This window comes from Megalops cyprinoides, chromosome 5 (genome assembly GCF_013368585.1).
Source record: "Megalops cyprinoides isolate fMegCyp1 chromosome 5, fMegCyp1.pri, whole genome shotgun sequence".
Lineage (NCBI taxonomy): Eukaryota > Metazoa > Chordata > Actinopteri > Elopiformes > Megalopidae > Megalops > Megalops cyprinoides.
The window spans coordinates 19,968,222-20,040,310 of record NC_050587.1 but is presented as its reverse complement, the minus strand read 5'-3'; the positions used below and the strand labels follow the sequence as shown (position 1 = coordinate 20,040,310).

The following is a 72,089-nucleotide window of genomic DNA, read 5'->3' as shown; positions in this document are numbered from 1 at the left end:
AGGTGTTGTTTTTCATTACCGGGCAAGCACCAGCAGATACACCCTGACCTTCAAGAAAGCTGTTGAAACCTGTCACAGTGTTGGGGCGTCAATTGCCACAGTGGACCAGCTGAAATCTGCTTTTGAGGATGGATTCGACCAATGCGATGCTGGCTGGATTGCGGACCAAACAGTTAGGTGAGAGACAATGTGTTTGCTTGCTGTTTTTTTTTAATGTCTATGTTTATTGTCTACCTGCACAACAGCAGCCATCATTACACAACAGTTATCATGGTTTTTTATTTCAGTTTATTAGCGTAATGCATGCATAATAAGCATAATGACAAGAAAATGCCAAAAAAAAAACATCTGAAGATAGTTCTTCTGAATTCAACTGATCACTTAAAACACTACCACCTAAAGCAGCTTGTTATGTCTTAATCTTTGTTTTCCTTTAAAAGTTCAGATCGAGTGGTTTCATGCACTTGTATCTCTACCAGCTACCTTGTACCTTGTCTGGCCAACTATTGAAACTTGGTCATGCAGCCCTTATTGTTGACCCCTTATATGGCTTTTTACTAGTGTTGTCTTCTGCCTCATTTGTAAGTCACTTAAAAATGACTGCCAATAAAAGTGTCTGCCAAATGAATAAATTTAAAATGTAAAGGTAAATGTTTTATAACAATAAGGCTCCTAAGTTCACAAATGAGATTTCATAAAATTTGTAAGTTAATTTTACAAAGTGAAAATTTTCTACCACATATGCCCTCTGACTGACTCCTCTACATGCTTGCAGCAGTGCTCATAGTCCCTGTTTTTTCCCTCCTTGGACTCTTACCAGAACTATAATCAGATCACCAATATGATGCTTGTATGTCTGATGAGTCTGCAGTGATGAGCGTGCTCATCAGCCATACAGCCTGCTCTGATGAGCATGCAGTGCCTCTCACCACACAATGTGCTGTGGGTATGAGTGTTGAAGAAGTTCAGTCTACATTTTTCTTTGCGCAGATACCCAATCACAAGGCCCAGGGCTGGTTGCTATGGAGACAAACTTGGAAGGCCCGGTGTCAGAACGTATGGACTCCGAGACCCTGAAGAGACCTTTGATGTATACTGCTACGTGGACAAACTGGACGGTAAGCAAACATGGTCACAGAAATGGTGACATCTCCCCTCGCTTCCACTGCCACCTTAAAACAGTGCACATTTGGTGAAAAAGAAAAAAACAACATCCTCTTACACAGCGGTAGATTTCAACTTTACAAAGCATGAACTAAGGAAGAACATCATAACTAAACTATGTGACATGTAATAGGTTGGGGGGGTCAAGTTTCACTTGTTGTTGGCCTTGGCTAACGTTAGCAATAGAGCCAGTCAGTACCCTAGGTGATAAGTCCTTTCTCAGTCTAAAACAACCTTATGTATCAAAGCGATTAAAGTTCATCTCTGGTGACTGGCTATGGGTTTCTCTTATTGGAACAGCTCAGTATTTCATGAGGCAAATTTAAAAAAATGCAAATATGTGATAATGGTAGCATTTAATATGTTTGGCACCAATAAAGGGAAGATTTATGTACAGCCAATACTTTATCTTTTTGTTTTCCTAAGATGGCATTCACTTAATATCCAGTTTAGTCATGACATTGTAATCTCTCTGATTAAAGTCCATTTTTAGGCCAAATATATTTACAGGCTATACAATACAGCACAGTATCCAATGCATACTTATATAAATAGGAAGTGTTAAGTAGGGGACATATTGAAAGAACCACGACGATTCACTCTCAATAACTAGGGCCTGTTATGGATGCAGGTGGGAGTCACAAATTCAGACATGCAGCAGGTTATAAGAGCTGTGCTCCAGACTGCAAGGATTCTTGGCTGCAGTTGTTTGACGATTTATACAACTCCAGACCCAGAGAAATACAAAGAAAAAGAGCACCTCCGGGTCATGTCTGGGTCAAATCACATTTACGTGTACATTTTCCTGATTTAACAGATGATTTATCAAACGATGCATCACACAGAATAAACTTGCTGGCAGATGCAGCCTTACACCCCAAAAATTATCACCTCTTAGATGCATATCTGATCAGCGCAGTTTTGTGCTGCTATGTGGCATCATCTTTTGTAAGGCCAGAGGGATTATGATGTTGTGTGGCAACTAATTTAGAGCTGAATATACTGTATGTCACAGTATGTTATGGGCATGACGGACAGGAGCCTACTGGATTACTGTAACACAGTGATGCATTCCCCATACACATAACCATTTATGCAGTGGATATTTCCCATATATTTCAAGGCAACATGAGAGATTTATGTTTTATTTCTCAGTTTCTGGATTTTTTACTTCCCTAAGGAGCTAATGTTGGATTTAATAGACTGGAGGACAAATAGGCCAGGCAGTTAAGCAGCACAACAATTAGAGTATAAATAAGAAGATTTGTGGAAAGGTCTGTGTTAATGTAACCTCTTTGCTCCTATACATGCAAACCACACAAATGTTTAGCTAAACACTGGCTTCCTTGACACCAGCACTGCTGTAAAAATACAAACGCCCTTTTGTATGTTATTGTGTTTCATACGTCTCACATCTGTTTTAAAAGGAATTTAACATAAGGGGCTCAAGGGGAACGTCCATACCGTTGGGCTGTAAATGTACTGAATGCTATGGAAGGCTTCGTCATTATTTTTCAAGTTACACCCAAATCTAAATGAAAACATACACTCCGTCCCCGTCACTTGCTGTTTTTCTTCCTCAGTTTGTCTGTGGGAGAGACATCATTTACTTGTTTATAAAGGCGTATTGATGCTTATAGACAGAGCTGTAATGAGAGGATCAAAAGAGAAGCTTGGCACATTAAGAGCAGATGAAGGGCATGGTCCATTTGAATGAAGTGTGCACTCACTTACAGCCCGTAATATATTTATCACATGAGAGCTTAGAGGGGACCAACATTAAAGCAGTTTGAGCTACTGCAAAGATGGAACTGTTAGACTCATGCACACATGTACAAGCACACACACGTATATGTTTTTTGTTAGAGTGCAGAACCACTGCATGGATGGATGACAATGCATGGAAGTAACGGATTGTCCTGACCACTTCTCCCCTTAGCTCCACATGGTTTCCTTCTCCCAGGCACTTCACACAACTCAAAGACATACATCACGCTGACAAATTGGCCCAGAGCATCCCAGCTGAGGATACAGTAGTCCAACAGCTGCCTCCAATATCTGGAGGAATAGTCTACTCTGTCATTTTTTAGGTGCCACATAATGTATACAGAGGGTGGAAACAGGTCATTGAAGCAAATCTGAATGCTTTACTCCCATATAAAAGACCTTCTGGTCTCAATATGGTAGAATGAAGTTCCCATAGTGGTTAGGCTAGAATTGCTGTTCCCAGTATGACACTGGCTATTGCAACACTGTCTGACGGATTGCCACATGTTCAGATTCATTTCATCATTTTCAGGATGCCCTCCTGTTTATGTGACTATAGTGCATATACTTCTGTACCTTTGCTTTGTAAGTTGCTCGGAAATGTGGTAGTTTACTAAATGACTGAAAGTAGACGTAAGAAGATCAGATTCTCCCACCTCAAACAGTTTGCATTTTGGAGCCAACTCCCCAAATTTGTCTGCTTCCTCAGGTGAGGTATTCTTTGTGCCTGTCGATGCCAAAATGAATCTGGAGGAGGCACGGAAGGAGTGCGAGGGGAGGGAGGCGGTGCTGGCATCCCCCGGTCATCTCCATGCGGCGTGGAGGCAGGGTTTAGACCGCTGCGATTACGGGTGGCTCTCAGACGGCAGCGCCCGCTACCCCATCTCTGTGCCCCGGACCCAGTGCGGGGGAGGCCTGCTGGGAGTCCGGACCCTCTACCGCTACAAGAACCAGACCGGTTTCCCTCTACCTACAGAAAAGTTTGGAGCCTTCTGCTTCAAAGGTACGTTTGTGGGTACAGTTTGTGGGTGATGACATTAACTCTGATGTGGATGATATTAGAGAGGTTAGAGATATGAATCAGGACAGATTTTCTGGGTCATCTTTCAGAAATGTAGCTTTTCAGAAATGTTAGATTTGAAATAAATGACACACCTGTTATATGTGTGACATAATGCTTTATCACAAAAGACCTGAAATGTCCAAATGAGTCCTATGGAGTGAGTTTTGAGCGTGACCCCAAACTCACAGAAGCAGTGTAGTTACACCAGTTATTTATTGTGTGTGTGAATCAGCAGCTGAGAACATTCAAAGTGCATGGATGGCATCTTAGGATTTAGACTGGCTCCATCATTCTTGAGTAAATAGTTTGTTGACACCAGCTTTCATCTTGAAGAAACCATCTAGACACAATGTAGCTATCAGACAAGACCAGTAGTATTTAAATAAGGTTTAGGTTACACTTTGCTTACTTGCCAGTTGATCGCTACCATACATATTTAATCTGTGCCCTGTCTTTTGGAAATGTCTGTTATACTAAAATTTGCATTGCAGTCTTTGATAGAGTTTTTATAGTGTCTAAATAAACACCTCACACCCCATATATTCGAAAAACTCAAAATATAAACCAACAGATATTAGTGTTGACCAAAGAAGCATTCGGGTCACGTTAGAGCAGGCAGTGATATCATTGGTGACCCCCCTACCTCCCCCCAACCCCCACCACCTAGGCCTGCAAAAGGGATAGACCCCTGATTGTTTTATTCCTAATGCTACCCTCACCCCTATTTCAGATAAAAAAATCTAGAACATAACTAAAGCAACAGTCCAGCTACAATATTCTCTGTGTTTTCTGCATATCCACATGTGAACCAATTGGCTGTATTTTGTTGATGTTGGACAAGTGAAGTGCATGCCCACAGAATCCAAGTCTGCATCAACTCTCATCTGTCAGGTTAGTCATAACTTAGTAAAGTTATGCATTGGGCATTCCCTGCTGTGATTTCCTGGCCTTACTGTATTTCTTGTGGGGTTCTTGCCAGTATCCTTTGCCTCCACATGGACATGACTTGTAGGAGGGTTAAATAAACTGAGGTTTCAGGGAATCAAAGCCTGAATTATACTTCTTAATAATAGATCTGTCTCTAGCCTTTGTTGTTTTGAATATGTCTCCCATAACAAATGGAAATACAGTACAATTTCTTTAACTTTTTTGTTTTGTTTCCCCTGTCTTTAATACTTTAATTTCTCTGTGTCTTCTTCGTCAAAAGAAAACAGGAAAACAGTTGACCCCTTTTTGCTCACGCTCTGGGTCTTAATGAACTTTGGCCCCATTTTTTCATTCAGTTAAAGGTGATCTGAACGGCCCATCTGCACAAATCTCTGCTGTGCCCCAAATATTATGAGGCTCACATAAACACACCGATGTCTGTACATTCTGGGGAAACCCCATTTCTTCGGGGTCTACCCTTTGACCCCTCTGTTTGTGCAATATATGCCCTTTATCTAAAGCATATGACCCTGCCTTTTTAGCATTTTAGGCACCCCTTTTCAATCCTTGGAGCATTCTTCACCACCCATGTCAGTCCAGCTAACATTAAACAAATGAACGTCAGAAAGGCGAGAGGGTATAAAAAGATGACGGGATACTGAGAGTCACAAAGTCCTCATGAACAGTACACAAACACGGCTGAGATCATGTACTTTCTCCACTCCATAATAGGTCACTGCCTTTCTTTACTAGGGCCTGAGGTCTGAGTCTTACATCAGAGATAGGCTCGCCGCTGAGAAAGAGCGCATGTCCCTAATCTCAAACAGCTGCCCCCTGCTACACACAGCAGACAGAGTTCTCAGAGCTCTCTCAATGGCCGTACTGTGCTTTGCGATTTACAAGGGTGGAGAACATAGATAGCAGGGGAATTGTGGTCCTTAATTCCAGACAGCCTGATCTTTCAACCTCACAGAATAGTGGCATCTGTAATCCAAACCATGATGCTCACTAGACAAGACTGTATATTGCCCTGTATTATTTATAGCCTAACCCATTGTGTTTCAGCCATTACATAAAAAAGCATGGATTGGCAGACTGATCAAAAATGATGACAAGATGTGTTCCACACTGATCGTGAAAAAACAGTTTGGAGCAGAGAGGAGGTAGATAAAAAAGCCTAAACACGGAGCTTGAGATAAACCTTGAAAAAAGACATGCTGAAATATTTGTCTGCTGTAGGTCCACACACACCAAAGCTTCTTCAACACTGTTGTCAATGTAAACTTTTCAAAGCAGGGGATTACAGTCATGTTAGATATTATGAAGAAGACAGGAAATGGCAAGAGGTAATCCTATTCCTTTTTTATAAAGGGGGGATAACCCAAGCAACTGCTTGGAAACCACAAAATGGTTTTTAAAGTAGATACGTGTAATATTACTGTACTTTACAGAAAGCGATAAAGAAAACTGATGAGTATATTATATGCAAACATCTCGAAGATTACATGTACTGAGAGGTTATTGTTTTCAGAACAAATTTAATCCATCACCTACTAGCCACTTTGCTGGGTATGCAGCAACTGCTGCTATCATTTATCATAGAATGGCAGCGCTACATTTTCAATGGCAGGGAAAAGTGCAGCAAGTATGAAAATAGTAGGTTTTGTAGGCGGTCACCAAAAACAAAGCAGAGAGTCTTTTTAATCCTCTTCATTTGTTTTTCTTTGCTCTTCTGGTGATTGGAGGCTATTGATAGTAGAAGTGTAATTACCTTTATTTATGAATTCCACATCATCATCATCATCATCCTTCGGCCGCAGCCAAGATAAGAAGCAAAAATAGAGAGACTTGACCTTGAGTGTTGTACTGCAGATTTGGCTCACAGGGTTGTGCACAAATTTGTGTTTTTTTTTTCTCAGGTGAAAGAATGAAAGCTATGATCAGCTGCTTTTGGTTTGAATCCCTTAAGGGCTATAAACCTAAAAGGTTTCGAGTCTAAGACTGTACTCCATGCTAATAATGGAATCAGGGTTAGATCTGAACACTGTGGTACGTTACATCTGCAGTCATCTCTAAGGAGGATTATGCTAACGAAGGCTTTATAACATCCCAGATAATAAACAAGCATGCATGAAAACCCAGAAATTCCTCTTGTTAAATGGTTTTAAATTATTATTAACATTTAGCTTTTTTTTCTTGTTCTGAAAAGCTTAAATTACGCAAGTGGTGTGGTGCGCTGATGTTTGCTTTTTGTCCACTTTGCGTCAGTTCTCCCCTGCCCTAGAAATGCTTGTTTTGGCAAAGTTCCACAGTGCAAACATAAAACTAATGACATAATTTATATGAAGTCTTCTCTCCTTCTCTATGAAAAAAAAAATCACAGGCAGTGTGCAAATGATTTACATTACTACATTCTATAGTCTATATAATGATTGCTGTTATAAGGATGGCCACAGCCAGATGGCTGACTCACTGTGCAAGCTCAGTCATAGATGGGTTTGTCCCGACTGTTTAAGTTTATGTGGTGTCAAGCCCTTAAGGTATGGTCTTCAGGGTAAGCATGAACAGTATGTATTACTCCCAGCAGAGTCTGTTCTTACAGTCTGGAACGTTGCCATTTCCAACAGATTGAAATACGCTGTGGGTAAAGTAGTATTGAGCAAGCATAGAGGAAAAGAGGGAGGGGGAAGAGACTGGAGGGACGCCCACACATGTGCGCACACACATACACACACACACACACACACACACACACACACACACACACACACACACACACACACACACACACACACACACACACACACACACATACACACACAGAAGGGGGGTGGGGGAGAGAGGCATAAGAGAAATGCATACATCTTTAGAGTTGATTTTTGGGGCCTATGTAGCAGCTTTTTGAAACTTGGCCTACATTAGTGTAGGCAGGAGAAACGGTGCACTTCTGTGCCAGAGAATTTCCAGCAGGAAATGGGAGGTTTAAATTGGGAAGAAACAGCCAAGTTGAAGGCTGATGAAACATTGCATTGTCTAAAAATAAGTGGCTGTTGGCAGAAATGATGCATTTGTGCAGTATTACTCCAACTAGTCTGACATGTCTGGCAGTCTGATTTCCCAGAATAAATTGGCTTTCAACATCCTCATCAACATCTTCAATGGGTGTATTTTTCAGTTATTGAATTTCATGTATGTTCTTGTATATGAAAACAAATGCATTCCTTGTTTGCATCCCTCTATTTGTCACTCAGCAAGTCAAAAATAGCCAAAAATCCATTTGGCAAACTCCTTTGGCTCAAAAGTTTGATATAAGTCTGACATCACAGTTGGCTAAAAATACTTTAGTCTGCATTTTATGAAATGAATATTGTGTATTTCATAAAAAACACATTGCTAGATGTGTATTCTTTTTATTCCAATGTTTTCATTTACGTTATTGTTGTGATAGAATGGTCTGAAATTTGTCCAGGATGCTGTTAAAATTATTCCATGTCATTGCAAGATAATTACCAGCAATAAAATTTTTCATGTTTCTTGCTGTCTACATATGTAGAAATTACTGATAGAAAGGGATAGGCAGTTGTGAACATGACATGTAGAATATCTGTTTTTGATTGCTTTGTAAATTTTGTTTCATGCCCCATGACCTCAGTATTTCATTTTTTGTATCTCATAATAAGTATCGTTATATCATTATACTGCATGCGATTTATTTCATCTACAATAATGCCATTGACAGATAAAGTACAGATTAACTGTAAAGAGAGCACACCTTTCAGTATAGGAACTTACATCTACTTAATGACTGTTGTAACTTCCCCCGGTCTTAAGTAGGACCAAATGATACAAAATATAGTATGATTATGCAATTCTACACATTTCTGAGTCAGTGAAAAAAAGTCCATTAATGTCCCATTTAATCTGTATTCTTTGTTTTATTTGCTTCTCCTTGTAACAAGCTTTCCCTTTCTTGTGTACTTTTTAGACTACTGTAAGATGTGTATTACTGTGATTAAATTTATTGTAGTACCTGCATATTCATGATGACCCTAGTTATTACTGTTGCTCTTGCAACTTGATTGGATTCAGTTGAGTACCCTTGCTTAGTAAGTTTCTCTGGAAAAGAGTGCCTGATGAGTGACGAAATGTTAGTGTGATGTAAATGTAACTGTAGGTATTGATGCTTTCTTGAAACATCTGATTGGCTAAAACAAGCATTGATTCGCTGTACTCTTTTTTTTTTATTCCCAGGTAGAGAGACTGAAAACCAGACTGCTGTGGTAGGCACCACGGTAGAGCCTCCTTCCACATTCTCAACAAGGACAGTCGCCCCGCGTGAAAAAGCTACCTTCACCACCCGGGCTGTCAATGTCATTACAACAACACCATTTATCGAATATGATGTTGATGACTTCATTGGTAAGAGCGATCCGAGTCAAGTGGAGTCAATCCCCCGGGGTGACACTCTCTACCCTGAACAGCTACCTCCTCTGCCCACCATGAAAAGCACCCCACCCCATCTTGACATTGCCACCAAGGAAGACACCATTCATCCAGTAGTGGAAAGTGAAACTACACCCCCAACGGGACAGGAGGACTTGGAGGGATCAGCAACAGTTGTCACAGAGGAGATGCCCATGGAAGCCAGTGGATCCAGCCCAGAAAGCCCTCATGCCGTATTGATTTCCCCCACAACTGCATCTGCCCTCCTTCCAGATCACAAGGAACCATCAGGACCTGCAAAAGAACCCTCTTTGCCACACCGAGATTTAGGAAAGCCGGCCATAGTCTATAAAGAAGATAGAGAGAGCACCACCGACACTGATGCGTCCAAAGATGTTTCGGAGACCGAGGTGACTGTGTCGCCACCACTTCAGGCAGTACCCGAGAGACCTCCCGTCATCACTGAGGGCAAGACAACAGATGACACCACCAAGGACATGGTCATCTTCGAGGAGTCCACCACGAGGGGGGTGGAGTCTTCCGGGGATTCCATGGAAAGTAAAGACAGGATGACGGAGGTTGACGCAGAGTACCTCACGCCAGCTAAAGGGTCTGTCACTGTGGACAAGCCGTTTGAGGTGTCCACGCTCACAAAGCCACCGTTCCATATCATGGTCGTCAACGTTCATGAGAAAAACCAATCTGGTGAGCTGCATTTTCCTTCCTGTTCTTTCACAGACCATTATAATCAGCACATCATAATATATTCAAACCTAGTTACTGGAATGTTTGTAAAGAATAGAGTTATGAGGTTGTGGGCTAGTATTCAATGACAGGCTATATGTCATATTTAATCCAATGAGTACTTTTAGTTTGAGGGTGCTATGCCAGATTGAAACAGATGAATAACTTCTCTTTGAAATTAACAGCCTAATTTCAGTCCTGGCAGAATTTGCAAACACAGACTTTTGTTTTACACGTCACATTCATTTTCATTTCTCTGACGGTTCTACTGTGCAGGGGGTGGGAGAATATCAAATATGACAATGCCAAAGCTCACACTACAAAATACGTAATATTTCTTCCTCACCTGGAAAGAGCTGGAATTGCAACAAATGGGATTACTTGGTCATGTGCTTGACTGCTGGTTTAGATTGGAAGACCTCATCTCATACCAGAGGTGTCACACTGTAGGGGTTCTGGAAGTGGTCTCTTAGGCAGCAGCTGAGGATGCTTTGGGTTGAACTTAAAGGATCAAGCATAGGATACATGAATAATTTGTCTGTGTGATGAATAAAATGTGATACAGTACTTAAACTCAAATCATGATTTAAAGTGTAAAACTAAATTGCAATACTGTGTATAGCATTACCCACCTACAAGATGTGCATGTATACTTAACATTTTTAAATGTAACAAATGCTCTTATCCAGAGCAGCTTACAAAGAGTAAGTTCAAAGTGCATTACAAATAACGTGGAATCTGACCACATCTAAACATATGTCAGCCCCAAACAGATATCTAGTATGTTTTGCATGCTTCAATACATAAGTGCAATACACAATACCTTATAGTGAGAATACATAATGCCAAACAGATAAACTACAGCATACCCTACTGTAACCCTACACAAGAGGGGAAGGAGTTCATACTTGGGTAGGGGAGCCTAGCTGTAGCACCAAATGTAATTATCTTGCACAGACGCTCATTTTGACCCTTAGGGGTTCTGCATTGATAAAAGGAAACTACTGTGCATCTTAAAAGGGGTTTTGACTTTCCAGGTCTCATAATAAGTTTTTGTAATATTCCGTAAACAGTTAACAGACAAGGATAGCAACACTGATAGGATAGCAACACTGTAACGCAATGTAATGTAATGACAGGAACACTGGTTTCCATAGTTGTGCTGGCTGTTTTATTTCAGAGCATTCAGTCCATCTGCATAACTGAATAACCTTAGAACCTTAGGGTACTGAAATCATACAGAATGTGTTGACATCTGTAAAGTCCGTCGACAGTTGGATGACACTGTTGAGACATCTTAGATTGCTAAAGAGATCATAGATTATCTGGTCTCAGCATGCTCAGATTGTCACTGACTGAGACGGACATGGGGAGTTGAGGCTGTCCATGGTCCTGAAGATGACTGTATCTCACCTCCCAACCAGTGGAATATAGACTCATACTATAGATAAGATGGGGCAATGCATGCATATGCTGTAAACATTTTTATGCATATAGCCGCCTTGTGATGTGAAAGCACACAGCTAGAAGGGTAATATAGTCCATAATTCTCACTGCCAAAGAATACATTTCCATCATAACAATCATGATGTTACCTGTGGCAGTTGTATTGTCTTTTTGTCTTATTATTGACTTACATTGACTTTCAAATGGTTAAGATTTAAAGAAAGAATATAAGAATCTATACAGAATTTTTGCCAGTGGGTGGCAGGGGAATCCATGTCTGCATCATGTACTTTTAATGCTGTAGAATAAATGTAATGTCTCTTATTGACATTCATTTGCATGTCAACTCATTGCTACAGCAGTGCTATGAGCTGGAACAGTGTTACATTGATTGAGTAGCAAAGAATCCATACAGGAGTCTAGGACACCACGTTCCTTTCACAATTTGGCTAGAAATACAGCATTTCGCACATACATAGCAAACTTGCTCCAAGGAGAGATGCTTGTAAAAGTTTGGCATTGCTCACCTTCATAAAACCTGACCAGGTGCTAAATAAGAGACAAACTGATATAATCCTGACAGTGCACCTTGGATATAACTGTCATATCCATGGAAACAGCCTTGTTTTAAAATGATGTAATTCAGCCTTTATGTAATAAATCTTTGCACTTTGCAGCCATCACCTCACAGCATCAGCTCTCTCTGAGACACACACTGATTACCCAGCTTGTAAGATTTAAATAATGTGATAACCTGATAGTTTTGGGAAGGCTCATTTGAAAATGCCTCTAGGCATATAGGCATATGAACCACTTTGATTTGTTGCCAAAGCAATGCTGTGAATAGACATCAAAGCACATTGAACCATAACATGTCATTTATGTGCTTAGCACACACCCAAATCCAGGGAGTTTTGCACATCTTATATATTGCACTCACCGTTTATACAGCTGGTTGTGTGCAGAAACAACGGAAGTGAAGTAACTTGCTTGATCATAGAGCAGCAGCACTCCTAAGATATGAACTTGCAACCTCCTGGTCACAATTATAGTGTCCTAACCTCCTCTTCATCACTTGCTAAAATTTGCAGTTCTATCATCACTAAATCAGCTGTGCCCAGATATAATGAGATTGAGGGATCAAAAGAATTCTTACAAGCTACTTAAGCGATCTGGTATAATAAAAACAGTATTTGCTTTTTAAATTTTATTTTAACAGTGTGGTTCTTTATTCATTAGCATGTCTTCACCCAGTACATCCATTGAAAGACCTCTTAGTCAGTTGCAAGTGTGAGGGCTACCTTTGTTTGCACAGATGTGGAATAGAGGGGGAATACGGGTATGAAAAAAAGAAGGAAAATGGGTTGACTCTTAATTCCCAGGGAGCAGCTGCTTGTGGAACTAATAGATTCTTAGGTCAGGGAGAGAGCGGTCTTCACGGTGTGGTTATTTTTATTGCAGCAGCACCTCCTGTATCATGTGCACATCTGCAGTCCAGGACCCATTGGCCACATATGTGTTTCACTTTGCGGTCAATTGGTCAGTAGGTTACAGTAGCTGACAACCCTGCAGGGCTTGTAAGGGGTTGCTGATGAAGACACTTTTCTTTGGCACCTCTGAGGTACTTCATTTGGGCTAAAGGCAGCTATTTGGAGCAGTGGCACTTCTGTTCTTTAATGTAAACACAGAACAGAATAACAGTATTCCTAGTTTAGGTCAAACTGCAGCTAATTGCATATGGGTGTATATGCATTTGCATGCTTGTAGTTGTTCTGGAGTGTGACTGGTGTTCTGCTTTGAGCCTTCTCATTTTATGCGACAGCATTGGAAAGCGCACCACCTTTCCTTGTTTGGTCTGGCTGGTGGCCTGCTGCTTTACCTGGAAAAATATCACCGTGTGTTGGCAGGGGAATGATGTCATCACAATAGCAAAGTCTCCCCCAAAGAAGGGAGCGGAACAGCTGGAACCTGCCCAGTGTAAGAGAGTACTCTGGGGTATTTTATTGCATCAGCGCCGTTCATTGTAGCAGAGGCTTTGCCAATGAGGTCCCCAGTCTTTGGCCTCTAGAAAAACACTCTGGAAAACATTGAGCCGTCTTTGACTTTGAGAGGCTTCCAGGTGGTTTCAGTGCTGTTTTAGTGAATATAGTTAATAAAGCAAGGCAAACATGTGAAAGGGAAAAAGCCTGTTAGCACAAATGTTAAGTCATGGAATTTGAATTTGCACAATATTTTGTAATATAACAAGAAATATGTTGTTCAGTCCAAGATTTTAAATATAGTAAGCAAAGCATAAATATATCAAAATACACCAAAACTACAATAATTTACATATTTTCAACATTTGTGCTAAAACATGCTGTTCATGTTGAGTTAAAACATATATTCTCTAGAATATATTATCAATATATATTTTTATGTGGGGATTATGTATGGGGATATCAAGTATACATTTCAACTGAGAGAAAAGTAAAACACTGTTAAAAATAATAATAATAATCTTATTTGTGTAGATTATTTAACAAAAACAATAATAATAATGATAAAAGAAGAAAAAGACAAATGGTCCCGCGGGGGGCAACATTCCAGCTGAGGTAATGGTCTGCAAATGGTCACAGCTTGCCATAACCTGCTATTTGTATTTGAGGCGGCTTATTTTAACAGATGCCTTGTACGGCACCAAGATCTCCAGCATGGGCCATTTCCAAGCGAAAACGGCTCTGGGCTCCAGCTTCCCCAGGCTCTGGCCACCATAAGCAGGCGTCCCTGTCTGCAGAGATTCAGCTGTGCAGGTGTTCAGGCTCTGAGCTGAACATTTTTTCCAGTGCCCCGGATTTCAGGAAACATAGTCATTGGACGGACTGAGTCCAGCAGACACATACTGCAAACAAATAACAGTTCTGGTACAGGATACAGAAAGCAAATGGAGATTCTGTCTGAGGGAAGACGTGCCAGACATTCTGTCCCCCCTGTCTGTCCACCTACTTTGTTGGTGTGAGTTTGAATATTGTGAATACAATTGTGGCAATTGTTCTGATACTGAAAACATATTTTTATCAAAAGAAAATCAGAAGGAAAAATCATAATATTGCTGTGCATTTTTAGAATAATGCCTAACATTGCTGCAATAAGGGACCATGGAGCTCCGTTTCTGCCTGGAGCCCTGATTCTTAACGTACCACCCATGGCTGTCTTGTGTGTGTGTGTGTGTGTGTGTGTGCCTGGGTGTATGTTTCTGTGAATTTATGTCTGCGCATGGTTGTAAAATCCAATGGGAAGACTGACCCTGTGGGGAAATGGCTAAGCCTTCCCAACATCAGTCAGCAATCAAATCAGCTTGAGCTAATTACTTTCTACTAACTCTCATTCTCCACAGGTCAGGTTACTGCTCAGGGCTGCCAGTATTCCTATCAAAGGAATGGCATTCATAAAGGGATATGACTTAATATTAAATAAGCATGGCATGTGTACATGTAATTTTGTATATTTACTTCACTAACGATAACAGACCAGACTTTGGGGTTGAAGTCCATGAAACTGTTCAAAAGTTCTGAAAATGGAAAAGGGGTATTGTACACATGAGTTAAGCTTAATGTTTTGCAGATGCTTGAAATGGAGGTCACAGAAGGTCATCTTAGTTAATAGAGCATTGTTGACAAAAAAGTTCATGCATCTGTGTGCAAGTGTGAGGTCTGGCACTCACCAATGAACGTTTGATACAAAAATGTATTAGTTAAAATACAGTCTCACCAACTAATTGCAAGTTATTGACATGAAACTTCTGTTTGTGTAGTTATTTTGGCCACAGGCCATTTGCCTTTGGTAATTTGTACACAATTAGCAGCTTTAATCAAATTGGACCCCACTGATTCTTCTTGCAAAGTTGGCAGTAGCAGTAGCATTAGTGGTAATAGCACCAGTATCAGTGTTAGCAGGCATAACACTGGCAGTACAATGAAGAATCTTGAGTGGATGCTGAAGCAGTCAACAGAATCATTTAACATCTCAAACTTTGTAGACTTTCATTATTAAAATGTAAAATACATATTTAAAAAAGTCAACCCAAGGAGGTGCAAAGCAGGCCCAAAGCTTTTTAAGTGGGTTCTATTTACAGTTTCCACAGTAAGAATTATTTCTTAGCCCTGTTGAAGGTATCCATATTGGATATATAAACTGGGGTGTTTGACTAAAGATTTAGCTATGTCAGATTCCAGCAATAATATGTGCCACAAGCAAAAGAAAAGAAAAGCAAACCTCCCCTACTTTAGGACCACCTTACCACATGCACATTATTATGTGTCTGACACACAAAGGGGAAATTCAATCCAACCAGGAAACAGTCTGGCCTACCTCTCACTGTATCTAATTTAAGCCGATGAAGCTTTCTGACATAACTTATGGGGTTCCTCAGGTTGTAGCTAGTCAGTTAACATTTTGAAAGGATACAAAAAAGTGGTTAAGGGGAAATCACACAGTGATTGGAAGTGCATGTTATGAAAAGCTATCACTTAATTTCTATGTGATTCACAAGTTAGATTTCCTGAACAGCATTGAGCCAAGACCTTGCTTTGCTTTTTTAGAGAGCACTTGTTTGCATATAAATTCATGTACTTGAAAAAGAGAAAGGAATCAAGCAAAAGATGAATTTTAGATAATTAGATGTGTAAAGTAACCAATTATTTGTTGATTCTCTACTTGCATTATTGATGGAGTAATTTATCCTTCTTCTGGTTTTCCAGTTGAGCCCATTTTGGATTTCCTAGGGAAACCTATCGACACCGACTCGCAAGGACCTCGGATTCCACTGGTCCCTGTGTCACCAGATCACCCTACCCCTGCTATCCTAGATAGGGAACCAGTCCTGGGTAGTGGGGACACAGACCTGTATCCCCCCTCCAGTTTCACCACAGCCCCCACTCTGAGGTACATTAACGGGAATCACAAGCTGACCCTTGCACCGAAGTATGTAGGGGTTCAGGAAGCAAGAGGAGATCAGTTTGAGAGCGTGTCCCCAACAAAGAATGAAGTCCTCCATTTTGAAGACGAAACAGAAAAAGAAAAGGCCCCGTTTGATTACTCCTCAATAGATTTGGGCATAGTGCCTGATAAAGACAGCATCAAGGAGCACATTTCAACCACATCTCAGCCCTCATCTTCCACTACTGAGCCAGATTATGTAGATACACTGGAAAGGGTAGTGCATGTGGAGTCCTCTGCTCCCTTGCCTCCATCCTCAGGGGAGGCACCTCAAAGCAAGGAGACCCCATTGACCTCTGCTCCCGTGACCTCTGCTCCTAGCACACCCATGAGCACAACTCTGCCGGCAATAGAAACCTTTTCCACATTGGACATCACAGCACGCAGGTCAACGCCAGGCACCCCAATTGATGAAGACACTGAAGGATCCACAGGGCACCCCACAGATGATGAGGCAGACACGACACATCAGGAGGGGTCCGGAGAAGAAAGATACAGCCAAATGACAGTGGTGACAGATGAGACAGAAATTGCCGAGGCAGTTAAGACTCCAGAGACAGGTATGGAATCTTCAACAAAAGCCCCACTGAAGACTCTGCCTAGCTCTACACACGATCGTGTTGAGGACATCGGCTCGCAGCCGGAGACACCAGAGGACTTTGAAGGGTCGACTTCAGCTGAGGACGAAGGCTCTGCACAGGAAACGTATCCACCTGACTCTGTTGAAAAAAGGCCTGTGATCACTGGTGGCGTGACTCCACTGGAAGCCCCAAGTACAACTGGAACAGTTACAACTTTTACAGAAGCAAAGAGAGATGAACCTTCTGTGACAAAAGCCTCTCTGGCTCCAAGCAGTGCTGGCACAACTGCAAGTTTTAGGGAATATCCTACACCTTCCCCAGTTACCCCTGCAGTTCATAAAATTTTGATACCAAGTCAGTCAAGTAGCCATCTTCAACCTGACGCTGATGAAAGGTTGGCCACTACCAAGCCTTATGACAAGAAAGAATCCATCATTCATGTGGATACTGCATCTCCCACAATCCCAACTGAGGAAGCAGTGGGGGTGGCTGTTGTGACTATATCACCAAAAAGCACACTTACAATGACGCAGGCACCTGAAGGATCTGGGGAAGACCTGACAACATCCTTTGCTCCTGACTCATTGCAGATTACATCTGAATCTACCACAGCTCCAACACTTTCCTCAGATGATTTTTCGGGGGATGATATCAAGACCTCAACTGTTGCGGAACCCTTCCCAGGGGCAACACCTTCGGCCACAACACCTGCACTGCCCGAATCTCCCTCGGCATCTGCATCTGTATCTGCATCCACTTCTGAAGAGCAGGAATCTGTAGGTATCACAGAGCAGCGTCCAGCTCCAGGTGCTGATGGGAGAGAGGTGGAGTCAATCAGCTCAGAGAGCTCCTCTAAGGAGCAGGAAGAGGAGAGGGAGAAGGTGGAGACTCCCAAGCATGCAGAAGTTATTGTGCCCAGCACTACAATGATATCTACTACCACGGCAGAAGAACATGAATTGGTGGAATACAGTCACGTGTCAAGGCCTCCACTTCTTGAGGCTGAACCTCCTTCTCGTGGAGAGGAAACCACGGTCAAACCCGAGACAAGAACAGACCTTGGATACACTATTGAAGGCCAGACTGTTGACATTCCAGGTACCCAATGAAAAATTCACTTCTAGTCAGTGCTTTGGAGATGTTGTTAACTGGGGAAAACATCTTTTATATTTTGAATTCATTTTATACCCTCTTCTGTTGTTCTTTTTGGTCACTACAGGTATTTTTTCTTGCACTGAGAACCTTTGTTTCAACGGAGGCACTTGCTACATGAGAGGCAAAGTGTACATCTGTGCATGTCCTCCGGGATATAGTGGGGAGCGCTGTGAGACAGGTATGTCATATGCTCTCACCTCACACAAGTAAGCAACAATCCCATCACACTGGACCTTTAACTCAGTGCTTTGCCCTCATCATATTATTATTGCATATTATGATCTGCATTGGACAAATCTGGTAGTCCTGCAACACCTTGGCACTAATGAAATCTATAGACATGTACATTAAATATATGCTAATGTTTGTTACGAATATTTCAAATGGCAGCTATTATTCTTAAAATAGTCACAAAATAGCCTTTCGTCCTTAACTAATAACACAATCATTTTTACTTACATTGATATTTTTTGACTGTTTGAGTCATTCTGATTGCCTCCACTTCTCATGCTTGCTGTGTGTAGACATTGATGAGTGCCAGTCCAACCCATGTCGGAATGGTGCCACTTGCATAGATGGATTGAACTTTTTCACCTGTGTCTGCTTGCCAAGTTACACAGGAGCACTCTGCGAATATGGTAAGAATCATGACTTTGTAATTTCCCATTATTCCCTTGTAACTTTTTCACCATTTTTGCAACAGTGGTTATTCAGTAATGTGTAGAATATCTGGTCCTGAAGGAAGGTTTAGGGCATTTTGCAGGTAATTGCTGAAACTGCAGACCCTAGAAAAAAAAATCTGTTTGCTTTTCTTGAAGTGGTGCTTTACTTGCATTGTTAGGAAATTCACTCTAACAGGTAGAGTGTCAGAGTCATTTAAACTGGGGCCTTGAGGGCATACCAACACCCGTTAACATCTTTTCACTTAACATGCATTGAGCAGAACAGAAATGGTTTGTGAGGCTTCATCCAAACCAAATCCAAATGGGTAAAATTGCCGCTGAGTGGCTGGTCCCTCTAATGGTATGGTTTTAGTTTGCAGAACATAGCAATCTTGCTTTCATGTGGGGCCTGTTGGCTGATTGACGTCTTCTGTGTATTATATTTGATAGCAAGACTTTTGCTCACCCCTGGTTTAAAGTCTAATGATTGCAGATCTACTTTTTTCTTGTTTTCAGATATTTTCCCTTTGGTTTTAATGCATAACCCAGAAAGTCAGAATAGTGATTGATATCCTTCAAATATAAGTTTATATAACTTTTTTTGCACTCACCCCTGTTTTCACCCCCAATTCTAACAATTATGAATCTGCTTTTCCTTGTTTTCAGTTTTGCACATTTAGCTATTGTAGATCACCGTTAAATAAGTATACCTGTATTTTGGGATTATTGTATGGGATTATTGTACATATTACTTACCGGTCTTAATTATCCCTTTAGTTGTGAACAACACCGATATCGCTCATGATTACATTTTATGGCTCTGCGTTATAATGTCTTTTTATCACATAAGTAAACTGTGACACTTGGAAAAAATGAACAGCTTCAGGCAACAGATTTCAGTCCACACAATCAACTGCATCGGCAATGCATCTGGCTGAGCCCTTTAAATCATGGAATTAAGAACATGATGTTTGTTGTGCTGGGCAGGTGTCAGATAAAGTGGTTTGAGGACAGTGGGTACATTGTCAGCAATATCCTCACAGTTTTCCCCTCTGCAGCTATTGAAATGAGAAATGTCTCCCATCCACCACCCCTAAACCCCTATGATTTATGTCGGTTTATGGACACATTACTATGCGTATGTGTTTATGCCACAATAAGCCAAACTGTGTTAACACCTCATGCACTGTTGAAACATATGCCATAGATCTATTTAAAAGAAAACAGTTATGTTTATACACCTAACAAAAGCAAGATGTCATAATGGCAGTCTATTACCTTGTAGTTTCAGGTGTAGCATAGGAAATTATTAGACATACACTGATGGTAACTATTAAAACGGTTAATAATTCTGTAGTGTTTTGAATAGGAAATTATTAACACAATGTCTAAAAAAGCCAAAACAATCTAGGCATTAGGTGTAAACACTTCACAGTGAATCATCAGAGTAGCTTTAGTGTGATTAGAAAAATTCATGTTTGTGCAGGAGCTTCTTGTGGAATTCCTCTGCTATTCAAACATGGGGACAAAGAAAGCATTAAAATGTAAGTGACGTTGGTAGATATACGACTTATCAATGATTTGGTGTGACCTCATCAATCACAACAAATGAAGAAACACCGAACAAGGAGTTATGGTGATATAGAGCCCCTTGCTGATGGGGTTCCTCTGACCTCGAGTAAGCCAAGTCATTCCCCTTGAGAACTAAGAGTGTGGCTGGAACTGATTTCAATGGCCTGTGTGTCACTATCGGGTGGAGTTCTACCGGGGAGGTGGGGCCCCACACGTTTCTGGGAACATAAGCAGTGTCTGCAACCCCTATGCAGCAAGACAGCTGGAACCAATTTAACAACACTCTCCTGTGCTTTTCTGGCTGCGACTAAAACACTTAATAATGACAGTGTCCCTCACACACTGAGTGATTGACCCACTGAGTGAGCGGCTCCCCCAAAATAACAACAGTACCTTCATTTGCCACTAGATGGCATAAATGCTTAAAAATTAGGACTGAAAAAACCAGCTCCCGGACCTGAACAGTGCTTGTCCTCGCTCTTGATGAAAACACTCATACCTCCAAATTGATTGTGTTTACAAGAGACAGGCTGTAATAGCAACACTCCCACACACTCATCGCTGTCACTGCATTCACTGTTTTTTTGTCCCACTGGATTTATGCAGTACACAGACTGGGCATAATCATGGTGACCAATTCACTTAGATTTCATAGTACGTGGAGCAGCTGTTCTCACTTAAATGCCAGAGGTAGGCTTTTTATTATTATTTTGTGTCAGGTTGTGTGATTGGCGGACGCACTGGTCGAGCCCTCAAAGCTCAGTCACTACATTTCATCCCCATGGTGAATTGGTTCCAGTCCCACCCTGAGTGCAGCTGTAATTACTCAGCAGTGATTCACCCCCCTGCATCCGATTGCTCGTGCACAGCTGGTTTCTCAGGCTCAATTGCCAAAGACGAGGAAGAAAAAAAGACGAAAACATAGCAAAAAGACGTCCATTATCATTTCAGAGGAGATTTGCAGCTGTGAAGAGGAACACGATGAATAAAGAATAGCTCTGTTATGCATTGGGATCAAAACTAGTCAAACATTTTTCCATCTTTGAGGAAAAAATATTGATTCATAGTGGCTTCAACACAGAGGTTTCAGAAATGGGCAAACCCCCAGCCACAGCTGAAACACGCACATAGCTCCTGTTTTTAAAGGCTTAAATAGGATGTAAAAATCCACTGAGGGAATAAGAAATCCTGTAGTGCTGAAAACTGATTTTTTTGGGGATCGGACAGGTGTTTCACATATCTGCTAAATCCAGAATTTGTCTTTTTTTCACAAACTTGTCTTGTCAAAAATGTCTTTTATAGTTTTTCTCTAAAAGGAAAAAAAAAATAAAACATCTTAAATGCACCAAATATATAAAAAAACAGGAGACACTGCAGCAGACATATACTGCAGGTAATACTTGAAATGCTGTCCAACTCTGTAGTGGTTCAGGCAGTGCATTGCCTCCCTGGCTAAAAGCCTCACTACTTCCAAACATGTGTTTCTTTATGACATTAAGCAGCATTTTAATGATCTTCAGAGCTTTCACACAAAATGACTTGCTGCTTTTTATTTGTTTTTTTGGCTTTGACTACACCACCACAAAATTAAGTTTATCCCTCACTTACTCAGTGTGAGTGAGTGAGAGTATATGAGTGATTCATCCCCAAAGTGTCAGGAGTACCTTTGCTTTACCAGGAGATGGTGCAAAGGCATTAATAGGGTGATCCACCAGAGTGTGTGCTGCCTCTTAATAGTGCTTGCTATTGCTCTGTTTTCATGGGCTGTCCCTCCAGAGCAGTTCACATGGTGCAGGTACCCCCCCCCCCCCCCCCGCTTCCTTTGGCTTTTTGGGACTCTTTTTTGCCTCCACTTCATCATTGCCAGACTTCCTGTGAGATCAGATCTCCTGACTAAACTACGCAAATTCAGCAGGGGGATTCTGAGTGGTAATCACAACATAGCATACCCACGCCCACCATCAGGCTTGGACCTAGACTTTTAGCCTCTGTCCTCCTGTGACCTCCCTCCTCTCAAACTTTTGAGGGCCTCACTCAGGTCAACAGATGTGCTAAAGCCTAAACTTGAAAAGGCTTAGCATGGCAATAGCTAGACTTTTCCAGGGTTGCTAACTTTGGTCAGCTGACTGTAGTGATATTTTAAATCTGAGACCATCTGGTGTAATCATGCACTTGCTTTATGTGAACAGGTCCACAGGTTAGTTCATTGTGAGTCATTCAGCGTGTTAGGTAGCTAACTAGACTTATAAGACAACCTGGTGGCTGCCCACTTTACCCCACACTACGCTCATTACCTTGTTAGCCAGCTAGCTAATTCTTTTTTTCTGCTACATTTGTTATCTCATTAGCTAGGTCACTTTTACACCTTAGCCAGCTAACATGTTAGTAAGCTAGCTAGTGAATTCTAGTTAGGTAGATAGCAAAGTAATGTGTAATGTGCTAGGTAGGTAGCAAATTCTATTTTCAGTCATTTATCTTGCTTGCTAGTCCTGTTCTCCTTTTAAAAGCTGAAAGCTGATTGAGGCTGTATCTGGGGCAACTGTATAAATCGTATTGTGATGTCAGCTGCACATGATAGAATGTTCACATTCTCAACAAAATGTAAATATAGTAATTCTTCATCAGAAACGTGCTGGGATACAGAGAAGAAATTGAGTAATGGAAATGCTCTCCATAGATTTATCAGCAAATGTACATCTATAAATGGATAACTAAGTAAGAGCTTTATTCTTCTGTCTCATATTTATAAGACTTGGACTTCTCTCCAAATTAATAGTTACAATGACTGTGCATTGTGTGGCCTTCAAATAAAGTGGCTCTGTGTATGGGGATATCCCTCGTGATAGGTTAACCTCCAGGCTATTAATCCCTGTTTATATCAAGTAATGCTTTGGTGATATGTCATTATCATATAAAAGGTCAGCATTTTCCTTTACCTGTCTGCCAACATTCATTTCATGAGATTGCCATTTCATTTCCCCACATACCTCCAGGTCAACGGTGCAGCAGTTAGTCAATGCAAATAACAATCCTTTCATCAATGTTTCATTCACTGCAAAGGTTTTCATTTTCATTGTAAAAGTGATCACTACAATAAAAAGCATGTTTAAAGTTCATCCAACATTTAAAGAAGTTCTGTGAATCACAGTAAAACCCAAGGCTTTGTTTGTAATTTAACCATATCTTAGACCTAGATCTCAAACCATTTGCTTGTGCAACTGTCTTAGTTAGAATCTTAGCAATCAGGCTACCACATACACAATTAAAACTGATTGGACACGTATTTCATACAGGTATTTATTGAATCTTCTGTATTTCGTAAAATGTTGTGGAAGCATGTCTTCCTGTTGTTTAAGACCTGTAGACTTAGTCTAAAGTCTCAGATCTATGGACTATTCAGTTGATTTACTCAGTGTTCAATGCCGGGGTTGTTTTGACTCCACATAGCATGTCTTGGTTGGGTATAAAGCCAGCTTTAACATAACAAGGGTTAAAGGATAGTTTGTTTGCAAGCCACAGTTAGTAATTTGTGCTATGTATGCTATATACACACATATACACACACATCTGCAACAGCAGGGTTAATTCACCCTCCTCAATGGTAATGAACTAGATTGAGGAGAAAAGGACAATAGTATTTGTAAAGGCCTGCCAACAACCAAATGTAGCACAAGTGTGCATTGTGTGTATGAATTAATTCAATAAATGGCTCATTATTTAGGAGCTGTGTGGTAGCCATTGTTTCCCTCAGGCTTCTCCCAGTGGATATTGAAGTTGTTAGTGGCTTGTTGATTAGTTAGATCTCGTTAATGGCCCCTGCTAAATTATACCCACTTATTTGCATAGCAGAGATTAGCATAGTAGCCGTTTTGTGCATCACCCAGTTGGCCACCGACTGTGTCCTTTCTGTAAACCAATGCACTGGATCGGCCCAGCAGACAGAACACAGAGAACACTTCAGCAGCCACTGAGACTGTGGACTTCGTGTTTGGGAAGAAAGACGATCTGACTGCACATGTAGCGCCATCACTGATGCTAATTCAGCATGCCGGTGCACATCTCAATGATTTCAAATGTGTGCACATATGCTTATTTTTTTGTCTGTCATTGTGATGCACTCCACTTAACCGACTTAATCTTATATTATTAACGTTTTATTTTTTTGTGCATTTTCTTCTGAGATTTGCCTTTTTTACACTTTATTATTGCACTAAAAGTTTTCTGAGTATGAATTTATTTGCACCATTATTGTTGATATCATTGTAGTATGCATTTCACATTGCACTGGGAGTCTGCATTGACCATATGAGTCAGTGTGGAATCAAACCAATAAATCACAATTTGAATTTAAATTTGAATTTGAGCTTGTCTTACAGACTAATGTACACTCTCTGCCCCCAGACACAGAAACCTGTGACTATGGTTGGCACAAGTTCCAGGGCCACTGCTACAAGTACTTCACCCACCGACGCACGTGGGACGCCGCAGAGAGGGAGTGCCGCCTGCAGGGGGCGCACCTCACCAGTGTCCTGTCACAGGAGGAGCAGCTGTTTGTCAACCGTAAGTGCTGCCGGCCATTCGCAGTTCACAAAGGCGTTGTGCTGGGAGGGCTCTGTTGAGGAGTCCTTTAGGGCCAATACTCACCCTCACCCCAAACCTCACCTGGAGAACAGTGTCTAGGGTATTCACCATATCCCCAGAACCTTTGTACTGGAGCAGCTGTGAGGGTGGATGCAGGCAGAGGTAAAGCTTAGTGTCAAGTGTCAAGGAATTGAACTAGTAACTAGAGGGTGTTGTACCTTTGTACTGATTCATTAAAGTGGCACTGAAATCAGGTACTGATTTAGTACTGATAGTGATGCATTGGCTAGGTTTATTAAATGTTTATTTATATGTGGATAACGTTCAAATATTTATGTATTTATTTATATTTGGATTTGCCTTAAGCAATGCTTAGGATCTAAATTCTTAATGCAAGCTCTACAGCCTTTAATGGCCTTAATTTCTTCCTAACATTGAGACATTAACAGACTTTTAATAAACTATTGAGGTGAAGTGCAATTTGGCAATGGCCAAAAGCATAGGAAAGTTTTCTGAGCTGCTGGGACTGAAAAAGGTATGTCCTCTAAACAGCAAGCACTGTTCATGAGGTTAACAATGTCTCTGTGTTTTCCTGTTAGAGCTGAGAGCCTATTATGGCAGAAAAGTGAATTCTTGACTTGCGTTTCATTGTGTTTCAGGCCTGGGACACGACTATCAGTGGATTGGCCTGAATGACAGGATGTTTGAAAATGACTTCCGTTGGACAGATGGCCGACCCATGGTAAGAAATGACTGTGCCTTTTTTCTCTTGTACGCATGTGCGTGTGTGTGTGTGTGTGTGTGTGTGTCTGTCTGTCTGTCTGTGTGTGTACATGTGCAAGAGTGTGTGTGTTTGAATATCTGTATGTGTGTACGTTTTTGTATTGGAAGATGGCAGCATACCAGGCTCCTGCCTGTGGATCTCCTTCACCATGTCAGACGGGGTCTAATTACTGTTTTTGGGAGTGAGCTGAGTCAGTCTTCACTTCAAAGTAGGAACAATACTGAAAGAGAGGGGATTGAAAGGAGCAGGCCAGAGGGCTAGGAGATGCACTGACCATCTGCAGAGACCCAGCTGGTGGTCTCAGCTGCTCAGGTGTGGACAGGTAACGGAAGGCTTTAGAAAGCAGTGGCATTGGAAACAGGGACCCACCTGTCCAAAGAATCAACAGGGAGAAGGAAGTGGGGACCATGGGGTTAAAGAAATATCCTTCCAAGAATATTACAGCTGACAGTGGATCAGCTGAGTTGAAGGTGTTAATGGTGTTTATCCAAAAGCCTATTGAAAGACAGAGGCTAAGATCAGTAATGCCCAACAGTCAGGATACATTCTCTTGTATTTGCAGCTGATGCATGCAAAGACCCTCTACCTTGCTGTAAACCTAGAATACTGCAGTTCTTTTCCAAGCAATATACTGTGCCTTTTCATGAAGATGGCTAAAATAGCAATACTGTGTGTGATACAATTTTTTGAATTTTTCTGAACATTTTTTCTGCACACTTGAGTCAACTTGACTAGGGTTCGAACAATTCCTGATCTTTAACCCAAGCTAATACAAATGTGATATTTCATGTAGATAAATGTTACCCTTTTAAAATGAAAAGAGTAACAATGCTCAGATTTTACAAGGTTTTGCAGATTTTGCCCAATGGTAAAAACTGAATTATGAAAACTAAAAGGTGAATAATTGAACTGTTGTGGTTCATGAATTCTCTGATGAAGGGAGGTGTGCTGTTTATCATGAGGCTGTCTCAGTGGTGGTGTTTGATATTGGAAGGCCCAAATGACAGGTCTGTTAGTGTAGTGCAGAGGAGGGACATGCAATGCGTTGAAAGCAATGGAGAAGCCACCCGGACAGTGGAACGGCCCCGTGTTCAGCTGCTGTTTGCATTCTCTGTTCAGGCAGCTGGAATCAATCATCAAAGACCAACACAGAGGCTGTATCAGGTGCTGGAGCAGGAGGGGGTGTTGTTGGTCCTTCACAACTGTTTATTTCCCCTGGTGCCATGGCAACAGTAAGAAGGGCTCTGGGGGAAATTTTGCTTGCAAACTCAACTGTTAGCCTCATGGAGCTAACATGAAAGTTATTTGGAACAACCCATATTGATTTAATTTTGGGCAGTGCAACCTTTGCCCTTGAGTAAGTGCTGATTGGAGGGGGAAACCCCTGCGTTTGTGATTGTGATGTCATAGCTGGGCTATGTGAGGTCATGGGTATCTCATGCACAGTTTGGAGGGAATGGAGCTACTTCTGCTTGCAGTCCATCTTGGTTTTTGCATGCAACAGAGGAGCTCAGGCAGCATTTGGGTTGTAGATGGTGGTCATTGCCAATCCTGCACAAAAGCTTAAACACCAAAACGGCCTTCCTCCGGAGTCTACTGCCAGAATCTCCCTCTGATCTAATACCAAACTCAATCTGCACATCTGCAATGATGTTGCATTAAGGCCCTACTAAGTATGAAATCAGCAAAAAGGCCGCTTCATTTTGAGAGGTCTACAGTATCATGTATATCATATGTCTTACAATTTCACTAAAAGAGCTTCCTGCACCAAGTGCTTCCATGTGCTTCGGGCTGCCTGCAGAGAAAACTTCTGATACAGAAATACACATAAGCGCCCTCATGTGGGCAGTCAAAGTACGAGCACAGGTTTGTATTACTTATATGCAAACCAATGCAAATCCCCTGTGCTTCCATCTCTGGAGATTTGAAAGTTGCTTTGCTCTGCAGTCTTCTATAAAATGAACTTCGCATGGCAGCATGGTGTATTGTGATTATTTTAGGAACAGTACTGTGCGGAGATTGCACTACAAGCTAATTAACAGAACACTTCCGTTTTTACCCAACACCTGTCAAGTTTTTAATTTATGTATGCAGCCCTGAGGAGAGAGGACATTAGAGAAAATGTATCAGAGCAGACGTGTATTCCCTCAGGTTAAGAGGAAGTGCGACAGCCTGAGCAGGGTCCTGTCTTCCTCCTGGGAGCCCCAGGCTTCTTCTATTCCTGCTCTCATAAAGTTGCAGCAAGAGAAAAAAAAACTGGTCATCCAATGATTGAGGTGCCTCTCACCCAGCAACTGTGGCGTGAAGCAGAAGGAAGCACAAGTGTTCTGCCTAGGCAGGTCGCCATGACTGGTGGACAGAAAGTGGTATGGTTCAGCTGAGGTTTGAATTGAATTGAATTGAATTGAAGCCATCCACTGACAGAGCTGTCGAGTCGCCACCTGTGTTTACCGTTGCACAAGTCTAGGTCCGGTTCAATGGACAGAGGGAGGTGCTTTATTGTGACCAGGAAAACTCAGACAAATATATTTATCACTTGCAAACTGCAACTTCCAGAGCTCTGTGTTGTATTTATATTGTGCCAAATTACCTGTATCATTCCATTCCTTGAATTGAGTCAATCATAGAATTTGGACCTATTTCAAAATACTGGTCGTGGTAAGCCTAGAGACACCTACTGACATTGCAGAAGAGGACTGCTTTGTTGTGCTTTGCAGTTACAGCAGTTAGGAGACTTGAACATATTAACTCTTAGGCAGCAAGAGTACAACAGGTGGTTGTCAGGTCTAAATGTACTAAAGGCATCCAGTCTTTGCAGTGGGCCTGTGTGGTGCTGTGGAGAGATAAGGACATAGGTTGTATGAATGTCAGTTGATGGTGATCTCCTATTAGCAGTGAGGTAGTGGGAATCAAGGCATTTTATTAGTCTACACACATATAAGGTGTGTCTCTTTCTCAGAGCTCTCTACATGAGAAAAGCCTGTCTGCTTAATCCTGTGTATTCAATCAAAACCTGTCCTTGTATAGAAGTAAATGTGAGTGGTGCTTAACAAAAACTCCAACATTCTCTCAGTTTTTGTTAACTTTGATGATAGCTCAACTCAACAAACTTTGTACACTTCTTTTTGAGTCAAACTTAAGGACAAATGTTGATTGAATGCAGGGGTATGTCTTGTGTCCTGATTAAAAAACAGGATACCACTAAAATAGAATTTAATTTTATCTGCATCTGTCCTGGATGAGCTTGTCTCAGAGGAAGTAATGCTCAGATAGAAGTAAGAAATGGACTATGTGCATACTTTTTCCTAAACACCTGCAAACCAGGACATTTAAAGCTTCAATGAAGAAAGATTAAAGCCCTGAGGGTTAACCTGTGTACTGTTAAATTTATATTTTAGGTAAGTCTCTTTTTACGCACAGCCTGCTGAAAGCCTGCTCCAAATGTATAAAGAGACTTAAAGGTTTACACCATAGAGGTAAATGGGCCCATAAGAAACAGGAGCATAAACTAAGTGTGTGTGGGTGGGGTGCCCCTGGACTTCCTGCCTTCTGCTCGGCCAGTGTGAAAGAACTCTTGCCATCGCCAAATGGCGAAACAGAACAGCTGTGCAGGCTTATCAGATGTTTGACGCGGCAGCTCTGTGGTGCCTTGAGAAACTGGGGAGCAACACCAAACTGTGCCATGCTCCTGTTTGCCCCACGGTAACTAGAAAGCCTTTCCCACGGCTTTCTGGGAGACACCACCCTGCAATGATTACATTATTCGTCCTAATGTTGTTATCACACCAAGCTGCCCCTTGATAGGGATCAGATTGAGCCAATAGCGAGGAAATTACTTATAGGGCCATTTATAGCTAATTACCCCTTGGGTATAGAAGGGATCCAAAACACAATACTTTGCAGGTCAAGGAGGCCCGGGTAGCAGGCAAATTCAGATTGTTAGATTTAATGACTAACAGCATTTCCCCTGTAATTCAAATCTGTTTTAACCTGGATGGCAATCAGACTGTGTTTGTATGTGGACATTATATCCTATTACATCATTTGTTTTTTTTTTTTTTTATAGCAATATGAGAACTGGAGGCCAAACCAGCCCGACAGCTTCTTCTCCACGGGTGAGGATTGTGTGGTGATGATCTGGCACGAGGGGGGACAGTGGAACGACGTGCCCTGCAACTACCACCTCACCTTTACCTGCAAGAAGGGCACAGGTGAGTGGTCACCCCCGGGGCATCCCAAATGGAGTGTACCCAAGGCAGAGCTGGAAGCAGTGGCGCTATGCTTTTCTGTGTTACTATGGGCATGGAGATTCAGCACATCGGCTCTCTGCCATGTCTCGGCGGGCAGACTTCAGAAAGTCAACACACACAATGCTATTACAGCTTCGCACATTACAGTGTTCCTCTGCACTGGTGGGCTGCAAGGCTTAATGCTGGTTTGAACTGTTGTTCTAAAGGTGTGAGGCTGTTGCTCCTGAGTATCCAGTGACATTAAGACACCGCATAACCTTTTGCTGACAGGTTGAGGGACCTCAAGGAGATTTTTCTTTATTTCTGAGATGAGCATTGTCTTAATGCTATTTTTTATATCATGGGGATGTTAAATTTAATGTTTGTCTGAAAGTGCCGTAACATTATTCCTTCTCCCCAAAACCACCCCATTGAAACCCAAGGAACATTTGCTTGATGTATTCACTCATTCATTGACATGTTTTCCTTCAGTTTCATGTGGTCAGCCCCCAGTTGTGAAAAATGCCCGCATCTTTGGAAGCATGAAAGCTCGCTATGAGATCAACTCCCTGGTGCGGTACCACTGCAAGGATGGCTACATCCAGAGATACGTGCCGACCATCCGTTGCCGTGGTGATGGGCGATGGGATGAGCCCAAAATCTCCTGTATTAGCCGTAAGAGCGCAGCCCTTCCTTACCATCATTGCAATGATTCTGTGTAGTTCCTGGACCTTGTTGAGAATGAGTTAGTGTTATTAGGTCGCTTACCTGGTGACATAAGATTAAATAACCCCTGCAGAGCTGGAGTTCTGGAGAATGTATTTACAATTTATGTGATGAACTGTAGACAGGGGATGTAGAAATAGTAGGGACATTTCAGGGGGACTCATCCAAAAACAAGGTACCTTAAAATAAAATAATTTTATATGAAATCAATAAATAAGGTAAAAATAATGGGAACAAAAATGGTTACATTGGTTAGAATGTCTTAATGGGCATTTGTTGCTGCAAATGTTTAAATAGAAAGGGATGGGAAATTGTCATCCATTATATGCATGTTTGAAACATATTTGTCTGTATTTTTTCAGCATCCACCTATCAAAGGACTTACCCACAGAAATATCAATACAGCAGCTTGTACAACAATGCCAAGAGGCGATACAACGAGTCTGCTCGACACCGCCATCGCTGGACCGTCCGAGGGGGCAACACCAAACACTGATCCCGCAGCAGGAGTGCAGAACACACCTTTTCCTGATGGAGAGCCATTCTCTATGGTCTAAAAGAACAAACCAGAATCAAGTGCCTTTTGAATGTTTCAAAAGTATCTTTTCCGTCATTTTTCTTCTTCATTCTTTATCAAGGGACACATTTATCAGTGGACAACAAAAAGGACACACTCAATGCCAGGTCTCTCTGCTGGTGCATTTCCGTGTGATTTTTTATATATATATATATATATATATACCAATTATTCTGATACTAATATATTCAGTTCTCAACTCTATTCACATCAGAGCCCACGAGTCCACAACTACATGTCCAAACAGTTTATAGAAGTGGTAAACTAAACAAGCAAATAGCAACATGCTGTGTACATTGAACAAAAAATACAGAGTTTAAATAATGTACATAAACAACACATCACATTTTAGTAAAATTTAAAACTGGTTCTTAAGACTTTCTACTGTAGAGAGTCTGACTGCTGCTCCTTATATGGGCTCTAATCTTTGTAGCTTTATCTGCACAGAATTTATACCGAGTTGTGTTATTTGAAAGGCATGAAACATCTAACCAGAAATATAAGTCAAATGTTCAAAGAATTCAAGGAGAAAACATACAAGCAGATATGGTGTGATAAATTAAAGCTTGCAAAGAAAGGTCACGCTCCCTGCAGAAATATAAGCAAAAATGTTTATGGGCGGACCATTTGATCTCTGCGGAATTACTGAACTGGGGGAGGAGGAGAAGAGTGGGAGGAGGAAGCCGAAAGGACTGCATATCTGCCCCAATCAGATTTCAGATACTGTCAGGAGAGCAAGACATGGGAGGAGCTTTTTTAGCAGCTTTGAGCCGCACATAAAAGATAAAAAAGGGGATCTACATTTTAAATGTTTTTTTTTTCTTTTCTCTTGTAGAAATGATAATAAATTAATAATTGGGTTCATGTTTATGTATATAACCATTTTAATACATTTTTGTTTGGTATGATCAAAAAGTCAAAGATCAACATCATGAATGTCCATGACTGAGTGTTGCTTCCTGAGAGCTTCTAATTACATTAGCAATTAAAGTGAAATGGTAGAAACTGGGTTTATTTGACATGCTGTGTAGACTACACAAGGGAAAGGTGGATGTGGAAAAAAGATAATATACTTTTTATTAACATTCAACATTATCCATTGAATTCCTTCGTATGTTAAGGAAAACTGGTGTTTTGCCTTCTTATTTTCTAGTGGCTTTGCTTTTGCAAATAACCATGGGTCTTAATCTGTGAATACAGCTCATAAAATGCTTACCCGTCTTACTCCATAGAAATGAGTCAAACCACACTTAATCGAATGTACTTTGTGAAAAACTCAAAGAGACTTGAACAATTGCTTTTGATGAGAGCTGCAAATAATTTATTTTTCAAGCTGCTCTTTTTCCACAGGGCTAGATATCCTGGCGATATAATCATATCTTCATGGCACAGTTATGGCAGAGATACAGAAATATATTTATGCAACACAGGAGATAGATGAAAACGAATGCCTCTCTCCAATCTGACTGAAATTTGCTTTGTCTGTACATTTGACTGATGAAAAATAATAACCTCTAAAACTCTTTTGTTGTATAAATACTGAAAAAAAAAAATTCCTTTGGCTGAATTTGTTTCTGAATGTTAAGGACAAAGCACACTGAGGGTAGATTGAACAGAGGCAAGTCATTGTAATGAATAGGATGGTGGCACATTTGTTCAGAGACCTATGGATGATATAATCAGGGGACAGTGTCGAACCAATACCCAAAAGTCTCTATGTCCTTCAATTAAAATGTCTATGGCTCAACACTGAAACCTTTTTTGTTCTTTTTTTTTTTTACTTGTGTTGCACAATGGATTGATGGCTGTCCATTTATTTAGTACCCACCAGCGATGTCTTTTATTAAACATATGTTTTTCATTTGTTCTTTTTTGGGTTTTTTGTCTGTTGTTTTTATCATTAAAATGCACATTTATTTGTATTTATATCATAACGTTATTGTATAATGTGAATGTCTGGGATGTTTGTGAATTATGCTTTGTAAAGACTTTTTACCTTTTTATACATGCTCTGTGTCACCAAAGAAGGCCCATTTAAATACATTATTTTGTATCGCGTGTCTGCTTTCTGTCTGTCCTCATGGTGCCATTAACAATATTAACAGTTCCACAGATAAAAGTAAGTAATTGTCAAAATATGTCAGTTGTGAGGCCTCAACTCCTATCACCTCTCAGGCAATACTTGCACAGTAATTGTGCAGTCACTTGTGATTGTGCAATCATTGTATGAGTCAAATCCTGTCATACATACAGAAAAGCAGTATACAGTCAGTATACTAGTATACTTACCCAGAGCTCTAAAAAGTAGGCACACTTTTTATACACAAAATCTATTCACAGAATCCTCTCTTGCCATCACCTTCCCTGCTGTGATCTTCTATTAAAACAGCTACACACACATACTGAAATGTTTTTTAGATGGCTGCCATATGCACAGAGAGATGCTGATATTCTGGGCGGACAATTTAGTTGAAACAAAAACAACATGATTAATGATAAAAGGCCAAATCATAACACATACTTTATAATTAAGAGACACAGCATAAATGGCAAAAAAACTTTCAAATAATTCTCAAAATAAATGGACTGGCTATAAAACAAAGTGCTGAATCCAACAAATAATCCTTGAACAACAGCAAACATAATCTATCTGACTGTCAGCCCCTCAGCAAAATCAGAACTGTTGCCTAGCCCAGTTTGTTGATTTGTTAGGTTTTACTGCCAACCCTATTCAAGTGAGATTTGAGTGTTACAGAAATGCACTTGGAAAAGGCCTACACAATTTCATTTTGTTTACGTCTACACTTGCTAACAGTCAGGGCTGCTGTGGATCTGAATCACCACCAGATGGCACTGTTGGATATGACACCTACTTGCACTATTTAATAACCCAAAGTCAGTTAAAAGAGAATGTATAAATAAACTAATACATGAATAGTGACTCCTTTGATATTTACACACAGCACCATCTGTGACAAGACAAAATCATTCAAAGAGGGTTTGATTTTTTGGATGTATTCATGTACTGCACTGCGTGAAAGGTGCACTGCAGTACATTAAAAATTGTGCATCCTCTAATTTAGTCCTCTTGCTCAGCCCTTGTAAATTTATGAGGACTATCAATGAGTGTGGCGTAGGAATTAGGACAGTCACCACAATGTAGCTTACACCACTTGATTTTTTGACCGCCCAGAATGTTCCCCACATTTGACACATTTGGTGACATGTAGGAAATTCCAAATTTAATGAAATGAGAGAGAGAGAGAGAGAGAGAGAGAGAGAGAGAGAGAGAGAGAGCGAGCAAAAACATCATTGCCGACCTATTAAACCAAAGATACAGTGTAAGGAAGGGTTTGCAAAGGGTTCAAACACTGACTCTTGTTATGTGATTATAAGGGTAATTTTGTTTGTGAGGTTTCCAGATTATTATACTGACTTTATTGGAAACTAACTACAGGTTAACTGAGTGGTGTTAGAACTTGACTTGTTGGTTCAAATTGTTCATCCATTTAACTGTATTGGGGGTTATTAGGGGGCCAGTTTGGGAATTTGTCCAGGACGGCCCGTTCAACAGCTCTACTCTTTCAGTAAGCGCCTCGGGATCTATAATGTCTGCAGTAAATTTGTGAAGCTGAGGACCACAATCTGGCAGCACATAGAGCAGGGTGTGGTAAGGCAGATATAAGGATTAGCTGGCAGAGTGATAACAGAGGAGCACTCATGTCTGAGTTTTTGACCCAACAGTGCAAGTGAGGTAAAGAGGTAAATGTTATCTATTTTCTTCTGTTGAGCTGCATGAATGCTGGCCATTACCCTCTAATCACAGAACGCCTGTACACTGATTAGAGACCCCAGGATTGCAGGGAAGAGAGAGAGAGAGAAAGAGAGAGAGAGAGAAAGAGAGAGAAACAAGAGAAAACATATCAGACTCAGATTTCCCATCATCCTATCACTGCTTTGGTCGAGTTCTCAGAGCTCTTACTAATCACTTCTGAATACTATTGCAACATGATTGCGACATGACACAAAGTTGCCTGGTTTGTGTTTTGTCTCTAAGGGATAGGAGTAGGAGTTGTTAATTATTTCCAAGAAGTGAAGCAAAAACACCTCTATACTGTCTCTCTGTGTTGATGTGTTTCCTTCTGAAACTGTGCAAGACTATGAGAACTGGTCCAAGTCAGGTCCTGCATGTCCGCTTGTGCCATACCTCTCTTGGATGTCCATCCAACAGAAGGAAGAGGTGGACCGCACCCCATATTCCTTTGACTATGACTTCTCTCCTGCAAAGTACTTTGCTTTAAAGTAAACTGAGGCCATATATCTCATCTTTTGGTTAAACACGGTAAGAGAGAATTCATCAATGTTTTATTAGAACCTCAGCGGGGCCTCTTCTAATACATGCAAAAAGGAAATTGGGTGCTTCCATCTATTGACAATGTGCAATGTGCAGCTGAAGCAGTTTGTTTTGGGAACACTGTAAATACCTCTTTGAGGAGACCAACATGCAAAAGCTAATCAATTACAGATAACTTGAATATGCATTTCACCCTGCGGTGAACAAACATGTTTTTGTTCCTCATTTTATTCTGGAACCTCCACTGCCTTATCTCCTAACCATTTACATCCACATTGTCTAAAATGAGAATGTAAAGAAAGGTTAAGGTGCCCTACATTTGCAATTTTTAAACCCACTTTTTGCTCTGATTAAATCACCAGATAATAGCACTGTTGTACACAAGGACTATTGAGGACCTGTAGATTGTGGTTCATATAATGTAATCAAATCAAAGAATAGTAAGAATGTAATCAGTTATACTACGCCTTCTAAATCATGCCCATCAAAGTGAACCTATTAAGATATAAAATCATACAGCAGTTTTCATGATCAAATAAACCATGTCACCAGTTTCTGTTTTAAATGGTTTTATTTTGTTGTGTTGACTTTGGGTCAAAAAAGTACTTTACATAGATACAAACAATACTTCACAAAGTAATGTTTTATGTACACAAAAAATAATTGGGAAATAAATGTTCGTTTTGAGCATTGTGGCTTTCAAATGCATTGTGACATTACATTGCTGATTGTTGGGGTTGGTCTGCCCATATTTGCCAGTCAATCTGTACACTTGCTGGATGAAAGAAGCAAGCAAAATAAAGCTGACAATGACACAAGCAACAAGCACTTCTTCGTATTGCTGCAATTCTTGCCTCTTGAATCCTTGTCGACCGTAATTGTTTTCTAAACACTATCTATAGTGGCTAGAGTTAACAAATAATCAGCGAGCGAAATCAGTTCTTTCCGCCCTGAATTTCCAAAACTGTGACCTTCACAGTATGCTGACACAAAGAAAACATTAAAATACTTTCAGTAACATATTTGGTAGGATTATAACATTTTTTTTCAAAACTAACAAATATCAAGCTGCTTCTTTTTTTCAATCTGCACTGTCTCTGTCCAGCAGTTGGTTTTGGTAACTGCCCTGAGTTTATGATTTATGCTGCTAAAAATTCATTTTGTATTATCATTAACATAGTTACCTTTGGAAAGGTAAAATCAAATCAAAACAAAAGAAAATAAACTTCACAGGAAAGCTACTCAAAGGTAACTCGATACTTTTACAGGAGGGGCAATGTTTTCAAATCTATAAAATTTTATTTCCACCCTACCAGTGAGGATGAAATACATAAAAGGAAATCTTGCATTTTAGTTGGCACCCTATTAGTACCTGTCATCACCTGTGGAGAAGGAAGAGGGAACAGAGGAAATTAGTGTGGTTCCCCACCTCAAGACTATGTACTTTCCACTAGTGTAAGCCATTCCTGTATCATGCAGTCAGCAGGTGCAGTGACATCCCTCATTAGCAGCAGGTCACTTATTGCTAAAGGGCCCACACGGGTTTCTAATTCCAGTGTTAGCAACAGCCACTAGGGTTTGACATTTATCAGAAGTTGTAACAAGGTCAGCAACAGTCACTCCTTTCCCAAAGCAATACTGACCATTGAATAGGCAGTGAGAACGATACTGGATATTGTGCAGCTACTGAGTTCCAATGCATGGCTGTTCGCGTTTACTTTCCTTGGTGAAAATGAATGCTGTGACATACTACCAGAGCTTTGTGCAAGGTTTTTCTTTTCATTTTTATTGGCTGTACTGGGGACAGAGTGTACTGTATCACTGCATCTATTGAAATATCTAAATTAAGAACATTGGAGAAAACATAATCCGATGGAATTAGATGTCATGATAAAAGTGAACAACACTAGAAAAATGCATGCCTCTTTCAGAGAAATTCATAGAGAGATTTGTTGACCAAATGACAGGCAGAAAGCCACATTTAAAAAAGGCAAGTAAGTTAACAATTCCAACTATGGCTTTTTATTTTATGCAACTGTTTGTAGTAATATGTTTGAGATGTAAATATGGCAGTTTGGTCCACATACATTAATACTGTACTTGAAAACAAAATACACAAAGGTATGATTAAAGTACATCAAGTGTATACCATATAGCACCCCAGAGAGATGGCAGACAGAAGAGAGCAAAGGTGCTTTCTACTTATTGTGCTAACTTTTACATGAAGTCCAATGCCTCAGAATAGAAATAAATTTGAGACTGATTACACTTCTGCTCACTCTGATATGTGAGCGGTTGATCCATTTTAAACAACATTATTCTTGTGCAAACACATACTGCAGATGGCACACTCTCCATAAAATTTCTGTACTTGTTGATTTCCTACACATCATTGAAAAACAACAACACTGCTGCCCAAAAGTATCAGGTCCCACTTTGAGAAGCTTTACTGTTTTTTTTTGTTCAGTCCCAACAAGATCTTCAAGCTACTGCATGCCCTGTTGATAACTATTGGGGTAATGTAAATCAGTCCCCTCTCCCCCCACTTCCTTCCCAGTTTCTGCTATGCTATTTTTGTCATCTAGTTCTCCTGATAAAATTACATTAATTTAAAATATCTGAGAGTGATAAACAATGACATAACATTTTGTTTCCGTTTACAAAAAAAAAGTTTTGTCCTTTACCATATGAAAATGATCCTTTGTCTTTACCTCTTGTCTGACATTATTTAAAAAAAAAAAAGTTATCACAGTTTGAATGCTTTCGTACTAAGTGTAACTCCCATGTGTTTTGTCGTTTTTGAAATGAATACTCAAGTCGCGCTTCTCTCAGTTGTACGCCTTGAAGCAGTAGGCGCCGTACAGCTTGTGCTTTTTGTCGGGGAAGCCCGAGAAGCGCACGGCCGCCTCCGTCGGGCTGCAGCGTCTCCGGGGCCGCGAGATGGGGTAGCGCACGCTGCCGTCGGCCAGCCAGCCGGCGTCGCAGCGGTCGTAGCCTAGCAGCTTCCAGGCGGCGTACATCTGCCCCACCTTGGCGATCTGGGCCCCGTCTTTCCGGCATGCCTGGACGGCCTCGTCGTACGTGAGCTTGGTCGGGTGTATCAAATAGTAGAAACGACCTGAGGGAAAAGGTGAAAATGCTCCCGTTCAGTCACAGGCCCTAAATCAACAACCTCATTGTAGTGTGCTCAATTATGAATAACTTCCAGTGGACCTTCTTCCAGTCCAAGTTGAGTGATCACTGAAATCAACTCAATAAAATTATGTAAGAATTGTTAGCTACCTGGCCTTCCTGCAGTGGGTAATTGAAGCCTTATTGGACGCATTCCTGACACAAATCTTTTCTTTACAGACAAAGTGAGGACTCTGAGCTAGCACCTACCCTAACGAGGTCAAGTAGAACACATTATATGTATTGGTCTTTCCCCTTCTCTTAAGTAATGTACGGATATATTCCCTCCTATGGTAGCAAAGTAGAGCACTATTGAACATGTTTACTGACACACACTTCTTTGTACAGTCAAAGTGGGCACTCACCTCTGTAGTTAGAAGTGAAGCAGAACACATCGTATCGGTTCTTCTCCTTGTCACGTAGGCCGTAGTTCCTCACGCCGGGGACGGTGTCCTTGCCCCCGCATGGTTCCCGTGGTTTGGTGATGGGGTACTGCACAGACCCGTCGCTGAGCCAGCCCGCATTGCACCAGTCCAGCCCCCCTCTCCAGGCGTCGTACAGCTGGTCGAAGGAGGCCACCACTGCATCCTGGTCCTCGCAGGCCTTCTCCGCGTCGTGGAAGTTCAAATTATAGCGCCCCAAGCGGGGGAAATAGGGGAACACAATCCCTGTGGGATAAAAGAGTGTCAATCATTGTTTCTGTATGTATTAGCATAAATCTTGCAATCAGGAAAAATGTTCTGTTGTGTTGGTTGATAAGCTATTCTTTCCATGTAGAGAAGCAACACATTGCTATATAAGCCAACACAAGCAAAATAAGCATGTCAAACATGCTTATCCATAATCAGCATAAATATATAGCTAATGTTGTATTCAAGGATACATCTCACTTATAGATGTACATATTTATATTATTATACATCACAAATATAATGTTTTATAATATTTTTATAGTATTTGTGGAGGACACAATTTTAAATATGTATTAAAATCTATTCTTAGATTTTAAGCATATTTCTTACCATTGGGGATATGGGGATATATCTTTCAAATCACATTCCTATGCTGCAATTTGTGATTCATTTCCTTGCACTTACAAAAATAGGAAACGTTCATTTCATTGGACCGTGCTTGAAGGGCACCAAATACAGACACCCAGGGGACCGAACCCCAATTACTTTGCCATGATACTTCTTCCCATGCAGGTAATGCAAGATTCACTAAATTTAGCACTTGCAATATCCTACAAGGACAGGCTGACTGAAGGTATTTACAAGGTAAAGAGGAGTAATGTTGTGATGACTCGGCTACTCTGTGACAAAGCCACAGAATGACTGGAAAAACACAAAGGCATTGGCATTTTTAAATACCTGACTGTCTATTCTGAAAATGATGGCCCATTTTTCGCTAGCAGAGTAAAGACAAATGACATGCTTAAACTTGGCTCCTTCACGACCATTTTAGAACTTAGTTTAAGCTTCCATCTCCTCTCTCCTGTGTGAAGAAGGGCATAATGGATTATGTGTTTAGTTCAGCTGCACAGGAGCATGACTTTGGCTAGGACACAGCCCAGCAGACAGGACTGTTTGATGCTTCATCTTTTTTTAAGCTCCAGTGTATGTAACGTACATCAAGAATCCAAAAACCTCTTGTTGGCAGATTATTACTCACTTAATACCACATTAACGGTATGTAATTATGAATGTTGTAAATGTTTGCAAAGCCTACAGCCTAGTCATGAACAGAGGCTGGATCATAGAACAGCATGTACTCTGGTGTTCCACACCTAGACTCTGACACTTCTGCTCCTGCAGTTATTTCCAAATCCACATCTGCAACTTTGTTGAATTTAAGCACTAATCTAGAGCAGATCATTTTGGTTAATGTGTAACAAGCATACGCATGCCTGACAAGCATATCAGAAATGAAGAGACAGTGACAGTCAATAAAATCACTATTGATGTAAATATTTTACCACAAGGATTTCATCCTATTTAAAACTGACTAACAGCAAATGTGTTCAAATGTCCAAGGTTTCTGGTTGCACTATGCTGCAATGGAAGCATACCAGTACCTCAGGGTTTAAAATAAACACAGTGCTGACTTTGAAAACTTTTCAGAAACAAAAGATCTTTCTGGCTGCATTGGCTGCTTGCTTGCAGGAAAATGATGAAAAAGACTGATCTATGTTCTGTGCCTTGAGGCACACCATATGGACAGCTATTTGCACTGGTCACAGACAATTGGCCAAAATACCATGAAAGATCCCAGGACACTATGGTAGGCCTCTTGTTGAAAGCATGATAATATCATTCAAAGTGTAAAAATAGCTCATGCTGTAAAGCTTACAACACACCTTAAAGTTATGGCCTTAAAACCATAGATATATACACAAGGGTATTGATCGCATGGTGTTATAGTAGCCTTCTTGTTGCATAATGAGAAAAAGGCTAAGAATGGTGGGATCCTGAGAAGATGGCCCATCATGGAATTTGAGAATGGATGTGTTTTCTTTTTTGTAATATTCATTCAATTTGTGCAACATAAGTACCTCTGTTTGTATGATATAATTAAGTGCCCAGGAGGTTTAGCTCTGAAAGGACACAGTGTAGTACGCTTGCTAATTGGATCAATTTGTGACTCTGCCGACTTCTTAGTCAGCAGCAAAGATGCCACATCCAAAATGCAATGGTAAGTCATCCTAACAATGCACATCAATCCATTACTGTATACATTAATTATACAAGAAACAGAAGCATGAAAAATGGTTCATCACATTGTTGTCATGAATGTGATTTGAATTTGACAATCAGTGTGTTTATCCTAAAATGGCTATTCCCTGGACAAGGGACTTTCTTCACCTATGACTAAGCCAGCTAAGTAGGTCTTGCCAGCATAGACTAAGGGGTCCATGTTGTTTTTGGATAGGTTTTCACCACACAAATTAGTTTCAGACAAACTTGATTTCACCATACTTCCTCGGAAAGGATTCTGAATTTCCCATGTCTAATAAGAGATTAAGAGATGTCTAATAAATGTTTTTACTGTCAGTGTAATGTCGTTCTGAAAAAAAAAAATCGACACTAGCTTTGAGGCAACAATGGTATTGTGGCACTGCACCATTCTAAATGTTCTCTGATTCTCTGATGTTATTTTCAGAATATTCAGTTATACAATGGTCATGTACCCCACACTGCCTTTACCTCAGGTCAACACCCAAAACCTCAGTCAGACATCTTCTGTTACACATTTAGCTCTAATACTGCATAAATGTGAGGTGAAGCTTACTCAATATTACTGTTTTCAGTCATATTGTACCATGCAACTGATACAATAACACATTTCCAGTGAGTTCTTCACTAATTTGTTTTCACTACAGATTATTTTAAGCCTTTTCTGTGAACCACAAAAATATGCTGTCATGTTTGTTTTCAGCAGAATATCTGTGATCTTCTAAGTGAAGCCTTTAGGCACCATGAAAATATCTGCTTAAAATCAGTTTAACCTATGTGGTGTAAGTGATGTGCACTAATTCTGTATGCACTGAAGTGCTTTCGAATGTTTTTGTCTTCTTGTGTGAGTATTTTGATATTTTTTATTGCCATTACTCCTTGGCAATTAAGATTTCATTCATTTGTTGAGTCACTTATTCATGAACAGTTTTTCAGTGGGCATGGACATAATGTAATGTTTTCTTTTGAAATAAATTATGTTTGTATTTGTATATGTACAACATCCAGTATAAGACATCTGTACATCCAGTATGAGGATGTGATCTAAACCACATTATAACACAGGGGAGTAGGAAGGGACGGACCCTTGACTACAGGAAGCACAGCAAGACGGGCAAAGTACCTTCCAAATCCAGGGCCACCACTCCGGTGCCATCCTCTAGGCCGTCGATGACCTCGCACTTGTACTTGCCGTAATCTTCGAGTGTGAGCTCGGTGATGACCAGCGAGGCATCGTTCTCGCCGGCCTCCTGGAGGAAGACCCTGCCGTGGAATCTGCCATAGCTCTTCTTGTGGAAGCCCATGGCCACAAAGACGTCCACCTCCTTCAAGTAATCTGACGTCAACTTGGTCCACTTGATCCTCAGCTTAGGGTTGGCAGCGGCCGCGCCCTCACGGTAGTACTTGCAAGGCAGGGTGACGTTCCCACCCCGACGGGAGACCACTTTGGCCTGTTCCATCACCACCGAGAGGCGGGGGCCATTTTCTGAAATTTCAACGCAGCACAGAGATTGTTATGCAGTGACATACATGGGACAATGATATGAGGATATTCCCAAATAAGATGTAACGATGCTTTACAGTATTTTTATTATCATTTTATTACCACGCTGACGGAACACCTAAAGGCTGACCATGTAATGCTGTGCACTTTCAAGCTGCAAGAGGGGAATTCTTCATAATAGTGTGGGCATTCATGTTTAAGGTACTAATAGCTACATTAAAATCATTAAAAATTCAACACTAAAAATGTCTGTGAAGTGTGATGAAGTGTGATGTGTTGAGAAAATGACACACACTTGATGATGATTTCACATTGGCTTGTTAGCTGGAATGCGTATCGTTCACTCAGTCCAGCAAGGCTATGTAAAACATTTGTTGGGCAGAATGCCATCGTAAGAAACCAAGACCAACATCTGATGTTCTACATGTTGCAATTCTCTACGTTTCTCTTCAAACAGAACCTCTCTTTTAAAACTAAACCGAAACACAAACATTTCTTTCATTTCATGTTTGGATATTTCCCCACAACAAACCATGCACTGTACAGTATAATAAATGAGAGTATACAAACTGTACAATTCTATATAAAATTTTTTGTTTTGCTTTAAAGCAATTTAGATTTCAGTTTTTAGTATTCTCTTGGCTGACCTGCACCTAACACTGAATGCGTCTCAAAAGGTCTCCATTTTCTCTTGAGCACCAATAGCGTGATGATGGACATATGTTACTGCAGTCTGGCTATGAGTATGTGTTTTGATATACCTTTTTTCCTACCCACAGTGTATCTCATAATAGCCCCCTGGAACGAAGCACATGGTTGACTTAGGGCTCAAATGTGCTGCTTTTATTTAGATTATGAGTTGCACAGTTCTGGGAGGCAAAAGAGAGTTGTTGATCTGGTATTGATATTTATGTGATACATGCCAACAATGAAGGCAACCATATCACTGAAGGCAAGTCCACATATCTTTTTCTATTGTGTGTTGCATTGTGATTGTTTGTCATTTTCATACTTCCATTTCATAGAATCCACAAACATGTTTCACATTTACAGTACAAAGATATTTTATGTACAGGGGTGCTACAGTACAGTTATCTAATCTGAAACAGCTAAATCAATGATCTGTGTGTCTTGAGGGCAGAGAGAAACATTAGTTAGTTTACAAAAAGGTTATGACTGTTCTCATAGCTCATGAATGTACCTTTTGTTAGTAATTTAAACACTTTAAATTAGATTTGAAAGAATTACATTAGTCACTGCTTGAGTACCTGTAAAAACCTCAAACAAACCCTTCAATAAAGTGAACAATCTGAGCTATATTTATTTTAGTAAGACACTTAATCATTAAGAAGTATGGAATTAAATGCCATTAAAGTGAACTAATTTAAAACTCCTACAGCATCAAAGTACATTATTAGAGAATTCCTTGGTGAATGTGCACTTAGAATCCAATCCACACAGATAACCATATTAGATATAATACCCATTAGAATCCAATCCCTCAGTGACAGTTTTTTTTTTTTTTTTACCAGCATCTATGGATATGCAAATGACAAGATAACTGTGATTCCCACAACTCCCTCTTCCTCAAGCTTCCCAACTGTCCCACGTGCGTTTTGCACATTTTAAATGCCACCATCCTTGTAAAAACGATCAAATACAATCCTCATTCAAATCATTGTCAATCTCAAAACCTAACTGAAAACCTCATCTGATTTAATAAACCATTAGTGGTCACAATCCTAGCAGCAGACCGAAAGATGCTAAAGTGGCTAAAGCTAAGTGGACACATGCTTTGGCAACACAATTGACAATGCAGCAGCATACAGTGTGGGAACATTGCACCACCTTATACATGGACAGATGATGCACCTCGATCTGCAGGTAAAGCAGCCGTGCACTGCTCAGTGAAGTGCAAGGGGGCGGTCCTAGCACACAAAGAAAAAACTCAACTGAATTAAAAGGTGCAATGCAGAACAGTGCAGACCTACAGTCCCTCAACTCCAATTCGAAATGCCAGAAAACACTGTTGTACTCTAACTCCTCAAGAGCCCACTGATCACAGCCAAAGACTGTAGCATCTGGCCCCTGGACACTTCAGCTTTTAAGAGCTCATATTTCATGGTGTGTCTTTTTGTACAAGGCTGTTCAAAACACTTTGAGCAATCGGCTTGATATTGCATTGCTATCTACTCCACATCTAAGAAGAATATTTCAACACTGGTTTTTCTCGCGTGTGCGAGCAAAGGCTGGGACAGGGAAACAATTAAAGTATTACATAAACAAACACATTTGATACAGCACAATAAAATTTCTACGCCAATAAAAAAGCTATTAGCTGTCACACAATTCTCTCTCAGAATAACATCCAATATCGCTGACTGATTAAAAACATCTGTCTCTAATGGGAGGGTACAGAGGGTACAAAAAACACTGCAAGATTTCTTGGATCTCTTGGCTATTTCCAAGAAAATCAAATTGGCATGCTAGGCAGGGGCAAATGTTAAAGTGCTTGTCAAATTTCAAAATACAAAGGAAAGGAATTGGCTAATCCTAAAAAGGTTCCCTTGTACAAATTTGAGATTACATCACGCCCTTAGCACAGCCCAGTATGTAATCCCTTTCTTCCTTCAGTGTAGATTTGTCAAGGTCGCAGTGAACATTAAGAGAAGACCAAATGACAGCCATCACATTAATGTCATCATGTGCATTCTGACACAGCATAAATATAAAGTTTATTCCCCAACCAAAAGAGTATCACATCCTAAAAAACAAATGAAGACAATGGGTTAGGTAGCTGCTCAAACTTCACACATAACTCAACCCCCACCCCCAACTGCCACCCCTTCTTATTCAATACAACAGGGAGAATTTGGAACTGTAGAGCAGGTCAGCAAGTCAATGAGAATGTCAACGACTCAGCAAGTCTCTCCCATGAGAACCTGGGAACTCCCCTGTAATGGCAGCCACCCAGGTTAGTGACATCACCGGCCCGCATGAGTCATTACTACACATATTGAAGGTATCAGATTACCACGCACAAACACGCGCTTGTTTTTGTTTTTCACTGAGCCCATCTGCAGAAGGAAGGAAATACTCAAGTGAAGACTCAAGTGAGACAGGCGCTAATGTAAACAGCTATAATCTAATCTCAGCAATACTTTTTTTTTAAACTGATGAACCTTAAAATTACATGTTTATTTCAGTATGGAACACAGACCTACCTTGCCATTTAGAGCATGGAGGTCATTGGGAGGCTACTCAGCTGAGATAACAGCATATGCAGATGAAGTGTGGGTAAATGTAGCACCACACCACTCTTATCATTTATTCATCATCCGTAGTAAGGCTGGGCTGCGCTTGGATTACACTGCACACAGCAAAGAAGATGACACAGTCCAGGGGCAGCCCCCCGTGTCGCCGAGGCAACGGCTGTGGGCTGATGGTGCCAGGGACACTCCACAGATGCAGTGGGCGCTTGCTGCTGCATTGTGAGGGGGGGAGAGAGAGGGAGCAGCAGTGCTTCACTGCAGTCACCCCAGCACCACATCGCTCTCACATACCCCCTCTTCACCCTCCCCCAACCTCCCCACCAAACCCTCCCTCATCTACCTGAGATGTAGATGGTTCTGTAATGTTCCAGGTCGCTGTATGCGTGGTCAAAGTTGTCAGCCAGGCTCAGGGACACAAGTCCAAGGAAGAGTAGGGAGTTCATTTTTATAGCACCGAGGGGCCTCTTCGCTGCAAAGAAGAGTGGGGAAAAAGGGGGCAGAAGGTCAGACGTGGAGCTACGACCACATTATCATGTCACCGTCTCCTCTTTAACACGCAGAACTGGAAACAGCTGAACTACATAAAAGTTTTGACTCAGTTTCAAATGTCCTGAAAAGTGACTCCTTTAGCAAGGTTAAAACAGCCCCCTCCCAACACACAGAACACCACCGGGGAGTGAAAGCATCACTCTGACCGGTTTGCAGAAAGGCGTATTAACACAAGCATGCATGTGTGGGACATGCACCACTCCTGTAAGCTGCAAACATTTTTCCATCTGCGGCAGCCTCCCCCCTGTGCGATATAGATGCAGTCCTCACAGTGCCCTTCAATGTCAGCACGAGCCCTCATCAAACACAGCAGCAGAGCAAGAAATGGGCCAGCGAAAAATGAGCGCTGCCGAGAATAGCACAGCGATACTTATCAGTGACACCGCGCTATTCCGGCAGGTATAGAACCTACGAGTTAAATCACAATCCTAAAGTTAGAAAAAACACCTTAGTGCCCTGGGAGCTATTATGGCTACTTATGTCATGCTTAATGCAGCATGAAACAACTGAGCCAAGAAAATAGTTTCTGAAAGCAGCACAAGATATCTAGCCCTCTGCACTCCGACCAGTTTCAAAATTGAGGCAAAACTTTCCGAGGCGCACCCCCCGATACCCGCGCATCCCACCGCCGGCGTCTCCCCCCTCGTCTCCCTGCAAGCTTTCACCGAGGTGCAAACCCGGGGAACTTACCATCTTAAAGAGTACTTGCACCTGCTCGGGGCGTGTGGACAGAGCCATGCACAAACTAGGTTAGAGTTGCGTGGGCTCGCACTGCAGTCGCGCTGATTGATTTTTCATTCATTTCTACCTAGAATGCTGACGCACCCATGAGCTGTGCCAGGTAGCGCTTCTGCAGTCAGCAGAACAGCGCTCTGCGGAGGAGCCCCCTCTCGCTCAACCCCCCCCCCCCCCCCCCCCCCCCCCCCCCCCCCCGCCCCCCCCCCACCACACCACTATCCGAAAATGGTAATTACGCAAACGAGGACCCGACGCCGATAAGAAAAAGGACAGAGCGGCGAAGCATCCTCTTTCCTCCAGGGGGGGAGTTGCTGTGTTAGAGCGAGAGATGGAATTTCCTGGAGCGGTGCAGTGCCTGCAGGACGGGATGAGCAAGTTTCATTAAAGAAAAAAAGGGAGAGAGAGAGAGAGAGAGAGAGAGAGAGAGAGAGAGAGGGAGCGAGAGAGAATAAACCTGGTTCCTCTGCAGCACGGGCAATGCAGAATTTCAGCCCACTATCAATAAAGGGACATGCAACATTAGGCAGCCAAGGGAGGACACTGCATAGGTTTGTACAGCTAAACTGGCCCGCCGGGCCTCTTTATGACAGAGCCTTAACAGCTGGACAAGTTTACACCCCTTTTCTTCCCAGGTGTAACAAACAGGACTTCTTTGTAGAAAAAAAACCTCCCCAAATACAACTCTCCACCCAAAACCTATCCGCCAACACTCTGGCAACAGGCACACTGTTATCCCTGCATACCACAGGGATACACTATTACGGGAGGTAAAACTATCAGAAAGGGCAAGTCAAGGCTTGACAGGAAGGTGACATGCTGCAATTAGGGTATTGCTATCCTTCACATGGGTCACTATGGCTAGCACGGCATCTGTAGTGTGTAGACTGCAGACTGTATGGAAGCTAGACCTTTAGTAGTAATGCAAAGGCAGCTTGTATGATATACACAACAGTCAGTTTATTTTACGATGCTTTTTTCATGATGTCTTCTTACAGCTAATGCATACATTTGGGACAGCAAAATGGATTATCCTCCATTAAGAAAACGCCAGAGGGAGTAGGGAGAAAGAAAATGGGATTCTGACTATAATTCTTTTCATGGACCTACTGACACAAACTTCATTTTTACCCAAAAACTAAGACTACAGGACTTCATAAGATGGTGCATGAACTTTCAACAAAACAAAGTAGCATGTGTATCCTTAATGCACAGCAGAAACAAAGAGCCAGTTAATGGGTCCACTCCACCCTCTCCTGGGAAGCTGTTTTTACTTCACTTCACATCAAATCTTCTATCTTTTAACTAATTTGTGGGACTGGACACACCAGTATCTAGTTATTTTAGGTCATAATTTCAGGCTTGCCGACAGTACTATTTCAAGGAGCGAGGCTGCCTTCAGTAGAAAAGAAGGATATCTGCGGTGAAGCTTAGACATGTTCAGACAGAGAAATCTAGGGGTTAACAGCACTATTGTTCTGCTACTTCTTCTTGTGATGTGGTCCAGGTCGACGAAAACTTTACATTGGTGTGAGAGGGCAACACAAACACTTGGAAGCAAGGATACTTATTTTCTTTCCCCTCTTTATTTTTATCCATCTGATTAGCCTGTAGTGAAGAAAATGAGCTATATTTGCAAAGACATTATGTTTGAAGTACTTTTGTGTCCTACGTTTGAAGTCAGCTTTTAATGTTAATGAGCATCGCTCCTAAACATCTGAAGAGTTCACTGGAAACTTTGGTATTGTTACCTACACCAAAGTATTATTTACAAGCCTAAAGTAATGATGAGCTTCTTCAGTGAAGAACCTAAATGAGAAAGCTGGCTTTATTTGCTCAATTTCTGCTTAGTGGCTCCCTTGTTTGTGGTGAACACTGAAACAAACGCTGACAGGCAGGGTCTTTGCGAAAAATTCACACTATTGTTTGAGAAAAACAATGTGTCCAGGGTGGGGTAAGGGTGTTGCTTTCAGCTTGAAATTCATCACAGAAATGTCTATGGGGTCACTTGTTTATCATCTCTGGCAGTAGCTGTAACACACAACGAGCTTATAATTGTGCAATGAAACTATTGGTTATAAACTATGCCAAGTAATCAGGATGCAGATTGGAGAGTAACGCTTCACAGTTAAAGAGTACCAAAGTAAACATCAAATTGTGCCCTGGTTTCGATCAGCTTACAGAGGATGCAGTAATGGAAAGTCTGCAAGGATTGCTTGATAAACTAAGAAGTGATATTGCTAAAGATGTAGCTCTGTGTGCGTGTGTGTGTGTGTGCGTGTGCGCGCGCGCGTGTGTGTGTGTGGGTGTGTGCGTATGTATGTGTATGCATTCCTGTGTGAAAGTGTGCATACACTTATGAGCACACATGCCTTTATGGGACACTCCTGAAGGTTATTACTGTATATGGTGCTGCAATACACTGGCTTACTGCCAGTACATGTCCATTTTGCTGCCAAAGGATAGTCTGTGTGTTATTAAACTGGCCTGTAGCTTATTACACAATACTGAAATATATTGGCTTGTAGCTTATTACATGATGCTGTGATAGAATGGCTTGGTGGTTATAACTAGGCTGTATGTTATTACAGTACATGGAGAATAAAACTGCCTTTTAGGTTATTACTATATGTGGTGCCGTGATAAGATGGTCTGTAAGTCATTAATTTATACGGTGCCGTGATAAGATATCTGGCAGATTATTGCATGATGCTGTAACAGTATTGCCTCTAGGTTATTGCATGGTGCTATGACAAAGTGGCCTGGAAGTCATTACAATGTTTTCTACTCTTGGCAGGTCAGCATGCGTATCATTCTCACGGGTATGCTGCGGTTTCCTGGCTCTCCGCCGAAATGCTGAGGGGGGATCAGTTAGTTGACACGCATCAGGACGGGTGTCTGAGGGGTGTCCATAAAACACAATTGTTCGATCAAAAAAGGTCAGCTCGAACACAGAGCTGACTGCATTATCTCATATCTGCCCTCTGTCCTTTTGACAGGAATATATCCCATGATGTGCTCTTTAAACAATACATGTTTACCTATACAAGAAGCAACTCAGAAAGTATTGTGTGCTCTTAAAGTAGTTTGGCATGCAACATCTCTGCATGGAAGACAGTAAATGCCATTAAAGAGCCGGTTTCTATGCTTTGTTGATTGCAGTACTTGCTACAAGGACAGAACTTTGGCAAAACTCTCGGCTTTGTTAGGTGACCGCATTATGAAATTACTCTGTAATCAGATTCTGAAAACGTATAGTATGTGTGGCACCACATGCCAGTACCCTTGACACAGACGCATATTTGACTCACTGCATAGCACTGCCCCCTCTACCATTTGACCCAAGCTGTGTTTTCAACGTCTTTGACTGTCTGACATCTAACAGTAACAGAAACGATGTAATGGAGACGGGACCCTTAAGCAGAGTGTACACAAACTGCCATCATCTTGCACCAGTGCTTTCTGCTGCAATAACAATGTGGGTGGGGTTGTTCTCAGTGTGCTAGTTTGAGTACTGTCCTAACATTTTGCAAGGAACAGATTCACTGCCCCCGTAACCCCTCGCCCACTCTACTCTGAGACTCTCTGGGAATATGTTGTTCCATTTTGGCAATGGGTGTCCCTGCCCTCGCTCCAGGATCATGGCAGCAGAGCCATAATTGCACAAGGGGCTGAATTAAATTGTCATTTCTTATGATATTTAATAATGCTATGGTTGTTGGCACAAGGACATGAGCAATTATAAATTGTTTTTGTGGCTGAGCTCTGTCTTTTTTGACAAAGTGAGCTGCTTAAATCTTTGCCAATTTTGATAGAAGCACTATTAATATTTGGTAGCATTTTTCTTCTATAACCTTCAAAGCCAATTTCACTAAACTTGTGGTTGATATAGCTTATAACTGTCATCTGCTGTATCAGCGCTGACACATAGAAGGAACTTGCTTGTGTGCAGAAGTGGGGAATACATAACCCACACTTTCGTTTTAAAAAACAAATTCTAATGTCACAGATGTGACAGAGGGCACAGGATTCACAGAGTTAATCAGTTTTCATGAACAAAACCTTTACATTTCCAGAAATCATCTTGGGGAAGATTATGAAGTCTTTGTCGGACACCTCTTGTCAAATAACAGCATTTATGAACTGCACACTTGAAACAGTATGCACAGAAATTGTATGACAAGCAAATTAATTTGAACCAGTGCCAATACACTCTCCATGTACAGTATGGTCATCAGACAGGCATGGCTTCAGTTCAGTGGAAGCGTCTGCCAAATGTGGCTCTCTGTAGGTCCAAAGAGACTCTGTTTAGAAAAGAAGGGCCAAAGCACAGTGTGCCCTTTCCCCAGCATTGGATAAGTGCCGTCAGTCTGACATTCCCAGACACGCGCCTGTATTTTTGTTAACAATCCAGAGACTTATGTGACACAGGAACAATCCACATTTTGGGTTTCTTTAAACCATTTTGTTAATTTTGGCTAGACATTTACTTTGTGGAAGAGCGACTCACCATTATTCCCCTATTCAGAATGAACGTAGATGAAAATCATATTTTCTTCCAGCAAAAACGTGAGCACAACAAACAATGGAAGATACAGTGATCCTTTTCAGGTTAATTTCTGTAGTTCCATCATGTTCCACCATTAGTATGAGTCTCTGGCAGACAAGTCAAGAAATCAGAGAAACAACACAATGTAAATTTTATAGGGATATTCTTATTAAAACCTGTGTGTGTTGCAAAATCTGTCCCAGCATGCACTGCACACCAAAATACCTGGGCAGGGTAGTTTCCTAATGTGCAGTGTAAACTTATCACTGAAAAAAAATGTCCAATGACTCGTAAAAGAGAAGGTAATTTTACTAAAGCCGTATTTGGCTCATTGTATCATTGTCATCCCGAGCTGAAATGTTTCCCATGCTGTAGGTAATGTACCACTTTCATAATTTAACTTCAGCTGTCCTACAATGCAAATTAGATGGTTTTGGAGCCCAGCCACTGTCTAGCATTTTTAGAAACTTAAATAATGGGTAAAGCCACATTTTGCATATGATAGCATGAGCCGCCAAACGGTTATCAGAGCCCAAACATCAATATTTGGAGTGAGCAAAATGTTAATGTTTAATGTTCAAAGCTGTCTCACACTCACACACACACACACACACACAAACACACGCAAGCATGATTTAATTACACTATCTAAGAGCTTTAATGCAGCAACACTGTTCCACTGAACTGCTCCACATAAATTTGATCTGGATAATGAAATGTCTATCTGTTCAGATGGTGGTCTAAAACACAAAGAACCCTGGCATGTGGAAAATTCCTCCTCATTAATAACAACCAAAGCTAGCCTGAGCAACTCCTTCACTGCTGAGAAACTGGGATACAGTTGCAAATGATCAACATATTACCACTTGTTCACACTGGGAGCAGGATAGAATTGCCACAATCACTTCTGGGCTTCCACAAAACAATGCCAGACAGGGGTAAACGAGTGAGCCAAGAAAGCTAGATTCTTTTATCGCTGTTCTCTATCTGGATTCTATGGGAGATTGAGTGAATACTGCCATGTGGTGATCAGGAGTAGGGCATTTTGAACTCAACCATGATGTGAATGTTCACTTTGTAATCTACTCCAGAGCATGCACAGTGCTAGCTAGAATTATGTAGTCTGGAGTACCCACATTACCCTCTGGGATTATTATCTAGTCTGGAATACGCACAGTACTGTCCAGGGATGTACAGTAATCTTCTCCAGAATATGCGTAGTACTGTCTGGGGATGTATAGTAATCTAGTCCAGAGTATGCACAGTACTGTCTGGGGATGTATAGTAATCTAGTCTGGAGTATGGACAGTACTGTGTGGGGATGTAATTTGGTTTGGAGTATACACAATACTGTCTGGGGACATAATGTAGTCCACAGTATTCCCAGTACTGTCACAGGCATTAGAGAGCTAGGATTCTAAATGCAGCAAAGCCAGCAAAGAAGGTGTACAGCTGAGCAGAAGCTCTGATTACTCTGCACTGAGGGCTGCCAAGGTGACGACAGACACCGTTTTCAAGGGAATAGGTCTGCCTGATATGGACACAGATCTTACAAATGAAGCCACGCGTAACGTGCCACACGCCAATTGGCGGTTTGAGCTGGGTTAAAAAAAAAACCTAAAGAGAATGCAAGCTCTGCGTTGCATTGTGCTGTGCTACAATGTGATGAATGCCTCATTAAGGAAACAGGAAAAACCCTTAGAAGGCTTAGCATTTCTAGTGATCTATAATATCAGACAAGCCCAACCAAATATTAATATTAATGTTAGAACTGTTTCCCAAATGGGTCTTTTGATGACAGTTTATCTCAAAACCCCAGTTAGTTGGCAGCTAAGGGAAATGTTTTTCCATGCATTACAAAGTTTAAAACAAAATAATTTCCAATCATGAAATCTCAATTATTTCCAAAAGTGATTATAAACAACAACAGCTATGCGTAAACAGATTTAGATTTTGTCATACCTAAAGTATCCGAGCTAACATGTCCCCACTCCATTACATCAAATGACTTCTCCTCAAGACATAGTACAGATAATTCATGGTCTTTCTGAGCCTATTGATAGGGAGAGAAGGTTATCTCTTTTTTGCTTACTTGCAAAGTAAGTACATATTTTTCATTAATATAGCGCTGGTGCAATTTTATCAACTTGGCAACAGAAGCCCTAGACTGCCAAGGGACCTATTCTTGGTCCTTAATCTCAGGCAAGTACATCAGCCATGACACAAATCCAGACTTCCACCTGCCTGCCAACTGGACTGTTTTTATGAATGGGAATAAATAAATACAAGCCATTGTGTCTGCATTCCTCCAAAGGCAACCAATTAATCTAATCTTGAGGCACAGATTTACAGCGGCTTGTCTTTTTTTTAACAGAGGATGCAGCCAGTGCTTACACCTCTTAACATCACCAACTGATAAGAGGATGTGTGTTCCCTTCAAATCAGCTCTCCTGTTAAGAGAACAGACGCTCTGTCTTCCAGAGATAATAGTCAATGACAGACAGAGACAGAGGGATAGAGACAAGCTTTGTCAGCTTGAAGTTGCCAATGTCAACACAGAGAGAAAGAGTATCAGCTTTCTCGCCCGAAGGCCCTGTTTGATGTAGAGATGCCCTGCATCCGGGGCTGGCCATCACCTGCAGGTCAGCCAATCTCTCAACATGAGCCTGACACATGGATTCATGAGATTCCACAGAAATGGGTCCACACATGCGCTGTCAAATGGTCTTTGTTTCCTAAGCAGAGGTGACAGCTACTGCATAAACAACGTCAACAAAAGGACTGGTCTTTCTGCTGTTGTGAATATTAACAATCTGAGTGTTCATATTTATCTAGTATACATAAATAAAGTATGCATACACAATCCTTTTATACAGGATATTGTATGCAAATTTGCCCTCCGTTCTCTCATAACCACTGTAATAAATTCTTATAGGGCAATACCAAATGTAACCCTAAATGAGTCAGTTGTCCATTGTGTTACATGTCAGTTATATGTCATTTGTCATTAATATATAAATGAGCATGAATATATAACATAGATTGTCTTCCTATAAAGCACAGTCCTACCCTGAATGTCATGCAGTTTTATTATGGCTCAGAGGCTAACTCGCCTTACTGTATGTAAAGGAATATGATATAGCCCATCTCAATTCATGTTCATAAATTCACCTGATGTACAACATAATTGATCAAACCTCACAAAAACAATTGTGATTTCTTTGTAAGAACCCTGTAATTTTTCATCCTGGGTGTTTATTTTAATGAAATTAGCTGAAAAACCACCAAATTCTTCTCCAACTGTGTAATTGCTAAGTTTGAAAGTTTTCTGGCCATGACCATCCTGTACAGTATTTTAATTCTTTAAAAGGAGTTAGATTGGCGCTTATATCGACACTGATACAATGACAGACACAGGAATGCTTTGCAGAAAAATGACGCTAAGCAGTCATTCCTTTTCAGAGTCATACAGACCAGGGAGCGTTATACTGTTCTCCTCCAAGGCAGTGCTCCAGTGTGTTTCGGATATGCTGTCATGCCTGCTTGGTTGCAGTGCAGTAACTTGGCACTGCAGAGACCACAGTGACTCGCCCCCTCAGGGATCAAGGTGTACTGCCCCTTCAAGTGTCCAAGAGGGACACATGTTCTGAGCTCATACCAAAGAACGTCTATCAGTAGTGTAGAGAGGGCCATGAGAAACCTACACAGCTGAGTAGCTAGAGGATTAACTTACTTCATGGACTGCGTTATATGTACCTTAATCACCTATATATTTAAGAAAAAAAACATGCATACAAACAGAAGTTCGTACAATCATTAGGATCTTAATTGTTACTATTATGTTTACACAACTACTGACGCACTTTATGGTAAGCATGATTTCATAATACATTTCAATTTCAATTTTATTTGTATAGTGCTTTATATATAAATAACACCCTCATGAGCTAGTAGTTAGACCTTTATAAAACATCCATAAACAATGCAGTGGCTCAAGATGACTGATAAGTAATACAACTCATGCTGTGTTAAACATGAGACCAGGAGAAGACTCAAGTGGCATAAAGCACATTTGCTTATCAATGCTTAAAATGCTAACAACGTACTCATGATGATTTAAGTATATTTCATAAAAGCTTCATAAAGTTTCCATTAAATTGCATGTGACCTAAATGTATTTCACATCCTTCATTACAGTTCAAGACATCATGGCCATGCAACAAACCCTTTTTAATTTTGTTGCTATTTTGGATTTAAGCCAAAAGAGGATTAACTGCAGAAAAAAAGAGAACTCAGTTTTTTATTTGGGAAAACAGCTTTCAGTTACTCTATTTGGCTGCCTTTATGTACTAATCATTTTACCCTCATGCCCATTTGTTTTTTTTTTTTTACCAATTATATCCTTTGTTCCTGCTGAAAAGGTTGAAGTGGCCATACACATCAGTGACCATAGTAATACACATTTTTATATATGAATAGTCTTAAGCATGCAGAACTTGAAATGACATTCTTCCACAGAGACAGTGATATGATGTATACATCTGCACTTTTGTCTATTTAAATTTGAAAGCTAAAATTTAACGGGACACATGAATAGCTGAAAATTTCAGTTTCCTTATCTTAAAATCACCCTCTATTAATTTACTTCTATCCAGTATATAGTGAAATGTAGACAAATGCCACAGTAACTAAGTAGTGGGAGGATATCATTGATTATGAAGACATGACCATTAGATATGGCCAGCAATGCCAAGGACCCCTGTGGCATTTATCCAGACCATACATGGATCGGATTGGGACGAATGTGAATTCTAGGCATAAAACGGTAGAACAGAATTTTAACTACTGAAATTTGGTATACCCATTCAGAAGACTGTAAAGCCATGTTGTTCTTACACTGCTACACATAACTCCACATCTCCTTTTAAAAAAACGTATATAAATAGACATAAGACTCTGCCTGCAAGGCTCCCAATATAAACCTTATCCCCATACAACAAGCAAATGTTGGAGTAGCAGTTCTGCATCACAATGGCCTGAGGCTGTTGACATAGCTGAAACCTTTGTCAGGTTTGTCTCAATTTCACGTCCCTAACGAGACACACATCTTGTCAGATAAGAGATTGCAGGTTCAGGGTGGTCTATGATGAGGTCATATTTATGGGATATGTGATGTGATGTAGCTTTTTCCTATAACAATGGCACCAGGATCTGTTAGGATCTACTACTAGTAACCTAATGATGATTACACTGGATTCAAAGAAGAGAGAAATAATGGTGTGGTGTATGTAGGGCTGCCCCCGACCAAAGATTTTCCTTGTCTACTAGTAGTCGTTAGTTCAAGCCATTAGTCGACTAGTCGTCGCACATTTATGATATTAGACTAATTTAATTATTTAAATATATATTTTTTGGGGCATCAGAAAATGGTTTAAGTTCCAGGGCCGAGAAAGAATGTTATAAGTAACATTGTTAACACTGTGCTACGTTACAAAACCATAATAATGAGCCTTTAAAATATAAATTTTACAAGCGCACGCACGAAGCGAGCCACCTGTTAACGACAATGCTAACGGCAAAAGCGGTGATGATTCTGAATTTGTCGGAACAACCAGCAAGGAGACTGAACATTTTGTTGATTTATTGCAACACAGTATAACATAACGCAACTTATGAACTTGTAATACCAAAACAATAACTTATAAAACAAATGATAAATAAAAAACAGAACATGAAGTTAAACATACAGTAATCGAGGTAATATAGGCTACCTATCTTCCCCAGTCACCAGGAACACCTGGATAAGCCTAATAACACATATGACAATATATTTATTTAGCGGCATATAGCCTTAACTTTGTTCATGTTAATTAGGCCATTGATTATTTAGCATAATGGACTTTCACACATACGGTCACAGTGGTGTGATTTGCCATTTAGCGTGTAGCCTATGCTAAAACCGGTGCAGTTAGAACACTAGATTGGAAAAATCTAGCTAATTTTAGCTTTGAGGAAACAGTGATTTATCGTTAAAAATATAGCAAATGCTACCTGAAAACTATGAGAAGCTTAATAACGTTAATGAAAACATAACGAACCATGTAAGGTAACATGTGCGCTATACAGCATAAAAATAAGTTAGGTGCAAAAGGGATAATAACTTTAGGCTACTTAGGGGAGAGCCGGGACGAAAGTAACACTTTTCAGATAAATGTCATTTTAAAAGATAACATTACAGACAGAAACTAATTTTCGTTGTGATCAACAACTCACATGTGTGTTCTATCAATAACAGGTGCTACTTTGTACAAATGTGGAACAACTTCGGTATAATAATATAAGAAGTATCGTTGTTACTGTACAGGGACAAAAGAAACAACTGTTACAATCGTCCAACAATGACTTCTGACAATTAAACCTGACTTGCATCTAAACTGAAAACTCTGACATGGCAAACTTCAGGATGTGTTAAAGTACTAATTAATCGGTCAAATGATCATGACTATGACACATGAAACAATAGACACAACTTGTCATTCAAAAAAAAATTACAGCTTGAGTGAATTTACTTTCCGTGATCAAAAATTGAGGTCAATGAATGATTGGCGAATCTTTGCATGCAGAGTTTGCATGTCGCCTTCTTGGGGTCGTCCTTTACGCGTTCGAAATGATGCCACACTTTGGATGATTTCCTGCCCGACATAGTCTAATAACTTTTTAAATGACAAGGCGCAATTCCCGACTGGAGTTTGAGGGGTTTTTTTTCTGCGACTAACCAACCAATGAAAACTTGGTCGACTAAGACTCTTCTCATCGACTAACGTTTGGTCGACTATTAGGGGGCAGCCCTAGGGGTATGGGTAGGGAGCAAGGTTCATAACCCTTAGGTTGTCAGTTCATTTCCCTGGTGGGCCACTGCTGCTGTACCCCCTCAGGGCAAGGTACTTAATTTGAATTGCCTTCATAAATAGCTGTAACTGTATAAATGGATAGCATGCAAAATGGTCAGCTATGTAAAGCTGCTTTTCTAAGTGTAATGTAAAGCAGACACACACACTTCGCATATTTGTCTTTTTTGCATTGCCACCATTTCTTACCATTAACTACACAAATAGGTTGCTTTCTGATGATTGTTCATTGCATAACTTGGACAACATTTCTTGACTATGTTGGAATTTTGAATCTGTCTCTTCGTCTGTTCATGCCAACCAAAATTACCTACATTAATACCTCCAGATAACTTCTCTAAAATATGTGAATATCACACCAAGCAATCACATTTCTGGTGTAGAATATAATGCTTCAAATGTTCTAAAAATTGTCATGCATTTGAAACCAGTTAAATTCTAAAAGCTAATGATATCTGACACATTTTAAGAACAGTGTTTGTATACTTTATTTTCACAAAGTAGACCATATCAAAAACCAGACCCACCCCTCTTTCATACTCAGTCTAAGGATTCAAAGAGTTTTTACAGATTAAATAAAGAACCCTTTCACAGTGGAGTACCTAATTAATGGGTGTGTATGAATGTACGTTTAGAGTAGGTCTGTGGGTAAAATATAGGGGTGGGTTTATATAGGGTACACAAGTACATTACCTTGGTGACTTTTAAATATATATACCCTTAGTCATGCTCAGAATTGTACGATTCTGCCATGATGTTTAATGGACCACACCATATTATTAGTATGATAAAACTGACTTGCAGATAACTATAAGCATGACAGAAAGTTTATTTTTTTAATTTGCAACACGTCTCTCATTCATCTTCACAAACAAGTGATGTTCTACAACTATATCACTGATTTGATATTAATGTGGTGGTGCTGAATCTTCATGGATGGATTGGTCATTGAGCATTGTCACTTTATAACCACAGCTAAGAATGAAAACTAAGGCCCAGATCCTAAAGTGCACTTTATCCCCATTCAGTAATGGATTGAAGAGTCATGTTTTTGCTTCATACAAAATATTTTCCTTGGTGTTGCTGTTAACTCTAGCAATCTCCAAACATTGTGTAAGTATCTCAAAAGTAACCCCTTGCCTGAGTCACACAGCCTTACAGTGCCAGCTGAACATTCACCTCTTATTACTGTGCTTCAGCACTCCAACCTCTCACATGCCTGACTGACACATTAAACTGACATCTGTTTTACAATTCAGAACTCTTGGTAGTTTAATTTTATTTAGCTTTAATTTATTTTGTGTAACTCAATCCATAGCTTGTATCAAATTGTACATTTTACTGGCATTCAACCCCTTAGTAGTGTGGTAGTTATTACTGCTATCTAATGGCTTTACTTTTAGTATTATGCTCTGTACTCTGCTGTGGAACAAGCAGAGTAAAATAAGATGAAATAACATGTTTTACTTTGTGTTAAGGACGAAGTACACTATAGTTAGGTCTCCCCTACACCCAATTTACTTTGTAAAGAACAAGGTATCCATTCAAACACTGCATAGGTGACTTCAACCTTCTATGTGTTAGACAGAGACTTGCGGTGGCTCAGAGATATTTTTCCCACTGGTGAAAAAAGAGTTCACTCCAGTCCAACCACACAGGATTTCTTTTAGAGGAACGCTGTAGGCTTCAGCGTCACACATGCACCACCCCAGAATGCACAAAGAGCTCTCAGTGTGGGCCCACAGAGTGAACTCATCATTCCATAATCAAGGGGGTTTGGACTGGCTATGTGCCGTGCTCTGAAACCTTGCCTACCAAGTCTCTCTCTCTCTCTCTCTCTCACACACACACACACGCACACACTGCCCCTCATTACCTCCCACCTCACCTGGCCCACTGCTCTCTTACACTACAACTTCATAATCCCTGCTTGGAAATCACTACGTTCTCTTCCAGGAGAAATTTCCGAACTGGTTTTCAGAACAAAAAAAAAAATCTGTGTGGGTTCCAGTGCCTTTAAGCTCAATTTGTTCAAATTAAGAAAAAAATGCCAATGACGTCCTCATTCTAAAACATCTCATGCCAGGAACTCATAAACTACAACTATTACTGATGGTGGACATGCCTTATTAATAGCAGATGAAAATAGTTCCCATCAACTAAATATTACCAAATGTTAGTAGATTTTTCAATGTCAGAATCAGTACATCATCAGAAATTAATCTGCAAGGTCCAGTGAGATTTGAGGAGAACACGGTATCTGTACTGCCTGATATACTCACTTTGAAGGGTAATAAATTCTTTTTTTTTTCATAAACTGAGTCACTTGGAAAGTGCTTCACACTCTTCTGAATAAAAGAGCTGGTACATTATCACATTAGCACTATTGACTAGCCAAATTAAGGAGAGTTTTTGTCTATGAAGCACTCCAGATAAAAGAGATACTTTGTGGGGTTTCAAGCAGGATTAAGCCAATTAAGCAGATCTACATCCACCACATGGTAATAAAAACGGAACACTCCCCATCAAGTTCTCTGTTCTGACTCCACGCAGCCAACCACCACCACTCACAGATGCAGCACTCTAAAGACAGCAGGTCATAGGCAAAGGGTGTAATGATGTCATGAGCGTTTCCCACCTGGACCAAAAAACCCCAATAAAGGTCTTTGTTCTCCACTGTACCGGTATGGCCAGCGCTAAACTGATCATTACATGAAAGAGCTCCAATGAGGTGGCTTTGGGTCATGTTTTCACATTTAGACATAGTCCTCCATCTCATTAATGAAGCTCATGATGTCATCTTTATACAAACATTGTTATCTTCTACAGTCCCAGTGGCAGACAGTAGATGGGGGTGGGAGGGGAAGAGGGAGAGTACAGGGCAGGGTTAAGGGAGGAGACAGAGGTCATGACTGAAGTTGCTGGATGGCTTCAGGCTGTCATCACCTAAGTGTGGCAGGAAGATAATAAACGGGGGTGGGACCCAACCTTTCACTAGACAGGCAGCATGCTGAGCATGTGCCAACAGGACAGCGAGTCAGGGATCTGGACTGACCATTACAGAATATGGTGCAGAAATCCAGAGCAGCATAGGCGAGTAACAGGTCATCATTCTGGACTGACCATTACAGAATGCAGGGCTGAAATACAAAGTATTCAGTGGCTCTAGTCTGATACCTATTTCTTTTGAGAATTGTTGCAGGATATACCATTGTCCCATTATTAAAGCATATGAGATACCTTGACAGAGAAGTCTTGGCAAGAGGTTTATACCACACACTGCTGCAAACAAGAACCAAATTTCATGAGAAAGGGTAGCCATTAAAATAGCCTGTTATGCACACAAGAACACCTTCTAGATAAAAATTATGACAGGTGCTGGTGGAATGCTATATGAAGTCAGTCATAGCTGTTCAAACCATCAATGTGTCCTCAGCAAGCCAGATGTACTGCTAGATATTAACTGAGACAATTTGGGTTAATTACCTTGATCAAGTGCACAACTGTAGTGCTCCTGCAGGGAGCGGAACCAGCTCACTTTAGGTCACAAGCCCTACTCCTTACCACATATATTCTAATATTTAACTAAAATGACTGAAAAAAACATCAGCTGGCTCTGACAACAATACCAATGGTAACTAAAACAAATTTATAAGATCAAGTGAAATGCATAATTGAGTATGTGAAATTCAGGTGCACAAATTTGTTTTCACCAGAGAGAAAATGAATACATAAAGAGAAAAAAAACTAAAAATACATGTTAAATCGTTTAGCATGTCCACTAGGAGGCAGAATTTAATCCATTTCCTTGTAAAAAGGGTTTATTTTGGCTTTATCCAGGGATTCTATTCTCTGAAAACTTATCTTTTGTTGCACACTGAAGTCAGTTGAATTCTGAGAATAATAATGACGAAATGAAGCCATATCCATTAATAGAGAAAAGATTAACATGTTTGCATTCATATCCAGCACTGACATTAACTTACTTTGACAGAAAATGTGGTTACCACTCAATCAATGTGTGCAAATCAGATAACTGCTAGCTAAGGGTAGATCATAATTTCCTTCCCCAGTTTGTAAAAATAATGCCGTTTGGTTGTAATGCACAAAGTGTACATTCATCCAATACATCCTTCGCTGAAGAGATGGAATTCTGAAACTGACTTTTCAGTGCTCTGAATACCTGCGACCGTTCATAACCGACAGCCCATTTACTTCACTTCCTTTTTCAACGTAACGGAATTTTCTCACCATAAATGGACAGACAAATCTGAGGAAAGTGTATCCTTCAAACACATGTACTTCGCACACTTCCTCAGGAGGCTTTATTTCCTGCTTAAAACCAGTAGATGGCAAACTTAACTCACTTAACTCCACAAAACGCTCCATTCATGAGGTAAATAAAGAAACGTTTTATTAATTTATACCATTACACCAACACTGCCCCCCAATGTTTGTTTAACCAGCTGTTTCCTCCGGTGTGCTTTCAACTGTATAGAAGTGGGCCTTATGTTAATGTGCTCCAAGACCATTTGCCCCAAAAGAACATTTTGTCACCATATAAGTACTACAAGCAGTCTTTTCACTTACAAGATTGTGGGCTTCACTTGCTGGTTTCTCGTGGAGCCAGACAGTCTTATAATTCATCGAGTATCAAGAGAGGCGAATAGAGGGGAAACACTGGGCATGGTAATTCAGCTCGCATATTAACTCAGGTATCGTTGGCTAGATCAGTAATGTGAAATATAAATAGTATTGTTTTCTTCTGTATTTTGGGTAATTATCCTACAATGTGTGATCTCATCAATTTAAAACTGCGCAGAACGGCACGAACAACGTTCGCTAAAATGTACATAAACCCTACAATCTGGAATGTTTTAAAAATTGCCATAAAGTCTGAGAATTTTAGAATATATCTGTGCGCAACTGAGAATCGTAAATAACCTCATTGGGTAAAGTAATCGGGATTTTTGGAAAGGGTTGCGCATTCCCGGTTGTCAGTTTAGTATCGCTTACATTCTACATGTTCCAGGCAAAGTCTCAATGGTCCTGCTCTATGATGACATCATAGAGGGAGACTAAGTCCAAAAACTGTTTCAGCAATTCCCAAAACTCCCACTGCGCGTGTTCTGTATGTTACGAGTAAATGACATCTAGAATTACTCATCAATTTATGATCATTCGAGGGAAAAGACTCCATGCCATTGTAAGGATGAATGTGGGTGAGTTTATACCGCAACAACAACAACAAAAAAAAGCAAATTCCATCAATCGGAAAGAGAACGAGTGATAATACTACTATGCTGCTCCACCTGATGAAAACAATAAGAATTCCATAATCATCACCTAATAAAAAATTTTCCACCGTTAACCACTATGATTCCTCAAAATAAACGTCAAATACAACTAAGATGACATCTCTGTCAGAAGTTATTTCTAAATTTGTAAAAGTAAATGTTCAATTCTAGAACATCTGCTTAACTTAAAATAGGAGCATCATTCGCACAGGATTCTATTCTCTGCCTTCGCATTACGACCCCCGCGTTAAAAGCTACGCCAGTGCGCTCTTTTGAGAACTCTTCCAACGATTAAATAATACTAACAGCAATCAATCAAAAACTCATCTTGCAAATCGTTTTACCTCACTTTTCACACACGCGGCTCCATTTCAAAATCAGTACATTAAGAAAGCGTGTCCCTGTTGAAATAGTTAAATTCTGCTCACCTTGTGAAGTTGCGCGTTGAGTTGCAGACTGATTCAAAAGCGGTCCCTGCCCGAGAAAGAGTGACCCCACTTTCTCAGCAACTCAGATGCAGGAACCACGTCACAGGCAGCAACAACTCCACAGGAAAAAAAATCAAGTACCTAATTACTGACTAAACAAGCACCTCCAACAAACCAGCCCGTCTAATTCAAGTGCAGTCACCGAACAAGACAAAACCTTTGTAGTGTCCACACGTTGTTCAGATTTTTTTTCTGCCGTTTGTTTCTGTGAAACAGACAACACCAACAAAACAATACACAAGTTGCACGTTTACAGGAGTAACAAGCTAAACTGCAGAAGCCAAGGGGCTTTCTTCAATAGCGTAGTTACACAGTTTGACCAGTTGAAAAACTGCGTCATAATAATCGAAATTATTAATGGCACACTTCACAAAATCTTTGTACATATATTCGTAAAAGAGCCGGTGCAAAATCACCTATGGGCGGGGTTCAGTGAAAAAATTAACTATGTAATGAAGGAACATGTGTGTGTGTGTGTGGTTGATATGTCAAAAATGTGTGGGCTATTGCACAGGAAGAAAGTAATGTGATTTTAATGTGATATAACGTGCGTCGACAGGCAACACGTCCATCAAGCGTAAAGTCGAATTCGCATTCCTCATCGTTCCACATCGTTTTTCTAATTTGACATCAGAAGCATCAACGCGCGCGTCATTATTTGAAAACGTTAGGTTTATCAATGGGAAGTGCTTGTGACCTGACTTCACAGCAAGTGGCGCTATTGTCTGTGAGTTCAATTTTCTTTGCTGAATGGATTTTTTTATTCAGATTACCAAGAAATACTAAAGTGCTAAATGTGTATCCGAGGAAACTCTGGCACTTATAATTAAAACGATCGTTGTTCTCACTCACTTTTACTCACGTTATAATTGAATGGAGTTGATGTATCTTAGTGAAGTTGGTGTTATAGCTTTTTAATCATGAGTCTTTTCACTTAATGTGACACCAGGTTTAGAGTGTTCTGATGGTACGCCGCAGTTGTTTACTCTAACGCTGCATAACGTTAACTATTTTATAGTTAAACTTTTGATGATCAACGTTTTAGCCTCTAAGGATTCCGGCCCTAGCCCATTTGTATCCTGCCTTCCAAATCACTTAATTTAAAGTGACCGGGAAAGCAAATAAGTTTGAGAAAGCTATGAAGCGTGAATGCCTAAAATATTTAGTGGGCATTACCCCCCCCCCCCCCCCCCGTGCCTTGCCCGACTCGCCCCCCAAAAAATAAAAAAATAAAACCACAGTGATTTATCTATTTGTTTGTTTACATTTGTGGTTTCAGCTCTTAACTAATTAGAAACAGTGCATGGGTGTCATACTAAAACTAATTTAACAACTGACCACATTAAGAACATTTCACTCTCAGTAATAATATGACATGATGAAGATTCCGGAGTTTTTGGACTGATTTCCATTCACCACCCTTTGTGGCTTCAGTAACACTGCTTAAATCCAACAGATTCTCCATGTCATTCATATCTGCAGCTGCTCAGGTTCATAAATGATACTCAGGAATATCCATATATAAGCTGTTGCAAAATGTAATATGACTATTCAATTATATGGTCATGCACATTATAAACAAGGTTGTGGAGACTTCATTGCTTTGGGGTGTGTTAGTGCAGGTCAATCAACACATAATCAAAAAATATATGTATAAAATAAGAAGATAAATATAACTCAATCTAATGCCTTTCATTTTCAAGGGCATGATAGTAGTGACATTTCTTGCTTATTCAAATTATGAAAATAGCTGAAGGACCCCAAATGCAATCAGATATGAGCTGGTAGCTATGTGTATAATAGCTAATTTACCAAGCTTTTGTGCATTTTGGGAGGAAAATGCTTTTGTGTATCTGATGTATGTGAGGTACAAAAGGCCTTTGCATATAATAGGAACACAAACAAGTATATAAACTTGCTGGATACAATACAAAGTAGATGTGGATCATTATTTTCACAGAACAGAGTGCATCTGACAGTCACAAAAACAATATAAAGGCCTGTTGTGATTCAGAATCTCAATAGTGTCATTATTCTAAGAGTATTTTCCAAAAAAAAAATATGTGGGAGTTTCGCCTCTAGATAAAACTCTATGGTGACAACCAAAATAATTTATGCAATTCTAATCCTCTGCAGAGGTCAGTTAAATATCAGACTTTCTTCCCAGCAGTGATGCCAGACAGCATGTCTATATCCCACAACATTGCAGCAGACCACATTAAAAACAGTAATAAGAAAAACAATAGTTAATGAATTACACATCAAACCGCTATCCCATTTGCAAATTCCAAGTGTAAACACTATGGGAATGACTAATTTAAAGTTATCAGTAAGGTTTCAGGATCTCTTGCTTACCATCAGATTTTGCCTGAACAGATGACAAAGTGCAGTACAAAAGAGGACCCTGTAGTATCCTTTCAACTTACAGGAGAAAGAGATGGGGGGAGGAAGAGCACTTTACACTGGTTTTTACAGAAAGGTCCTTGAAAATCAAAAAAAAAAAAAAAAAAAAAAGGCAATGGGTAGATTTTCAGGGGTTTGCACTGTGCAGATAATTCACCGAGGATTTGGTTCAGTTTACTGCTGTGATCCTTTTCTTTCTAGAGCTTACAGGTCTAGCCCCTTGCAGTTACCCATTATCACTCTCACAGTGTACTCACTTTAATCTTAAGGCAGATAGACAGACTTCAGACTTGCTTTGGGATGTGCTCTGTCTGCTCACTGTCTGCAGTTAGACAATACCTGCTGATATTATACCTGGACCACTGCATTCAAAGGCAACTCAGTGTCGTCTCAGCACATAATCTGAACAGGGCATCCTTCCTCATATCATATGTTATATTAGGCTATTTGTTTGCTTAGCAGACACTCTTATTTATGCTAATTTACATAGCTCACATTGTCTTTCTTTACAGCTAGACATTCATAGAAGACATTCTGATTACTTGCTGCAGGGGACAAAAATGGTGGCCATGTAGGATTTGAACCAGCAAACTCCTGTTAGTCATGATCCATCACTAATACATCATAATATTTTCAGTGGATCATAACTGCATGTTCATTAAACTTACTGCCCCTGGGTATTTTTCAAAGGGCATTGATAACGGGTGTTAATCGTTGGAGTGTCCTGTCTATGAAGGCTAAGACACCCCCCTAACCCTGTCCCTAAGAGATTGTGAATTAGTTTAACTGGACTGAGGGCAGTCTGCTGAGAGCAGGTTTCCACTTTGCAATGGTGCTAGTTGGTTAAATTGTCTTGCATCATTTGACTCATGTGCTTGCAGCGGTTCCCACATTGTAAAATGGCACTTTGACAAAAGTTGAGTACTTCTTTCAAGGTTAGAATAAATTTTTGCTTTTTGATTTCATCAGTAAATGCATGTTTACCATTAATATAATATAATATAATATAATATAATATAATATAATATCATTTGTATTGTTATTTTCTATTGGGTCATAAACCTCAATTTAAACAGTCCTGGCACCATTTGGTCAAGGTCTGAATAGTCTTTTGAAAACTCATTGGTAGGAATATGCTGTAAAAATGTATCTTAAAGTAGAAAGGTAGCAGGGTATATCAGGAAATGTATAACATCATTTCCTGTTTTCAATATTATTATTAGTAATCCCTTAAAATACCAACAGGTCATTTCTGTCTGTTGAAAAAGAGTATGGCCTGCCACTGAATATATATTCATAGCTGGGCGAGGCTTCTCCACCCACTGGAAAGGGACTGGAGTTTCTGGCATATGCCTGTCCACAGTAACACTTTCTAAATGAGGCTTGGCTGGTTTTTAACAGGGACACATTTGTCCAAAGGGCAGGGTCCCATTTATAAAAACTAGGTATGTTGTCCACATATAATGGTCCTAAAGTGTTCCACCTTTATTCAACAAAGTGGCTTCCAGCAAGTTGAGAGATACATTCCTCATAGCTCCAGTCACCCAGAGGGGAGAGTGGCCCCCATTGTTAATTCTAAACCAGATCTGTTTCTACATGGATAGTCTGAATGCATACAGTACACTGTCCTACTGTGTGTGGTTAAGTACAGTCTGTTTGGACTCAAATGTGACAGTCTTGCAAACAAGGAAAACAAACTATGGGATGTTTGCAAGGAAAATATGATTCAAATATAATTCATCCTTTGCCCGTCTCGGTGAAAGAGATTTCTTCATCCTTTGCATATAGATATAATACATAGCATTTTTTGTACATGTGACATGTCATTTATCAAATGAACGCAACCAAGTTGTATTTAATTTCTATTGAGCTGCACATTGAATGCAGTAATACTTGTATTTAGTTGTCATAATAATGGAAGGTAAGTCTTCCAGACTTTTGATGGCAGTAAGCTATGGTTAGATACCTTTTAAATGAGTGCACTTTTTTCACAGCTAGCTCTGACAGCTCAAGATAATATTGCCAACCAAAATGACGCCATTCTTGGCATTGAGGTCCTTTATTTAAACCGATGGATGAAATCGATGTAAACGTCTTTGCTTTATCAGATTATTTAGGTGGCAGGTCTTCCTTGGTATGAGAAGGTCATCGACTCCTGGAACTGAAGGGTTTGCAGATCTCATTCTGGCATAGTGGGAGTTATTCAGCACTTTTCTCTGCTGCCAGTGATGAATCAGCCATTGGCAGAGGGAAGAGGTTTGATCACTAGAGGGACAGCAAACACGTCTCCCCCTCTCCCAACCAATCCCTGACTGCAACGAGTCAAACAGCAAACAAGCAAGCACACATCCGAGTAACTGGTGTTGATTCTGGTGTAAGAGAACGAAGCAAAGTGACCCCCTGTTGGATTCACAAGTGAATGTCAATAAAGTCCCGCTGCAGCAGCACTAAGTTATGTTCAGAATTTTTCCTTTTTTTCTCATAATTCACTCTTGTGTGTATATAAGGCACCCTATGAAGCCCATAGACACATAGTTAAATTACGTGACACCACTAAGCAGAAGTTTTACACATGTAAACATGATTCCTTCCTGCTGCTATAGCAATAGTTTACCTCAAAGCCATTACACAATCTGTTCTTCATTTCCAGCGACCCCCTGGTCCCATGTAACTCAAGCCTCATGTCTGGTGAGAACACTTGCCCAGTGACCCACTTAGGTAGCCATGTCTGGCTTGTCCCACTCTCACGCAGGTCTGCAGTGATGCCGTTGTGATGCAACAACTGCCAGGACACATTAGCGTCTCGGTCAGTGCAGGTTACCTTTGCTATCTACGGATCATTATATACTAATTAGTGTTTTTGTGTACCACACTCCAAGTTCATGGCTCCCGGGCATGCCTGCTGGGCACCATGCCAGCGCCAGGCACTCTCTTCATTCTCTTACTGTACTCTCACAATGCAGCAATGTACTGGTTCAACATTTATTTTACATGACATCTGTATTTACATTTTTATCATTTAGCCAATACTCTTATCCAGAGTTTCTTGCAGGGTGCAAGTGCCAAGTGCATCTAAGAAAAGTGCAGGAGAGGTTGTACAAATAGGAAACCACTGATCATATCCAAGCTTGCGTCAGGGCCAAACAAAGTACTGAGATCACAATTGCATACCTGGTTCAACATGTAAGAGCAACATACTAAATATTTCACACACTACGCAAAACAATCCATTTAAAATGATCCACCATTATATCATTGATAAAAATACTAACTTAATTTGTTTTATGACACAAATTCTGATTCATAACAAAAAGATGCTGGTGAGTATGAACAGGAGCAGGAATAAGCTTAAGAGGTGAAAAAAAAATCTGAAAAGGCAAATCAGATTTTTCTTCTATCAGGGGTCTTTGTTTAGGTTATTGTGTTGCCTTTCTTAATTTAGTTTGTTTTCATTTAGTGAACTCCTCAGGGGGAGCTGTAGAAGATTTATTTGTTTTCATCTTTTGAGCATATATGCCATCTTGCTCACTCTGTAGCCTAAATAATCACCTGTTCAAAGACCATTATTTTCATCTTGCTCTTCTCCATGTCCTGTCTTTTCCAAAAGTCAGGCAGTACAGTTGTTACAGTTTCATACATTTAAATCATACCTCATGTATGAGTACATTTGTCTTAAACCTGTCAAGCCTTTGTGAAGGAACATTCTTGTGCAGGAATGTAACCTCACCTAAAGTAGGACAGAATTCCTTCCAATAGACGTACTAATCACTTGTTTGATGCATTAGTACATTATTGCTTACACTAAAAATGAGGTTGTTTAGTGCAGGATCAAATACTCATCCATGCTAAAGTCTCTATAAAGTCTCTATTATTGGTAATGTACATTTCTCTCATTTGCAAAGATCTCTATATGCATTATGCGCAAAAGCTAGGATACACTGTATTTCACTATAGGGAGTGTTACATGGCTTTTTTCCTGTCAGTTTTTTTCCCCATCAGTAATTTTCTTCCCTGTCTCTCTTTTCATGCCAGTTTTCCACATGAAATACACTTGACTATATTACTGACAATTCTACAACTGAATACCTGTACAACTACAGTGATGACAATTTCAAATGGTTAATAGTGGTACACTCTCCACTGTGTTATCACACTTTAAGCCCTGCTGACTTTACTGATGCCCCACTGAGTGCAGATTATTTTCAACTGATGAAAATTGATGCTGTTAGCATAATGGGCTACTTAGTCAGATTGGTAATTACACTAGAGTCTGGGAGGGAAATTCTAACTAAAAGAGGTGTTAATGATGCACCGTGTGGATTGTGAATCTGGAATACATCTGCGGGGAAGTACTTAACGTACCACTACTGATGTGATTTCAAAATATGGATAGTCTATGGTACATGGGGTGACAGTGACCCAGTGTACCAGGGAAGGTGTCCATGAGGTCTGATTACATGCAAAGCCCCTGTGCATCCCACCCCCCAGCATGAGGAGGGTTTGGCCTCCAGCAGGCAGGCTACATCCACCTAAAAGGCGGCAGTGAGCAGCAGGCTCTATCTCCCGCTCTTTTTTAGACCAAGTATGAACCAAGAATGCTCTGCCCTAGGAGGGAATGAGTGCAACCTCTGTTTACAATCGTTGGCCCACACAAAGACACCATTTTGGGGGCTATGTACTCGCAGGGTTCCTGGAGTCATCATATTTAAAAAAAAATGTACTCGTTACC

General features: G+C 40.5%; 2 protein-coding genes across 3 annotated transcripts in view; one reads left to right on the top strand and one right to left on the bottom strand.

Moving 5' to 3' along the window:
* The window catches only part of LOC118778206 (versican core protein-like), a 39,086-nt gene extending 6,899 nt beyond the window's left edge, over window positions 1-32,187 (top strand). Inside the window, exons 4-15 of the mRNA XM_036529620.1 lie at window positions 3-177; window positions 991-1,118; window positions 3,641-3,934; window positions 9,173-10,069; window positions 16,294-18,210; window positions 18,332-18,445; window positions 18,792-18,905; window positions 24,903-25,061; window positions 25,742-25,824; window positions 29,933-30,077; window positions 30,588-30,770; window positions 31,184-32,187. Coding sequence (XP_036385513.1) covers window positions 3-177; window positions 991-1,118; window positions 3,641-3,934; window positions 9,173-10,069; window positions 16,294-18,210; window positions 18,332-18,445; window positions 18,792-18,905; window positions 24,903-25,061; window positions 25,742-25,824; window positions 29,933-30,077; window positions 30,588-30,770; window positions 31,184-31,317 — 4,343 coding nt within the window. The 3' untranslated portion in view covers window positions 31,318-32,187. The remainder of the gene's footprint in view (window positions 1-2; window positions 178-990; window positions 1,119-3,640; window positions 3,935-9,172; window positions 10,070-16,293; window positions 18,211-18,331; window positions 18,446-18,791; window positions 18,906-24,902; window positions 25,062-25,741; window positions 25,825-29,932; window positions 30,078-30,587; window positions 30,771-31,183) is intronic.
* Window positions 32,188-36,402: 4,215 nt separating this feature from the next.
* On the bottom strand, window positions 36,403-64,952 carry LOC118777733 (hyaluronan and proteoglycan link protein 1-like). 2 transcript variants are annotated; one of them, XM_036528859.1, is made up of 5 exons: window positions 64,898-64,952; window positions 46,772-46,900; window positions 42,779-43,141; window positions 39,289-39,591; window positions 36,403-38,870 (listed from the first exon to the last, which is right to left on the bottom strand). In XM_036528859.1, the coding sequence occupies exons 2-5, from the start codon at window positions 46,872-46,874 to the stop codon at window positions 38,581-38,583; spliced, it is 1,059 nt and encodes a 352-aa protein (XP_036384752.1). In that variant the 5' UTR covers window positions 46,875-46,900; window positions 64,898-64,952; the 3' UTR covers window positions 36,403-38,580. The 2 variants fall into 2 exon arrangements, with proteins under 2 accessions (XP_036384752.1, XP_036384753.1); XM_036528860.1 differs by lacking the exon at window positions 64,898-64,952 and adding an exon at window positions 47,671-47,835.
* Between the last annotated feature and the right edge of the window lie 7,137 nt (window positions 64,953-72,089).

Excerpts from the sequence above, each read along its gene's own strand:
- LOC118777733 (XM_036528859.1), bottom strand. The coding sequence starts at position 46,874 with ATGAACTCCCTACTCTTCCTTGGACTTGTGTCCCTGAGCCTGGCTGAC. Across the intron at positions 43,142-46,771 it reads CAGAACCATCTACATCTCAG|AAAATGGCCCCCGCCTCTCG; the intron begins GTAGATGAGGGA and ends TTGAAATTTCAG. Across the intron at positions 39,592-42,778 it reads GGTGGCCCTGGATTTGGAAG|GGATTGTGTTCCCCTATTTC; the intron begins GTACTTTGCCCG and ends TTTATCCCACAG.